Raw genomic sequence first — 60294 nt, forward strand, 5'->3', positions numbered from 1 at the left:
CAGCAATAAATTTATTAAGTATCCCACAAAAGATAAACAGAAAACAGTAAAAAACAAACCATAAAATATCAGGCCTGGAGCCACAATAAAACAAAGACAAATGAGGAGCAGGAAAGAGGAGGAGGCCTACGTGGGGAGGCGATCCAAGTGGACTCTGGGGCTGGCCGTCAATACTGAAGGACTATAGCTCGGGAGCCCGGGGGCCAGGGAGCTGCTGGAGGCAAAGATGGGCGGCGGCAGCAGCTGGCTCTGGGGGACAGACGCTGCCTGCCTTGCCCTGGCTGCCACGTGGCCCACGTTCCAGCTGCGAGCGGCTTCACTTGGGGCCCTGGGCCTCAGACTCTTCCTCGTCATCTTCATACATCTCGCCCTCCTCCTCGGCCGTGGCGTCCTGGTACTGCTGGTACTCGGACACCAGGTCGTTCATGTTGCTCTCGGCCTCGGTGAACTCCATCTCGTCCATGCCCTCGCCCGTGTACCAGTGCAGGAAGGCCTTGCGCCGGAACATGGCGGTGAACTGCTCCGAGATGCGCTTGAACAGCTCCTGGATGGCCGTGCTGTTGCCGATGAAGGTGGAAGACATCTTGAGGCCGCGGGGCGGGATGTCGCACACGGCCACCTTGACGTTGTTGGGGATCCACTCCACGAAGTAGCTGCTGTTCTTGCTCTGGATGGCCAGCATCTGCTCGTCCACCTCCTTCATGGACATGCGGCCGCGGAAGACAGTGGCCACGGTGAGGTAGCGGCCATGGCGGGGGTCGCAGGCCGCCATCATGTTCTTGGCATCGAACATCTGCTGGGTGAGCTCGGGCACAGTCAGGGCGCGGTACTGCTGGCTGCCCCGGGCCGTCAGGGGCGCGAAGCCGGGCATGAAGAAGTGCAGGCGCGGGAAGGGCACCATGTTGACGGCCAGCTTGCGCAGGTCGGCGTTGAGCTGGCCCGGGAAGCGCAGCGAGGTGGTGACCCCGCTCATGGTGGCCGACACCAGGTGGTTGAGGTCCCCATAGGTGGGCGTGGCCAGCTTGAGGGTGCGGAAGCAGATGTCGTACAGGGCCTCGTTGTCGATGCAGTAGGTCTCGTCCGTGTTCTCCACCAGCTGGTGAATGGACAGCGTGGCGTTGTAGGGCTCCACCACCGTGTCCGACACCTTGGGCGAGGGCACCACACTGAAGGTGTTCATGATGCGGTCGGGGTACTCCTCGCGCACCTTGCTGATGAGCAGGGTGCCCATGCCCGAGCCCGTGCCGCCGCCCAGCGAGTGGGTCAGCTGGAAGCCCTGCAGGCAGTCGCAATTCTCACACTCCTTCCGCACGACGTCCAGCACCGAGTCCACCAGCTCCGCACCCTCCGTGTAGTGGCCCTTGGCCCAGTTGTTGCCGGCCCCACTCTGACCTGTAGAGAAGATGAGGGGCTAGGCAGGGGCCAGGATCTGCAGTCTAGACCTTCAGGGTCTCCTGGACACCCCAGAGGACAGCTGCGGAAGGGCCAGCATCTGTTTTTCTCTTCTCTGAAGTGCATGCCAGCCTAGCAGGCCCTCTCACACCTGCCCAGGGTTAAGGGGGACTGAGAGCCTGGAGTCAGGCCAGTGCCTCTCAAGGGCATCCTGGCTGCATAGGGTAGCACTTCCAGCTCATTCTCCATTCAGGTAGTGGGCTGGAAGCTTAAGCAACCTCAGAATCTCTCATAGCTGCTGGGTGTGGTGGCTCACGCTTGTAATCCCAGTGCTTGGGAGGCTGAGACAGGAGGATTGTACAGGTTCGAAGCCAGCCTCAGCTACTTAGTGAGGCTCTCAGCAACTTAGTGAGACCCTGTTTCCAAATAAAGTATAAAATAGGTCTGGGAGTATAGCCTGGAGGTAGAAAGCCCCTGGGTTCTACCACCAGTACCACAAAAAAAAAAAAAAAAAAAAAAAAAAAAAATTCCCCCCTCATAGCTCAGGGCTAGATGAGAACTAGCATCCAGTTTGGTGTGCTGGGTCCTGAAGGCAGAAGTAACCAGGCCCCTTTCTGTGTGGTGTGAGCAACAGGACTGCCATGGCACAGGTGCAAGAGTGTCCAGCCTTCTGCCACACTCACTCGACTCCTCTGGAGGCCCTGGCTTCAGTCCTGCCAGCTCTGTTACAACCCTGCAGCTTATTTGATTTACATTCTTCTCAGAACATGTGGGTGGTATTTCCTCCACAGAATCCCTTCTCTGGGACTCTCATGCCCAGCTGTTTTGTTTTGTGGTACCAAGGATGAAACCCAAGGCCATCCCAGCCTGATTTTTTTATTCTTTAATTTGAAACAGGGTCTCACTGAGTTGTAAAGGGCCTCACTAAGGAGCTGAGGCTGTCCTTGATCTGCGATCCTCCGGTCTCAGCCTCCCAAATGCTGGGATCACAAGTGTGCGCCACCACGCTCGGCTTTGATGCTTAGCTGTTAAATGGAAAAATCAGTTCCCATACCACGAGGTCCCAGCGAGAGGCTGACTGTGTCCTGATACTACCCCCGTTCATCTGAGTGTGCCCTGCCCAGACTGCTCTCCCGTCAGAGCTGGGAGCAGGGGAAACTCACCGAAGATGAAGTTGTCAGGCCTGAAGAGGTGCCCGAAGGCCCCAGACCGGACGCTGTCCATGGTCCCAGGCTCCAGGTCCACCAGGATGGCCCGAGGAACGTACTTGTGAGCTGGGGAAGGAAGGCTCAAGGTCAGGAGCTCTCCCCTCCCTTCTAAACCCTGCCCTGGCCTTGGAGCCTCAGTGCTCAGCCCAAGGGTTGGGACGCTGGAGTCTGGGAGGCCCGAGGCCCACAGGGAGCAAGCTCCAGCCTACCATTTGTAAAGTGACCGACCCCAGGTGGACAGGTCAAGTCAGATGTCCATAGGGCAGGTCACTCATTCATCAGTCTGCTATGGAAATCACTTCACCCTGACCAAGCCCTCCAGGTGACCCCTGCTCTGTGCCCACCCATGGCCCCAGGATACAGCAACCGAAGTCTCCTGCCCCTTCCCCTGGCCAGAAAAGGCACTGGCATCTCATTCTGGTGGTTGCCACTGTAATCTGCAGCCTTTTCTGAGCTTGGATGCCCAGTCTCCAGTCAGGCCCACTGGCCTCCGGGCCAACCAGTAGAAGTGGATGTGGCCCCTCCCTAGAGGGGCTGGCGGGCAGCTGCTCACAGGATGCCTCATTGTAGTAGACGCTGATGCGCTCCAGCTGCAGGTCCGAGTCCCCCACGTAGTTGCCACTGGGGTCTATGCCGTGCTCATCACTGATGACTTCCCAGAACTGGAATAAAGGTGAGGGAGGGTCAGTAGGCAGCCATGACCCTGCTAGGTACTTCCCCTGCTGAGCTTTAGAGACCTCGGTATAAAACTAGGGCCTTGGGCCCCTGCTAGCCTAAGAGATTTGTTTACTAATTTATTTGTTTGTTTGTTTATTTATTGTGGTACTGAGGATTGAACTCAGGAGTTGAATTGAACCCCTGAGTTCAATCCTTTGTACTACAAAAAAGAAAAAGAAAGAAGCCCTGTGCTGTGTTAGATCTGTCAGAAAATTTTAAGAAACACACATATCCTCTGCCTGCGTGCCTGGGCTAACCAGGCCCAGGTTTAATCAGGGCTAATCCAACAGACCAGGCTCCAAGCCCAGCTCTGAACGTGTGGGCAAAGGTTAGACACCCCATGGACTGGTGATTGTTTTTCTTCTTCTTTTTTTTCCAGTACTGGGGATGGAACCCAGGGATATTCTCCCTCCTAGCTACACCCCCAGCCCTATTTTTTTTTTTTTTTTTTTTGGTGGTACTGGGGTTCCCGGAAGCCCTTCTACCTCTGGGCTACACTCCCAGACCTATTTTTTTGTTTGTTTGTTTTTGGTGGTACTGGGGTTCCCGGAAGCCTTTCTACCTCCGGGCTACACCCCCAGCCCTATTTTACATTTTTTATTTGGAAATGTCTCTTAAGCCGGCACGGCTGGCTCCAAACCAGCTCGATCCTCTTGTTTCCACCTCCCAAGCGCAGGGATTACAAGCTTGTGCCACCACGCCACCACGCCCAGCCCCAGCCCTATTTTTTTATTCTTTATTTTGAAACAGGGTCTCACTGAGTTGCAAAAGGCCTCAGTAAGTAGCCGAGGCTGTCCATGAACCATGATCCTCCAGTCTCAGCCTCCCGAATGCTGGGATTACAAGTATGCACCACCATGCCCCACATTTTTTTTTCTTTTTTGGTGATACTGGGGGATTGAACCAAGGAATGTTCTACCTCTGAGCTACACCCTCACCCCTATTTTATTTTTATTTATTTATTTATTTTTGAAGTAGTAGGGATGAAACCCAGGGGCATTCTACCTCTGAGCTACACCCCCAGCCCTATTTTTTTTTTTTATACTTTATTTGGAAACAGGGTTTCACTGATTTGCAAAGGGCCTCACTAAGTAGCTGAGGCTGTCCACGAACCATGATCCTCCTGTGTCAGCCTCCCAAATGCTGGGATTACAAGTATGCGCCACCACACCCGGCTTATTTTTATTTAGAAATGGTATTACTGCTGGGCATGGTGGCACATGCTTGTAATCCCAGCATTCGGGAGGCTGAGACCTGGAGGATCGCGGTTCGCGGACAGCCTCAGCTACTTAGTGAGGCCCTCTGTAACTCAGTGAGACCCAGTTTCAAAATAAAGAATAAAAAAAATAGGGCAGGGGGTGTAGCTAGGAGGTCAAATGTTCCTGGGTCCTATCCCCAGACACACCAAAAAAAAAAAAAAAGAAAGAAAGAAAGAAATGGTATTACTAAATTGCTGAAGGACTTCCTAAATTGCTTAGGCCAGCTTCAAACCTGTGAACCTCCTGTCTCAGCTTCTCAAGTACGAGGATTACAGGCATGTGCCACCACACCTAGTTCATGGAGTAATTTGTGTGTGTGTGTGTGTGTGTGTGTGTGTGTGTGTGTGTGTGTGTGGTTCTGAACACATGGGCATTCTACCTCTGAGCTCTACCCCTAGCCCTTTTTTTTTTTTGGTGGTACTGGGGATGGAACCCAGAGGCTTTCTACCTCCGGGCTATACTCCCAGACCTTTTTTTATATTTTATTTGGAAACAGGGTCTCACTAAGTTGCTGAAAGCCTCACTAAGTAGCTGAGGCTGGCTTCAAACCCGTGCAATCCTCCTGTCTCAGCCTCCCAAGCGCGGGGATTACAAATGTGTGCCACCACGCCCTGCTTGCCCTTTTTTTATTCTCTATTTTGAAATAAGGTCTCACTAAATTGTGGAGGATCTCACTTAAATAGCTGAGGCTGTCCATGAACCAAGATCCTCCTGTCTCAGCCTCACAAGTGCTGGGATTACAAGCATGGGCCACCACACCTGGCTTCTCATGAGGGTTTTTTTTTTTTTTTCAATACTGGGATGGAACCCAGGGGCATAACTCTGAGCTACACCTCCAGCCCTATTTAGTCTTTTTATTTTGTATTTTTATATTTATTTATTTATTTATTTGTGGGTCTGGGGATAGAACCCAGGGGCATTTGACCTCCAAGCTATACCTCCTGCCCTACTTTTATTCTTTATTTTGAAACAGGGTCTCACTAAGTTGCAGAGGGCCTCGCTAAGTAGCTGAGGCTGTCCACGAGCCGTGATCCTCCGGTCTCAGCCTCTCGAATGTTGGGATTACAAGTGTGTGCCACCACGCCGGGCTTAGTCTTTTTATTTTATTTATTTATTTATTTATTTATTTATTTATTTATTTTGGTGGTACTGGGGTGGAACCCAGAGGCTTTCTACCTCCAGGCTATACTCCCAGACCTATTTTATACTTTATTTGGAAACAGTGTCTCACTAAGTTGCTGAGAGCCTCACTAAGTAGCTGAGGCTGGCTTCGAACCCATGTGATCCTCCCGTCTCAGCCTCCCAAGAGCGGGGATTACAAGCGTGCGCCACCACGCCAGGCAGTCTTTTTATTTTTGAAACAGTCTCACTGAGTTTGCGAAGGGCCTCGCTAAGCAGCTGAGGCTGTCCGTGAACCATGATCCTCTGGTCTCAGCCTCTTGAATGCTGGATTACAAGCGTGTCCATCGCGCCCGGCTGCCATGGGGTAATTTTTATTATTCCTTCTTTTCATTTCAGACGAGGAGACAGGCACAGAGAAGGAGGAACTGCTCAGAGCAGGTCACAGGTGGGAACCTGGCCTGGAGATCCTACCCAGTACATGTGGCCCCTGGCATCAGCACAGCTGGTCCAGCAGCACCTGGCACACCTGCCTCAGCCAGGGCCCCAAAGGGACCCCAGAGCCAGCCTTGCCAAGCACCCCAGCAGGGTCTGCAAGGGAGGCAGGAGGCCTTCACACTCACATGCTCTGTGGCTCCCAGGATACAAGACTCCTCCTGTCCCTCGCTCTCTGCTCTGCAAGGCTGGAGTGACTTTCAGATGAGTTAACGGTATAATGGCCTCAAGAAACAAAGGGGTTCTACATAGGAGTCACGTGCTGGTGGAGAGTTGGGTCAGTGAAGAAAGCAGGTTAGAAACAGTTTGCATGTGCTTGCCTATATTTGGCTGTTTCTGACAGGAAGCTGTGCCCGGGGACATGGACCTAGGCTGAGAGAGGCGTCTCTCCACTGCCCTTAGTACTGTTGGAATTTTGTCATGTGCCCATGACAACAATGTTAGCTTTTAAAATGAGATTAGTTAAAAATAAGTTTTTAAAAAGCCTAAGGAGTTTGAACAGAGTAATTATTATAAGATGCACAAGGGTCTGGTAGCTCATCCCAAGGGACTGTATTCAGACTTCACCTCTCAAATGGACAAGACTGGACTGCTTCCCCTTTGTATATTTTTATCATTGCTAAGTTTTATTCTTACTGTGTGTGTGTGTGTGTGTGTGTGTGTGTGTGTGTGTGTGTGTTTACTGGGGATTGGACTCAGGACCATTCTACCTCTGAGCAATTCCCCCAGGTCTATTTTATTTTGAAACAGGGTTTCCCTAAGCTGCCAAGGGCCTCGCTAAATTGCCGAGACTGGCCTTGAAACTTTTCTTTTTTTTCAGAATTGGTGATTGAACCCAGGGGCATTCTACCTCTGAGCTTCACCCCCAGCCGATTTTTTTTTTCTTTATTTTGAAACAGGTTCTCACTAATTTGTGGAAGGCCTCACTAAGTAGCCGAGACTGGCCTTGAAACTTTGATCCTTCTGTCTCAGTCTCCCAAGTACTGGGATTACAGGCATATGTCACCACACTTGGCTTGCACGCACATGTGTATGTGTGTGTGCGTGCGTGTGTGTGCATGTCTCTGTGTGTGTGTGTCTGCATGTGTGTTACTGGGGACTTAACCCAGGGGCATCAGAGCTATAACACCAGCCCTTTTTGTATTATTTATTTATTGTACTATGGTATTCAATCTTTTTTGTGTGTATGGTACTGGGGATGGAACCCAGGGGCATTCTACCTCCAAGCTATAACCCCTGCCCTATTTTTTATTCTTTATTTTGAAACAGGGTCTCACTGAGTTGCAAAGGGCCTCACTAATTAGCTGAGGCTGCCCTCACACCGCAATCCTCCTGCCTCGGCCTCCTACATGCTGGGGTTACAAATGTGTACCACCACACCCTGCTGGCTATGGTATTCAGAGGCATTCTACCTTTGAGCTACACTCCCAGACCAATTTTATTTTTTAGTTTGAAACAGGGTTTCACAGCCAGGCATAGTGGCATATAATTGTAATTCCAGTACTTGGGAGGTTGAAATAGGAGGATCACAGGTTTATGGACAGCCTCAGCTACTTAGTGAGGCCCTCCACAACTTAGTGAGACCTTGTTTCAGAATAAATAATAAAAAACAGAGCCAGGTGTGGTGGCGCACGCTTCTAATCCCAGCATTTGGGAGGCTGAGACATGGACAGCCTTATCTTCTTAGTGGAGGCCCCCTCAGCTACTTAGTGAGGCCCTTTGCAACTCAGTAAGACTGTTTCAAAATACAGAATAAAAAATAGGACTGGGGGTTAACTCAGAGGTAAAATGTCACTGGATTCCATCCCCAGTACCACAAAAGAAAAAAAAAAAAAGAATTAAAAAATAGGGCTGGGAGTATAGCCCAGAGGTAGAATGCCCCTGGGTTCAATTACCCATACTACAAAAAAGAAGAAAAAAGAAGAAAAATGGAAAGAAATAAAAAGAAGAGAAAGACAAAGAAAGGGAAAGGAAGAAAGAAAAGGAAAGAAAAAAGAATGAATGAAAGAGAAAGAAAGAACAAAATAAAGAAAGAGAAGAGAAATAGAGGGTCTCACTAAGTTGCTGAAGCTGTGTGAGTCTGTGACCCTCCTTTCTCAGCCTCCCAAGTACTGGGATTGCAAGTGTGCATCGCCACACCCAGTTTATATATATTATTTTGTTGTTTTTGCGGTATTGGGAATGGAACCCAGGGGCATTCTACCTCCAAGCTATACCCAAAGCTTGATTTTTTATTCTTTATTTTGAAATTTTGAAACAGGGTCTCACTGAGTTGCAAAGGGCTTCATTAAGTAGCTGAGGCTGTCTGTTTACCGGGATCCTCCAGTGTCAGCCTCCCAAATGCTGAGATTACAAGTATGCATTACCATGCTGGGCTTTGATTTTATTTCTTATTTGGAAAGAAATCCTCACTAGGTTGCCGAGACCTCACTAAGTTACTGAAGCTGGCTCTGAACTTCATCCTCCTGTCTCAGCCTCCCAACTACAAGGTCACAAGCATGCACCACCATGCCTGGCTCAATAAACAACTTACAGTATTAAAAAGTAAAATATGTCATGTAATGTGTTTAATAAATAATGGAAGTCAGATGTGGTGACACATGCCTGTAGTCCCAGCACTTGAGAGGCTGAACAGGAGAATCGCAAATTGAAGCCAGCTTTAGCAATTTTGTGAGACTCTGCTACGAAATAAAGAGTTTGACCATATAGCTCAGAGATGAAATGCCCCTGGGTTCAGCCAGGCGTGGTGGTGCATGCTGGTAATCTCAGTACTTGGGAGTCTGAGACAGGAGGATTGCAGGTTCGCGGCCAGCCTCAGTTACTTGGTGAGGTATTCCACAACTTAGTGAGATCCTGTTTCTAAATAAAAGAATAAGCCAAGCGTGGCGCACACTTGTAATCCCAGCATTCCGGAGGTTGAGACAAGAGGATCACAGGTTTGCAGCCAGCCTCAGCTACTGAGTGAGGCCCTCTGCAACTTAGTGAGACACTGTTTCAAAATAAAGAATAAAAAACAGGGCTGGGGGTGTGGCTCAAAGGTAGAATGGCCCTGGGTTCAACTCCCAGTACCGGAAAAAAAAGGAAGTAAAACTGGGCTGAGGGGTAGCTCGAAGGTAGAATGTCCCTAGCTTCAATCCCCACCACAGAAAAGAATAAAATAAAATAAGGCTGGGCATATAGCTTGATGATAGAATGCCCCTGGGTTCAATCCTCAGTACCACAGAAAATAAATAATGGAATATAATTTTGAAAATTAAATAGCAGCACTACAGAGAAAGAAGCTGCCAGTTGCACATGGATCCTGGAGTCAAAGACTAGCTTCGGCTCCAGGCGGCTCTAGCAGAGGATGCCGGCAGGGGACCGCAGGCGAGGCCAGGTGGGGCCGCTGTTCTGAAGGACTGGGCGTGGCCGTGGAGAAGCCCCGCCCAGGTCCCCGCCCAGTGTCGGGGTGGGAGGCGCCTGGGAGTCTGCAGGCAGCTGGCAGAGGTGTAGACAAAGACTCTCTCAAGACCCCTTCCAGGGCTGCCCCGCCCATATGGGGGAGGGGAATGGGGTTGGGGCTGGACCCCAGCAAAGGAGAGGTCTAGACTAAAACTTTCCCGTGGAGCCCGGGTGAAGAGTGAGACCCCAGACAGGAGCTCAACCTCCCAAGCTTCAGTTGTCACCCCTTGGGGGCGGGTGACACCCGTGTCACCACACCCTTGAGAGGCTGGAAATAGAGCCGCCAGCACAGCCCAGCATGGCCGGAGTCACTAATGCGCTGCTCAGAAGTGTTGGCACCCTCTGCTGCCCTCCCCCTCCATCCCCAGCTGGCGCCTCCCTGCGCTGTGGGCCTTTGTGCTGAGGTGGGTACCACCCAAGGACCCACTGCAGGAAAACAGCCACCCACCAGCTGCTGCTAGAGGGCGCAGAGGAAAACTGAGGCGGAAACCAGGCCCTAGACCAGCTGTAGGAAACTTCTGCGGCCTGGGGCAGGCGCTGACCAGCTAGACCCTGGCTGGAAGCCTTCAGTTTGGTCTCTGTAGAACTGGGGGACAGGGCAGAGGGCTGCTAAACTGCTTCACCACAAAGGAGGACAGTGGGAAAGGAAGAACTACCTTCCCACCCCAAGAACATTTACCTCTGCTGGGTGTTTTTGCATTGCTAAAAAGCAGTCGAATTTGTTGAGGGCTGACTGCTGGATTGAACTAGGGATACTCTACCACTGGACTACAGCCCCAGTCCTTTCTTATTTATTTATTTATTTATTTTATTTTTCTTGTGGTACTGGGGATTAAACCAGGGCATTCTGAGCTACACCCCAGCCCTATTTTATTTTATTTATTTTGAAACAGGGTCTCACAAAATTGCAGAGGGCCTCACTAAGTTACTGGGGCTGGCTGGGACTCTGCAATCCTCCTGTCTCAGCCTCCCAGGTGTTGAGATTACCACGCTGGGCTTCAAGAGGAATAAAAGTAATAGACTAGACAAGCCAAGCATGGTGACACACTCCTATAATCCCAGTACTTGGGAGGCTGAGACAGGAGGATCTCAGGTTTGGGGATAGCCTCAGCAACTTGGCCAGACCCTCAATAACTTAGTGAGACCTTGTTTCAAAACAAAAACAAACAAAAAAGAGCTGGGTGTGGTGCCAAACGCGTGTATTCCCAGTACTTGGGAGGCTTAGTGAGGCCATCCACAACTTAGTGAGACTGTTTCAACAAAAAAAAGGGGGGGGGGGAGAGCTGAGGTGTAGCTCAGAGGTAGAATACCCCTGGGCTCAATTTCTAGTACCAATAAATGAATGAATAAATAACAGTGGGCAAACCAGCCAGGCGTGGTGGCACACACTTGTAATCCCAGCACTTGGGAGGCTGAGACAGGAGGATGGCACAAGTTCGAGGCCAGCCTCAGCTACTTAGTGAGACCCTGTTTCCAAATAGAAAATAGGTCTGGGAGTGTCGTCTAGAGGTAGGCGGCCCCTGGGTTCCACCCCAGTACCACACACACACACACACACACACACACACACACACACACTAATAATAATAATAATGATGGGCAGACCTAATGTCCAGAGTGCTGAAAAGCAGAACAGGTCTCCTGCAGCCAGAGCCAGGGAAGACCTGGGTGTGGACCTGAGTTCCAGCCCTGAGCTCTTGACTGACTGGTGCCTGAGGAATCACAATGCTGGGGAATCACAGCTCTAAGAGGAGGGCCACCAGGGGGCTTCAGGGCTGTTCTCCCCATCCTCCCAGGAGCAGATGTTCAGAGCAGGCCTGGCCCCAGTGACCACAGTAATGAATCTTCTGCCCCACCCTCAGGCCAGGGCAGCTGTCAGCCACTGCCCCAGGAGTCCTGATTTGATCTGAGGCTCCTGGCCTACAGGCCTCCCCTCCCCCAAGCCTCCTCCTAAAGCAGGCTCAGCTGTCTCCTAGGGTGATTAGGGAGTCTCCCTGGTACTGTACCCCCCCCCCTTAAGAGACATCTCCACCCTAGAGCCAAACTTGCAATTTACATGTCAGCCACATGGCTGCCCCAGCTCATTGTAATTAGCTTTTTTGTTCCTGCCTGGTTTCTATGGTAACGGCCTCCAGAGGAAGCCTTTGCTTGGCCCTTCCCCGCCCAGACCTGTCTCCCTGACCTCTTCCATCCAGGAACTAGCTCCACACCATCCCAATCAGAGTCCCAGGTGGTCCTGACAAAGCCCACCCGACCACGTTCTGAGGAAAGACCAAGCAGGCAGCAGACCCCGCCCTCCGCCCAGCCAGCCAGCCCAGGTCTGCAAGGCCCCGAGGGCCAGGGCAACCTGGTGTCTTCCGCCGGCTCGGTGACCTTGCGCACGGGCAGCCTCCGAGTGACTGCGGGGACACCCCACCTCCTGAGCTCCCTGCAGTCTCTTCCTGCCTCAGCCCCAACATCTGCGAGGTAGGACAACAATGGAGGGCGGGCGGCAGGGCTGATGCAGCCTCCGTTAGGAGTCAGGGCTTTGTCCGAGTCCAGTCGGAGCGGTAGGCCTTCGGTGGGCGCGGTCTAGTGTGTGCGCGCTAGGGGGTGCCTAGGCAGGGCTGAGTGGAGGGACAGTCCAGTTATGGACCAAGGTCATCCAAGCCCAGGTCCAACCCCTCCAACAAAAGAATAGAGTGGGGCCAGGGGTTGTCGGAACGAGGTGGGGGAACCCGAGGGCGGCTCTGTCCCCTGGGGGGCATCCTGTTCCTCGGGTGGGGGTGTGGGCAGAGGGAGTCATTGTGGCTTAGGGAGAGGAGCCCCACCCAAAGCTGCCCACCAACCACCTCGCACCAGGCTGAGGAGCGGCTCCCAGGAGGGCCACGCCCAGGAGTGCGCCTCGGCTTTTGCTGAGGTCGCGGGGAGGACGCCCCTGTGCACGGGGCTGAGGTTTTGGCGACGGACGCGAGCTGCCCAACAGCCCTAGGTCGCCGGGCAGGGGCAGAGCGAGGCGCGGCGGGGGTCGCGGGGCGGGGGCTTCGGTGTCGCTGTGGCCCGCGTCCCTTTGTTCGGGCGTGCGGTCCGCGGCGCACCGCGCCCAGCTCGCGGGGCTGGTGCGGGGCGGGGACGCGGGATGCGCGCGGGATGCAGGGCGACTGGCGGCGCGGCCTCACCTTGGCCCCGATCTGGTTGCCACACTGGCCGGCCTGGATGTGCACGATCTCCCTCATGCTGGCTGCGTCGGCGGGGGGTGCGGAGCTAGCAGACTGCCGGGCGAGCTGCGGAGGGTCGGCAGCCCCCGCCGCCCGCTCTTATAGAGCCGGCCGCGCCCCCGGCGGGCTGACGTCAGCGGGCGCAGCCAATCCCGAGGCGCCGCCGCAGAATGCGGCACCGGCTCTGCAGCATCAGCACCGCTCGCCACGGCTCCGCCAGCACAATGCGGCGCCTCCTCCCGCCGCCGGGAAGCGACCTCGGGGCCCTTCGCAAGGAGGGGCGGCTCCCGAGGGGCCTGTCGTGCGGGCGGAGGGCTCTGGGGAGGACAATAGGACCCCCCGTGGTCCGTGGACAGCTACTCCACGCAGCTGCCTCTCGGGTTCGCCCCAGAGGCAGCCCCACCCTGCGGCTTTGTAAGGAGGGTCTCTCGCCCCATTTCGGTCTAGGAACCGACTCCCATCCTCCGGGTCCCTGTTTCGCGGCAGACAAGGTACACTGCACTCTGCCGGGTCCATTGGGGTGGGCGAGGCAGAAAAAGCCAGAGCAAACCCTGAATCCATTAAGAAAAAAAGCAAAGCGTCCGGCAGGGCTCAGGAGGGCTGAGGGTTATGAATCCAGCTCTAAGTGTCACTGTCCTTGGCAACACAGGTTGCCACCTGCCGCCTCTTCTCCAGGGGCTATCTGGAGGGTGCAAATGAGGCTTGGATGTGAGGATACTCTGCGCCGCCAGGCAGGCACAACCCCTGGCAGCGGCCCCTGCTCCTTAGTACCAGTGTCGGGAATCATCTTGAGGGTGCACGAGCCAGGCAGTGGACCCAGCAGGGGGAGGGGCACGGGCAGCGGTTTCTGTCCGAGTCATTCCCTGAGGTCACTCTTGGGTTCTTGGCACGAGCCCAGGCACCAAGAGAACCTGGAGCCAGCTGCACAGGGAGAGCGCATGTGCTTGGAGGGGTCCTTGCAGGAACAGCAGGTAGAGGAGAGGAGGCGGAGAGGAAGCAGACATTATCCTTCATATATGCACCATGTTTTAATACTCATCTAGGGTCAGACATTACAGTGACACAGGATAACGAGGTCCTTCTGACAGCTCCGTGACGGAGATCCTGCAGGGAAGGTCTGAGACAGCAGGGGCGTGTGTGGATGAGCCCCAAAGGCTTTCCTTTCACAGGAGGAGCCGCTGATAGCGAGCAGCAGACGTCTGTGGCTTCGGGGTTGCGCACAGTGGTGTGTAGTGCGCCGTGCTCGTCTCCCGCTTTTCTCAGGGGAAGCTCCCTGGTTTGGTGAATCTGGAAATGGGTCTTTTGTTCTGAGAGATGCCCCTCCCCCACTACGCATCCATGATGTGGCCTCCCCTGGTTGGTTTCCAGCTGTCCCCATTCGTTCAAGGAGTCCTGAGTGAGCATTTGGCTGTGCCTTCTTGTCTGAGCAAGGGATTGGAAGCATCCCACAGGCCTGGACCGCCTCTCTGCTGGGCTGGCATCAGGCCAAGCCAGCTCCTCCTCCACCCCCAGGGGCTCTGGTGCCAGGCTGGAGGCTGACTCACTGTGCTGTCTCCCAGCAAAGACTGGCTTTGCTGGGAACCAGCAATCAGAGCTGGTTGAGGGCCCCACCTCAGCCCCCACTGAGCCCGCCCCAGGGAGGAAGTGGAGCCAGGAACCAATGTCTTGCGGGTTCCTCAGCAAGAAGCTTGATGGCAGCAAAGAAAGGGCCACCCTGCACCACAGGCCCCTCAGGGCATCCCAGCCCAGGTGAGGATGGTCCCATTCACTCTGCCATGGCCGGAGGGACGGGGCTAGAAAAGGGATGTGTTGCTGGGTGTGGTGGTGCACACCTCTGGACAGGAGGATTGCAGGTTGGAACCAGCCTCAGCAGTTCAGTGAGGCTCTCATCAATTTATAGAGACCCTGTTTCCAAATAAAAAATAAAATAGGGCTGGGGGTGTAGCTTGGAGGTAGAATGGCCCTGGGTTCAATCCCCAGAACCATAAAAAAAGAAAGAGGAAGGAAAGAAGGAAGGAAGGAAGGAAGGAAGGAAGGAAGGAAGGAAGGGTGTGACCAAGGTCACACATGGAGCCCCCTCATGGGCTGAGACTCCATGGTCTTGCTGCTGTCAGGCGTACAGTTGGGTGGGAAGCAGCCCAAGTTTAGGCGATGGGGGTGGGGCTGCTGGGCCTCTGGTCCTGGCTCCGGCTGGCGTTTGTGGCCACAGAGAGAAAGCCCGGAAGCTGGAGCAGAGTGGGCCCAACTGACACACGGGCGTCCTGGGCCCTTTGTGACCATAGTTTCCTCACCTAGGCAGGTGGCCATGATTTCTGGGCCTCCCTTCTCTCCCACATGATGCCTATCCCTGTCCTTCCCCCACCCAATCTCAAGCAACTTCTGAAATGAGCCAAGGCAGATGGTGTTGAGGCTACACCTGAGCCCTGCCTTTATTCCTAGAACGTTTCCTGGCCCTGAGCTCCAGGCATTGGGCTCTGGTTCAGCCAGCAGCCTCTTCTGCCACCAGAGCAGGCCTTTGCTGGAGCCACCTACCAGGGCTGAGTGTGACACAGGTGGACAGCCAGCCCCACCCTCAGGCTTCCACGCACCTCAGAACTGGCCTTCAGACAGGGTCAGCCCCACTCTCCTTGCGGACCCCTGTGCAGGATGCCCACCCACAAATCCAGTCCCCCGCGGAGGCAGGGAGCTCAGCCCTAAGCCAGTCTGTGGTGCAGGATGGCAGGATCTTCTGGCCACAAAGCCCTTTCTCCTGAGGCCCCCACTTCTCTCCATGGCTTTTATTGTTCTTTTAACCCAAAGGCTTCCTGCCTTAGCCAAGCAGGCACAAGTGCCAGGAGCCGGCCCAAAACCTGGGCGGTGGTGGGCGCTGCCTGGTCACAGGGTAGACATGGAGGTCTCTGCAGAGCTCTCTAGGTGCCTTGGGGCCAGCCCCTGCCTGGTGCTCATGCCCCCACCTACCCAGCTTCCTGCAACTGCTGTTGGGTCATGGCTGGAGGGTCACATGTACCCTGATCTCTGTCCCATGGGGTCTGCGCCTCTGTTCTAGAGATCCATCTGGTCTATCTTTTAGCAAATGGGGACCAGGAAAGAAAGGGATTACCCATGGCCACACAGGAATCACGCACTGGTGACCACAGTCTCCCTCTGCCCAACACCCTGGCCGCCTCCCCGCTCACCAAGAGCATAGCAACACCTCCTTGAGCGTCAGGCGGAGCTCCTGGCTGCGGAAGGCGTAGATGAGGGGGTCGATGATGGAGTTGCAGATGATGAGGGCCAGGAAAAGGTTGAAGTTCTTGAAGATGCAGCTGCAGACAGGGTGCTGGGGGCAGAGGACCAGGAGGGTGAGGTGCAGGAAGAAGGGGCCCCAGCACAGGAAGAAAATGCCCAGGAGGATGGTGAGAGTGGCAGCGCCCTTGAGGCGGAAACCCTGGTGGGCTGGGCGCTGCCGCTTGTGGAGCCGGGCAATGCCCCGGGCATGTTGGCACGCCCGGGCAAGCATGTGTACGTACAGAACGGCCATGAGTGCCAGCATGGCCAGAAAGAAGGTGACGAGGCAGAGCAGGACGGCCGTGTGGCTGTAGTAGGCAATGAAAAGGGTGCTGACCAGGATGCTGGCCACCCAGATGGCCGCAATGGCCCGCCGCGCCCGGGGCAACGTCACGATGCTGTGATAGCGCAGCGCGTAGAAGATGGAGATGTAGCGGTCCACGGCAATGGCGCCCAGAAAGCAGAGGCTGGACACCATGGAGCCACAGATGAGCACGTCGATGACATTGTCCAGCTGCTGCACCACGGAGGCCGGGGTGGCCAGGGCACCTGCCTCCAGCAGCAGGAAGATGGCTGTCTCCAGCACATTGCTGACGCTCACCAGCAGGTCCGACAGGGCCAGGCAGCAGATGAAGCAGTACATGGGTGAGTGCAAGTTGCGGTTCTTAATGATGGCGACCACCACCAGCAGGTTCTCAACCAAGCTCACCAGCCCCAGGCTGAGGAAGAGCCCGTCGGGGATGGACACCTGCAGGCACCGTGGTCCCGTGTGGTTGGTGGCCAGCCCCAGGTGGGGGGTGGCTGTGGGCGTGGAGTTGAGAGAGCCCAGGAGCCTCCTCTGCACAGCCATAGTCCTTCCAGGGAGCAGGAAGGGGTGGGTGGAGGCCCCGGACTCCAGCTGTATCAGCCTCCAGAGGTGCTACTCAGCTCATGGTATCTGCAGGGCTTGGGGGCCCCTCACATCCACCTTCCACCTGGGCTCCCAGTTTGCCTCACACTCACCCTCTCCCTGGATGGACAAAGGTTGGCCCAGGCATGGCCCAGGCAGAGTTCAGACACTTCCCGGCCAGGATCCTGAGCCCTGTGGCGTGGACCCTCTGCTCATGGAGTCTCACTCCCAAAGAGAACGAACCTGGTCCTCGGCCGCCCTCCCCACCTCTTTCCCAGAGGCCACTCACATCGGGACATTGCTGCTCCGCTGGCTCGCTTCCTCTGGGCCTCTTGGTGGTCACCTGCCTCTGATAACTGCCCGCCTCCCGCTTTCCTGGGCCAGGGGTGGGCTGAGGTCCTGAAAGAATGGAGCCTTTCTCTGACTCTCAGAGTTCTCGGCTGAGCCCCTCCTCCCGAGGGTGCCACATGATGGGCGTGCGCCTGGGATGCTGAGTGCCCCCAGTGCCGGCGGGCTGCTGCCAGGAGCGTGAGCCGCACCCAGCAGGCACCGGAGCCCCAGGCCGAGCATAGTGGCATCGGGCTGGGGGTTCAAAGTCCTGTAGACTGGAGGCTTCCCCGGCCTGGCTGCTGTGCACTGGCACTGCCTGCCTGCCAGCTCCCCAGACCAGCCTCCACCTGCAGAACTTGTTCCTCCTCCTCTTCCTCTTCTTTTCTTCATTTTTAATTTGCGTGTGTGTGTGTGTGTGTGTGTGTGTGTGTGTGTGTGTGTGTGTGGTACTAAGGGTGAAACCAGGGGCTTTTCTACCTGTAGGCTATACTCCCAGACCTATTTTTTTATACGTTATTTTGAAACAGGGTCTCACTAAGTTGCTGAGGCTGGCTTTGAACTTGTGTGATCCTCCTGTCTCAGCCTCCCAAGTACTAGGATTACAAGTGTGTGCCACCACACCTGGCTCTTCTTTTTTTACTTACTGGGGATTGAAGCCAGAGACATTCTACCTCTGAGCTATACCACTAGCTTTTTTTTTTTTTTTTTTTTGCTGCACTGGGGATGGAACCCAGGGGCATTCTACCTCTGAGCTACACTCCCAGCCCTGTTTTTTATTCTTTATTTTGAAACAGGGTCTCTGTGAGTTACAGAGGGCCTCACTAAGTAGCTGAGGCTGTCCGCGAACCCCCTCCTGAAGGCTGGGACTACAACTGTGCACCACCACGCCTGGCTCCCCTAGCCATTTTTACTTTTCCTTTTGAAACAGGGTTTCTCTAAATTTCCAAATTTAGCAATTTTGCTTTGTCTTGCTAAATTCCTGAGGCTGGCTTCCAACCTGTAATCCTCGTCTCAGCCTTCTCAAGTACTGGGATTGCAGGGTGGGGCCGCCATGTACAGCTCCCCATCTAAAAACTTTCTAACCCTCCTCCACCTGTGTCTCGAAGCCACTCCTCCAGGACACTGCCCTGACCCCTCCCTTCTGCAAACTGCCGCCATCATCCCAGGCCCCGCCCGCCCGGCACAGAGAGGCAAAAGCAGGAACTCGGTTGCTGAAGTTCAGTGTAGGTTTGGCGGCTGGACAGTGCAGGGGGTGGTTTTATCTATTTACTTAGAGACAGCCTCTCTAAGTTGTCAAGGCTGGCTTTGAACTAGTGCTTCTCCTGCCTCAGTCTCTTAAGTCACTGGGATTACAGGCCTGCCTTTATATATTTTTCAGGGGTTGATGCGAATGGAACCCAGGGCCTTCCAGAGCCACACCCTAGCCCTGAGAACTTTTAAGAATAAGCAAAGTCAACTGAGTGTGATCCAAGTACTGAGAGGCTGAGATAGGAGGATTGCAAGTTCGAGGCCAGCCTCAGCAAAGTAGTGAGATCCTGTTTCAGAATAAAAAAGAAGAAGAGCTGGGATGTAACTCAAAAGTAGAATGTCCCTGGGTTCAATCTCCAGTATCCCCCCACCCCCGAAAAAAATCACTATCTCAGAAATAGTAGGCAGTACAGGAGCCACAGCCAGGGAAGAGGGTGACAGTGCGTCTACATGGGTTCTCAGATGGACTCTATACCGAACCATGGCTCATCTGCCCCGCAGAGCACAGGGCTGCTGCACCCCAAGGGCCCAGCTTGCCTCCACCTGAGCAGGGACTCCCCTTGGGGATGGGGTTGGGGGTCACTGCTTCCTGGGAACTGCCTGGCCAGAGGGCACCCTGGTGATGTCCCCAACACCCATCAGTAGAGTTGCAGTCCTGCCCACTCTCATGGGGGTTACTGGGTCACAGCTGCGCACCCCTTCCTGGTGGCACCCCCATTTCTGCCTCGGAGGACATATAGGACTCGAACCAGGAACCACATCAGGACACTCTGGTTGGTGGCGACAGCCTTTGGCCTGCAATGTCCTTGGGGGTTCTTGGTAGAACAGTGGGGAGGCGCAGCCCGCTCACTAGATCACCTCTGGACTCTCCAGGGGTCCCTGTATTTTCTCAGGGCAGATGCATCTGTGTGGGTACGGGGTGCTGAACTCAGTACTCTACCACTGAGCCACATTCCCAACCTTTTTGTAAATTTTTTTTTTATGGTGCTGGAGATTGAATCCAGAAGCATTCTACCTCTGAGCTCCATCTCCATACTGATTTTATTTCTTATTTGGAAACAGAGTCTCGCTAAGTTTTGAGAGCCTCACTAACTTGCTGAAGTCTCCTTGAACCCGTGATCCTCTAGTCTCAGCCTCCCAAGTACTAGGATCACAAGCGTGCACCACCAGGCCTGGTTAAAAATTTTGAGACAGGTATTCATAAGTTGTCCAGGCCAGCCTCAAACTTGGAATCCTCCAGCCTCAGCTTCCAAATCACAGCAGTATACAATGGCCCTCGCTACCTGTGGTTTTTTTTTTTTTTTTTTTTTCGTTTTGGGTTTTTTTTGCGGGTCTGGGCATGGAACCCAGGGACGTTCGACCTCTGAGCTGCACCCCAGCTCTATTTTGTATTCTTTATTCTTATTCTTATTATTATTTTGGTAGTACTGGGGTTCCTGGAAGCCCATCCGGGCTACACTCCCAGACCTACTTTATACTTTTTTATTTGTAAACAGGGTCTCTTAAGCCAGCGCTGCTGGCTTCGACCCTGCGCGATCCTGTCTCCGCCTCCCAAGCATGGAGATTACAAGCGTGCGCCACTATGCCCGGCTTTATTCTTTTTGAAACAGGGTCTCACTGAGTTGCAAAGGGCCTCACTAAGTACCTAAGGCTGGCCGCGAACCGCGATCCTCCAGTCTCAGCCTCCCAAATGCTGGGATTACAAGCATGTGCCACCACGCCTGGCTCCTCTGTGTGTTTTGAGTTTTGAAATACTTGTTTCTAAGATATTTATATTGGAATCTACTCTCACTCCACCCCATAGCCAGAGAACCTATGGTCACAAAGCCCACATACCACGTGTAAAAGCACATGCTAACATTCATTAATAAACATTTATTGCAACTATCTCCATTTTCTTTTGTGGTACTGGCATTTGAACCCAAAGGTGTTCCACCTTTTTTTTTTTTTTTTGTACTGAGAATTAAACCCAGGGGCATTCTGCCTCCAAGCTACACCCCCAGCTCTATTTTTTATTCTTTATTTTGAATAAAGGGCCTCACTAAATAGCTGAGGCTCACTGAGTAGCTGAGGCTGACTGCAACCTGCAATCCTCCTCTCTCAGCCTCCCAAGTACTAGGATTACAAGCGTGTGTCACCATGCCTGGCTCCCCAGCCTCCATTAAAAAAAAAAATTGAAACAAAGTCTTGCTAAGTTACTCAGGTCTTGATAAATTGCTGAGGCAGGACCTAAACTTGGACCCTCTTGTCTCAACCTCCCAGGTCCTGGGATTGCAATCATGCGCCACCACACCCAGCTCCAATACCTCCACTTTCTCCACTTTGCAACTTTCAAGTCTTTCCCTTTCAGTATAGTTTTTTCTTCTTCGTGGTACTGGGGATCAAATCCAGGGCTGTTCTACTTCTGAGCTACCATGTGCTGTGCCACACCCCCATCGCAGCTTTGCCTCCCGCGGCCTCTGGACTGAACAGCCAAGGAGAACGAAGCCCACATGTGAGGGGAGGCAGAACCCGGCCGGGGAGCTGGACCTTGCCACCCAGGAGGGTCTGTGCTGGCATCGCTGGTCCTAGCGCCACATGGTGCCACGCACCCAACCGCTGCAGACCACGTTCTATTTAGGGGCAGGCGGATGAGGGGCCCCTCTCCCCAGCTTCCTGTGCCCACACACCCTGGGGATGCTGGCATTTCCAGCTCCATGAAGGAGGCCTTTGAGAAGATGCAGCTCAGCCAGCCCCAGCTCCACTGGCCCAAGACTTCAAAGGACATGAGAATGGCCAGCCTCGGGCAGAGGCAACCACATCCTCCTTCCTTGCAAGGCTTGCTGGTAGGCACTGGAAGTGGGGCGATCGATCCTGTCTCGGCACCCCCTTCTTGGATCTTGCTGGACACACCTGCTGGGTGCTATAGCTGAGCTGGAAAAGGGTGTGTTGGCTTTGTTACAGGAGAGGAGAAGGAAGGGAAAGTTGACCTCAGAGTTATCTGTGAAGAGAAGAAACCAAGTATCTCCAAGGACGACTGTCTCTCCACTTTGTTTGTGGCACTGGGGATTAAGCCCAGAGCATTCAGCCTCTGAGCTACACACCTCCAGCCCTTTTTATTTTTAAACCGGCTCTCACTAAGTTGCTGAAGCTTTCCTTTAACCTGCAATCCTGTTTCAGCCTCCCAAGTACTAGGATTACAGGCATGCACCACTGTGCCCAGCTTATCTCTCCATTTTGATCTGTTGGTGTCCATGAAGACAACATCAGTCATCCGAGACAACCTCCTCCTCAGTAGGGCACCATGTGCATATCACCTCTGCTGTGGTTGGAAGCACCCAGTTTTTCACCAGACACGAGCGTACCAGAGGAGCACTCCAGCTGGATGGCTGCGTGCCCTGGGGCGGCAGGCTAGAGCACAGGCCTACTGCACACCAGCTCCAGGTGCAGTTAAGTGGCAGGGAGCTGCTCACTGGTCCAGAGAATTGCCTACATCGAGGGAGGCCACACTGGGACATGCGGTCACTGCAGGCCTAGAGGGCCCCAGCCCATCCCTGGCCCCACTTCCCTCACCAAGGCCCCTGAGGTGAACAGCCATGAGCCTGCCCCTCTGGCTATTGCCATGCCACACGGGTAAGCACAGCTTCTCAGGAAGGCTGGGTCTCCAAGTCTGGCCTGAGAGATGTCAGCTTCCTCTGAACTCCCTGCCTGGGAGGTGGCAAACATCTGTTGGGCTCAGTGGACACGGGTGCAAGTGACCAGCAGTCCTGCTCATCAGCTTAAAGCCAAGGGTGGGTCCAAGACCTGCCAATGCCCCAGCCTAGGCGACAGGTCAAGCCTGTACAGCTCTGCAGATGAGGTGCACGCGGCACTGGGAGTGTGTGCAGCTGGAGAAATTGCTTGAAGCTGAGCAGCTCTGCAGGCGAGCAGGCTCCTCCAGGCCAGGCCCACCCCGCTTTACTCTCCCTAGAACACGGGGTCTTCATTTAGCTCATTGCATGGCTGCTGCAGCCCTAGAGTTCACATCTTCACCTCGAAGATTGAAGGCTCCTGGCTTGGCTGTCATCTTCAGATCGCAAACCTTTACCAAGCCTCTCCCTTCACTGCTGAACCTCATCAGAGGCCGCCCTGCTGTGGAAGCTGGGGTGTCACTCTCCCCCTGGAGGTGGGCGTAGATCTCCCACCAAATCCAGTTATGCTGACGCGGAATGAGGAGTGGGTGAGGCACCTCCCTCAGGCCCGACCTTCCCAGAGCTCCTGCTGACTGCAGCCGTGGCAGCCAGCATGCACCCAGACCAGACATGTCTATTGACTGGTGCTGGGAAGGAGGGCTGTGGTACAAATTCCCGTAGCCAGTGGCTTCTTGCCCGCAGCACAGCCGTGACTAATCACACCCTTCCTACCAATGGCAGCTGGGACCCGGGGCCCAGATCTGAGACGGGTGCACATAAAGCTACCTGGTCATCCTGGATATCCCAGGAGCCGGCACCCCAGGCTCCTGCTCAGCAAACGCTGGGGGAGGGTGACCAGCAGGCCTCACCAACCTCACCCCAGAGGCTTCCATGGTACAGCTGCAACACATCAGAGGCTATCCTGAGAGTCAAGGGACCAGGACTCAGGTGGGACTCGCTGGAGCTGGGGCCCTGCCTCCTACTCTGGCCTCTCTTCTAGTGGCCCCTCAGCTCCTCACCCCCGCCAGGGGCAGCGAGCAGCAGAAAGCTGAGGCCCCTGCACATGGCGCGTGAGCTCTTAGGACCTTCCTAGAGCCAGCGTCTCGCTCTCTGGCTGTGGTTGGGGCCTTGGTCTGCAGGCAGCTGAGCCCTCCCTCTGGGCTGGGGTCTTGCCAGGGCGCTCTGTTCATACTGGAACAAATGGACCTTCACCCGTCATGTGATCCCCTGACCTGCCCAAGGAAATTTCTTGCAAAAACTTTTTTTTCTTTGTGTGGTACTGGGGATGAAGCCCAGGGGCATTATTCTACCTCCAAGCTATACCCCCAGCCCTGTTTTTATTCTTTATTTTGAAACAGGGTATCACTGAGTTGCAAAGGGCCTCACATAATTAGCTGAGGCTGGGTGGGCGTGGTGGTGCACACACTTGTAATCCCCTCGCTTGGGAGACTGAGACAGGAGGATGGTGCGGGCAGGTTCAAAGCCAGGCTCAGCTACTGAGTGAGGCTCTCAGCAACTTCGTAAAAGCTTGTTTCCAAATAAAATATAAAATAGAGCTGGGCATGGTGGTGCATGCTTGTAATCCCAGCATTCAGGAGGCTGAGATCAGAGGGTTGTGGTTCGCAGACAACCTCAGCTACTTAGTGAGGCCCAGTTTCAAAATAAAGAATAAAATATAGGGCAGGGGGTGTGGCTCGGAGGTCGAATGCTCCCGAGTTCCATCCCCAGACCTGGAAAAGTGTGTGTGTGTGTGTGTGTGTGTGTGTGTGTGTGTGTGTGTGTGTGTAATAGGTCTGGGAGTATAGCCCTGAGGTAGAAAGCCTTTAGGTTCCACCCCCAGTACCACACACACACACACACACATTAGCTGAGGCTGCCCTCGAACCATGATCCTCCTGTCTCAGCCTCCCAAATGTTGAGATTACAAGCATGCACCACCACACCTGGCTTAATTCTTTATTTTGAAACAGGGTCTAAACTGTGAAGGGCCCCACCAAGTAGCTGAGGCTGGCTGCAAACCTTGCAATCCTCCTGTCTCAGCCTCCGAAGCTGTGATTATAAAGCGTGCACCATCACACCTGGCTTCCTTTTTTCTTTTCTGGTAGTGCTGGGGATTGAACCCAGGGACATTCGACCTCACTTATTTATTAGCCTTTATTTATTTATTTATTTGTATTGGAGATTGAACTCAGGAGTATTCTACTTCCAAGTTACACCCCCAGTCCAATTTAATTTTATTTGGAAACAGTCTCACTAAGTGGGTGAGATTGTCACTACTTGCTGAGGCTGTCCTCAAATCTGTAATCTTCCTGTCTCACTATCCCAAGTACCGGGTAATTATAGGTATGCACCACCATGCCCAGCTTTACTTTTTATTTCTGAAATAGGTCTAAGTTGGGGAGAGCCTCACTAAATTGCTGAGGCTGGCTGCAAACCTGTGATCCTGTTGTCCCAGTCTCCCAAATATTGGAATTATAGGCATTTACCATTTTGCCCAGCTGCCCTAAAGTTTTCTAATAAAATTATTGGGCTGGGGCCGGGCATGGTGGTACACACTTATAATCCCAGGATTTGGGAGGCTGAGACAGGAGGCTAGGGGTTCATGGACAACCTCAGCTACTTCATGAGGCCCTTTGCAACTCAGTGAGACCCTGTTTCAAAATAAGAATAAAAAATAGGGCTGGAGGTGTAGCTCAGAGGTAGAATACCCCTGGGTTCCATCCCCAGTATTAAAAAAAAAAAAAAATAGCCAGGCGTGGTGGCGCACACTTGTAATCCCCACGCTTGGGAGGCTGAGACAGGAGGATCGCACAGGTTCGAAGCCAGCCTCAGCTACTTCGTGAGGCTCTCAGCAACTTAGTGAGACCCTTTTCCAAATAAAGTATAAAATAGGTCTGGGAGTATAGCCCGGAGGTAGAAACGCTGGGTTCCACCCCCAGTACCCAAAAAAAAAAAAAAAAATTGGACTGGGGATGTAGCTCAGAGGTAGAGCATGTGCTTAGCATGTTCAATCCCCAGTATCACAATATATTTTTTTTTTGGTCAGACTAGACAGACTGTGGTGTCCAACTGAGGGATCCCAACATGTCAGTCCCTGGCTGCTCAGGAAGAACTGGGCTGCAACTGAGGGCCAGCTATGATGCGGCTGCCTCTTCTGCACATAAGCCCGGATCCCTGGTGTGCAGCAGGCCTGCGCTGCAGATCCTGCGGCGCTCCTTCCAGCCCACACGCAGGGCTTGCCCTCTGCAGGACTCTTGGAGGAGACCAGCTGGTGTGGAACTCAGGTGCTGAAAGAAGGGCTTGCTCACAGCAGGGCATGACCCATTTACATTTATAGGGAAACAAAGACACGGGTGACTATACATTCAGCATTTCTACTTCACGGCACTGGTCAATTCCGACCAGAACAGAAATCAGGAACATAATTGTACCGTCCTGGGTGCAGTGTCTGTGGCCAGCTCAGTCCCAGTCCCCCTCTCCCTCGGGGTTGTCCTCCCGAGGTGCCTCCAGGTCATTGAAGTGGAAGTTGGCCATCATGTCGCGCACGGCCAGCATCAGCCTGTTCAAGCCTTGGTTGCGGTTGAGACCCCCAGCCATTCCTTCCTCCGGCCTCTCCCCCTGCATAGGGAGACACGTCTGAGCAGGGGGCTGTCTAGGCTGGGGCCTGGGGCCTGGGCCCAAGCAAGAAGGTGTGCCAGGAAACCTGAGGCGGCCTGCACCCTGGTGCTGGACCTGGACGCTTCCCAGGTCCCCACTGGAGAGGAAGCTCTGAAAACCAGATAGATGCACCTGTCCAACCCAAGCTGGCGCCAGACGGTGGGCCTGAATGGCCAGCGGCTTCACAGGGCTCAGCCTGGCATGGCTGCTGTAGCTTCCAGGGGGCAGGTCCCACTTCCCAGACAGAAGCGTACCGTGGCAGGACGCACGTCCTCGCCTGCTCCTGCACGGCCTGGCGCGGTGCCGGCTCTAGACACGGACCTGCCTGCGCCCTTCGGCAGAAGAGGCCAAGACCTGCTCAACGTACCTCCATGGTGTAATTTGGCAACAATGACCGGAAGAAGAGGGCAACTGTGTTTCCATGGCTGACAGGACTTAGCCTGAAAGAGGAAGTTAAGAAAAGTCAGAAAATAAAACTGAATGAACATTGATGGGTCCTGGCCCAGCTCACAGTAGCCCTTATCAGGTCTCCCCTCCAGAGACGGGGAGAGGCCTGGGGAGCAGACAAGGAGAGGTGAGGCCCTGCTCCTATATGATGCAGATTAGGGTGTGGGGTGGGACTGTGGACACCCGAAGGCAACTAGGGAAGGAAGGGGTCCAGGGTGCTGGCCCTTCACAGAGCCTGGCCTGCTGAGCCACATGGAAAGAAAAAGGAGGTGGTCACAGCCAGGCTGCTGTCTACCAGGGCACAGGCCCTTGCTTACCAGTATTATTATTATTATTATTTTTATTTTATTTATTTATTTTTTTTGCGGGTCTGGGGATGGAACCCAGGGACATTCGACCTCCGAGCTACAGCCCCTGCCCTATTTTTGATTCTTTATTTTGAAACCAGGTCTCACTGAGTTGCAGAGGGCCTAAGTAGCTGAGGCTGTCCGTGAACCGTGATCCTCCGGCCTCAGCCTCCCAAATGCTGGGATTACAAGCGTGCGCCACCACGCCCGGCTATTTATTATTTTTTAAATAATACTAGAGATTGAACATAGGAGTATTCTATCTCTGGGCTCTCTCAGAGATAGGGCTCATTCTACCTCCAACCTACACCCTCAGCTCTGTATTATTTTTATTTTGAAAGAGGATCCAGGTAAACTTCTGTGGACCTTGTGGCTGGGGCTGACCTCAAATCTGTGTTCCTCCTGTCTTAGCCACCCAAGTACCGGGATCATAGGCTTGTACCATCACACCCTGCTAAGCCCTTGTTTTCTATTTTATTTCTGGTACTGGGGATTGAACCCAGGGCCATTCTATCTCTGAGCTACACCCCAGTCAAGTGTGTGTGTGTGTGTGTGTGTGTGTGTGTGTGTGTGTGTGTGTATGTGTATGTGTGTGTGGTACTGGGGGTGGAACCCAGGGACTTTTCTACCTCCAGGCTATACTCTCAGACCTATTTTATATTTTTATTTGGAAACAGGGTCTCACTAAATTGCTGAGAGCCTCACTAAGTAGCCGAGGCTGACATTTAACCTGTGTGATCCTCTTGTCTCAGCCTCCCAAGCACAGGGATTACAAGAGTGCACCACCATGCCTGGGCACCCTAGTCAATTTTTTTTGGCAGGTCTGGGGATGGAACTCAGGTGCATTCAACCTCCAAGCTACACCCTCTGACCTACTTTTTATTCTTTATTTTTAAACATGGTCTCACTAAGTTGTAGAGGGCCATACTAAATAGCTGAGGCTGTTCGTGAACTGCAATCCTCCAGTCTCAGCCTCCCAAATACTGGGTTTACAAGAATGCGCCACCACGCCCGGTGATTGAAACAGGGTCTCCTTAAATGCTGGCCTTAAACCTGCAGCTGTCCTATTTTAGTCTCCCAAGTACTGGGGTTATTACAGGCGTGCACCGCCATGCCCAGCATGCCCTTGCTTTCGAGAAGAGCTAAAGTAGTGGGGCATGGTGGTGCACGCTTGTAATCCTAGTACTTGGGAGGCTGAGACAGGAGGATCACACAGGTTTGAAGCCAGCCACAAAAACACAGTGAGACCCTGTTTCTAAATAAAATATAAAAAATAGGTCTGGAAGTGTAGCCCAGAGGTAGAAAGCCTCTGGGTTCCATCCTCAGTAACACACACACACACACACACACACACACACACACACACACACACAGCTGAAGTTTCAGTGCTTCCTTTTCCATTCCAGGGCTGAGCGCATCCCTAGCCACATAGCCAGGAGACCCTACAGCATGCTGTGTGGAGGCCCTCCACCAGCTCTGCTGGACACTGTGACCCAACTTACACTCTGGGTGGTGAGAGCCATGGTCTGCAGGGGTCAGAGCGAGGCGCTACCTCAGGGACTTTGCATGGTCACATCATGTTTCTGAACCTGACAAATGGCTCCATCTCCATCTACTGGAAAGCTTGATGGGCAGTGATTTCCCCGTGGACAAGCAGTCCAAGTTTTACAATGGAATTCGGTGGGGACTAAAGGACGCCATTCTACTGAATATGTCCTGTTGGTCTGGAAAGCCTCGCTCCCTTAAAGAGAGGACCTGCAAGTTCACTGTGCAGGGATGACTCAGGTCAAGCGGCAGTGGCCATGCAACTCTGTCTTTTTGGACTGTGCTGGCAACAAAACTTGGCCTCATCTGAGCTGGGCAAACACTAGCCAGGGCGGCATCCCAGCCCTTTTCCTTATTTTGAGACAGGGTCTTGCTGAATTGGTCAGGCTGGATTTGAACTTGTGATCCTCTTGCCTCCATTCCCCAAGTTACAGGGATTACAAGTATGCGGCACCTCACCTGGTAGCTACTCAGCCTTAACGGCCAGAAGGAAAGGTGGAGAGGCGTTCACGACCCAGACTCCTAAAGCAGCGGCCATGCGTCAGATCCTCACGGGCTCCCACATCACCTTCTGCTCTGCGCCTGCTCTCCTGGCCAGCCACTGAGCCTCCTCCTAGATCTGTGGTATGCACATGCTCTGCTCCCTGCACAGGGCCTCTGTACACACTGACGGTTGCTGAACACCAGCCCCCACACCTGGCCAGGGCATGTGCCCCTCTCCATGTCAGGTGCCGGCACACTGTCATGCACTCTTTCCTAGCAGGCTCGTACTCCAGCTTTGATTCCATACTTACTCTAGGTCCTATAATTAACACTCCCCACTTCACAGTGCCTTCCACGAGGGCAGAGGCAGTTCCTGGTTTTGTTCCTGTGTTTTACCTGCTACAGAACCTGGCAAGGGTCTGTTCAGACATTAGATGCACCAAAGCAGCTCTGTGGCCCATGCCCACCACCCATCCCCGGGAGGGTGACCTTCTGGGTTGAGGGAGCAGTGAGTCCCTGCATGCCCCAAAGCAGAGGTGGGTCTCACAAACACAGCAGAGGGAGAGGGACAGTACCTCTCGGGTCTGACGTAGGAGTAGATGGTATCCAGGGGAGGCAGAGGGTCAAACCCCATCACAGACTGTGTGGTCACATCCTTCAGAAAGGGACACAAATGGAGGTGTTGGAGGTCTGCCTGGGAGTTTCTGCTTCCCCCAGTGGCTAGTCAGTTCCCACCTGGACCCATGGATCTGCTGAGAGATGGCCAGGCTGACAGAAGCAGCTGTTTGTGCCAAGAAGCTGTGGGCGGTACGGGAGGGGGCAACACCCCCGCCCAGCAAGACACAACCGTGGAGGAGCCAAGCATGCCACGACCCTGCGTGTCGTTGACACCCTACAGACACAGGAGCTACAGGTTATGGGTGGCAGAGCTGGCACACCACTGCCTGCCCTCGCCTTCTACTTAAAAGTACCACCTGTGTGGCTCTACTGACCGGAGAGGCTGCTGATACCAACAGAGCCCAGGGCTGCACCACCCAGACCTGCAGCCGCCCCCACTCCTCCCAATCCACCTCCCAGGTTTCTAGACAGCAGACCAGGCTGGAGGGCAGGGCCAGCCCACACGTAGGGAGACACAGCACCGTGGTGCAGGGTCGGGGTGCCAGGTCTGTGCTCTCAGCCTTGCGGATCTGCTCTAGACTCATCAGGCACCCAAACTGGGCCAGGAGAGAAGTCCTCAGCACCACGTGCAGCCCCACTTTGCACACCGAGCTGTGCACACACAGGGAGCAGGGCCACAGGGAGCAGGAGAGGGATGGGGGAACCAGCACTCACAAAGCCCACCTGTTCCTTATCCCTTACCGGGGGCAGGGCAGCCACAGCCTCCTTGATCTCAGACAGGATCACGTGGCGGTGGATGTTTCTGGGTGCGCGCTGGTACAGCACCTTCCGCCTGCCATCAGGGCAAACACAGAGCAGGAGGTGAACTGGCACCCTCTGTGCTGAGCACCAGGCCGCTCCCAGCATAAAAGGCCCAGTACAAGTTGCTCACTGGTCTGGTCTTCCAAGGGCCTCTCAGTTCACCCCCAGATAGAGGCCGCACGACAGCCCAACTCACCGGCTCTCACAAGCCTCCACGGTGGGGTCCCCTGTATCCACTGCCTGCAGAACCTGACGGACGTTTTCCTCTAGCCAGCTCATGGTGGCAGGTTCTTTCCAGAGAAAGTGTGACCTCCCGAGGTACAGACTCACCAGCTGGGAGAGGGCAGGAGGCTGGCTGTATAAGAGAGTGGGGCCTGTAAGCAGCTGCTGGGGCCCCGCTGGTGGGCAAAGGGAATGTCCAGGGCATTTCAAGTGTCCTAGAGGAAGGAGGCTGCCCCTCGGCCACTGACAGGGACACCGTTTCCTTAGAAGCGGGGCACACAGGTCTGGTCTGCCTGCTGCATGTAAAGGTGGAATCACTCCATGGGAACGTGTGTATGTATGTATGCCTACACACGGCAAGCATCAGAGGCGGCATGCTGGCTCGCTGGCAGGGCATAGGGAAAGGCCTGCCACACACTGCAGTCATCTTTCCTCTGTGTGTGGTGCTGGGGATTGAACCTGGGGGCATTCTACCTCTGAGCGACACCCCCAGGCCGATTATTTATTTATTTATTTATTTTTTTGCAGGTCTGGGGATGGAACCCAGAGTCATTTGCCCTCCGAGCTACACCCCCTGCCCTATTTTTATTTTTTTTGGTGGTACTAGGGGTGGAACCCAGGGGCTTTCTACCTCCAGGCTATACTCCCAGACCCATTTTATATTTTATTTGGAAACAGGGTCTCACTAAGTTGCTGAGAGCCTCACTCAGTAGCTGAGGCTGTCTGCAAACCACAATCCTCCGGTCTTAGCCTCCCCAATGCTGGGATTACAAGCGTGCGCCACCACACCTGGCTTTTATTCTTTATTTTGAAACAGGGTCTCACTGATTTGCAAAGGGCCTCGCCAAGTAGCTGAGGCTGTCCGCAAACCCAGCTCCTTCTGTCTGTTTCCGGAATGCTGTTATTACAAGTGTGTGCCACCATGCTTGGCTTTATTTTTATTTTTGAAGCAGGGCCTCACAAGGTTGATGAGTCTAACATACTGAGAGTAACCTCAAACCTGCAATCTTCCTGTCTCAGCCTCCCAAGTACTGGGATTACAGGCATGCGCCACCCTGCCTGGCTTCATTTTTTGAGAAATTAAAAAGGTGACACACGTCAGTACAGATGTATGGGAGGCCAACCTCCCTGTTCCACAATGGGCGACCACGGTGCCATCTGACCACACGTCCTGCTCTCCTGCAGCAGAAGGCATCTGTGAACCTTGTGTTTAAGTGAAGATGCTCATGTGACCCACCAGTGCTCTTTCTGAGATTGTCCCAGCTCCAGAGCCTTCCTCAGAGGACAGCAGTCCAAGCTTCCCAGGGCTTGCCTGCCTCCAGCACCCCTACCATGGTGAACAGGCGCTGGAGCACCAACTGCAGATTCCCCAGCCCCAAGGTGCTGAGCGCCTGCAGCCCTTGCTGCCAAGGACCAGCCCCTTCACTGCCTTTCAGGGTAAGTGAGAATGGCAGCTCCGTGCCCTGAGGATGCACATGCAGGGTTAGGGTTAGGGTTAGGGTTAGGGTTAGGGTGGGCCCTTTTCAGGGCTCCGCTGCTCCTTACCTTATCTCGGCATCAGGTCCAAAGAAGCGGTGACTTGACACAGCGGAGTCGGGCCGCACGCTGCAGTACTCCAGCAAAGGCATGAGGACTGCAGGAGGAAGCAAAGGCCCCGTGTGCTCAGTGGCTCGATATGGCTCCCACTCCCACAGCAGATGACAAGGGACACAGTGGTGTCCCTTCTACAGACAAGCTCATGTTTTGTTTGTGATGCTGGGGATTGAACACAGAGGTACCCTACCACTGAGCCACATCCTAGCCCTTTTCATTTTATATTTACTTTTAATTTTTAATTTTCATTTTTTGTGGTACTGGGAATGGGACCCAGGGGCTTTCTACCTCTGGGCTATACTCCCAGACCTATTTTGTGTTTTATTTGGAAACAGGGTCTCACTAAGTTGCTGAGAGCCTAACTAAGTAGCAGAGGCTGGCTTCGAACCTGTTCAGTCATCCTGTCTCAGACTCCCAAGTACTGGGATTACAAGCGTGCACCACCACACCCAGCTTCACTTTTTATTTTGAGATAGTGTCTAACTTGCCCAGGCTGCCCAATTTGCGATTCTCCTGCCTCAGCCTCCCAAGTTGCTGGGGTTATAGACATATGCTACTGTACCCAGCTCAGCTTGGTACCTTTAAGGTGGAGGAGGCTGGACAGCCCCTGGGTCTGATGCTGGGCTCCTCACACCAGGCCCAGGTGAACGCCGAAGGCAGACGCTTGTCCTGTCTACAAGTGACAGAGGACTCGCCCATCAACCTTCAAGTATGTGTGGCTGTTTAATCACACGAAGACCATATCCTGTGAGACGGATGGCGGTGAGGCCACCTGTGCCCTGGAAGAGCTGATGCTGCAGGAAAGGGGTCAGGCCATGGCCAACATGCAGGATGTGGACCCTGGGTGTCCAAGGCAAAAGCCTGTCTAGGCCCACCTCACATGCAGCAATCTTCCCTAGAGCAGCCTGCATGCTGAGGCTGCTGGGAAAGCCCAGACTTCCAAGTGACATCTTGGAGACAGAAGCCACTCCTGTGAGATGGCAGTGGCAGCTCTGCCGTTCAGCACATGAAGCCCACTCAGCCCTGAGCCCCTAGCCCAGGCGAGAGAAGGCCCCAGTCAGCTGCATCTAACTCTAGACAAGGACTGAGGAGGTTTCTTAAATAATGGAGCAGAACCTTTTTTGAGTCAGTGAGCAGATTCTGGGTCTTACTGGGGATTGAATCTAGGAACATTCTATTGCTGAACTACAACCTCCCCCCTTATTTTATTTTTTATTTTGTGGTACTGAGGGTGGAACCCAGGGGCTTTTCTACCTCCGGGCTATACTTCCAGACCTAATTTATACTTTATTTGGAAACAGGGTCTCACTAAGTTGCTGAGAGCCTAAGTAGCTGAGGCTGGCTTCGAACCTGTGCCATCCTCCTGTCTCAGCCTCCCATGCGCTGGGATCACAAATGTGCGCAACCACGCCCAGCTTATTTATTTTGAAACAGGGTCTTGCTAAGTTGCCAAGGCTTGCCTCAAAACTACAATGCTCCTGTCTCAGCCTCCCAAGCGCTGGGATTGCAGGTGTAAGCCACCATACGTGACTTGGTTCTATTCTTTTTTTTTTTTCTTTTTTGTAGTACTGGGGATGGAACCCAGGGGCATTCTACCTCTGAGCTACACCTCCAGCTCTATTTTTAATTCTTTCTTTCTTTTTTTTGGTAGTATTGGGGGTGGAACCCAGGGGCTTTCTACCTCCAGGCTATACTCCCAGACCTATTTTACATTTTATTTGGAAACAGGGTCTAAGTTGCTGAGAGCCTCACTAAGTAAGTACCTGAGGCTGGCTTCAAACCTGTGCAATCCTCCTGTCTCAGCCTCCCAAGCACGGGGATTATAAGCGTGCACCACTATGCTCGGCTTTATTTTTTATTCTTTATTTTGAAAAAAGGTCTCGTAAGTTGCAGAGGGCCTCACTAAGTAGCTGAGGCTGTCCTAGAACCACGATCCTCCTGTCTCAGCCTCCCAAGCATGTACCACCATGCCAGCTTATTCTTCAACACACACACACACACACACACACACACACACACACACACACACACACACTTTTTTGCAGTACTGGGGATGGTACCCAGGGGCATTTTATACCTCCAAGCTATACCCCCAGCCCTATTTTTTTATTCTTTATTTTGAAACAGGGTCTCACTGAGTTGCAAAGTGGCTCACTAAGTATTAGCTGAGACTGTTTTTTTTTTTTTTTTTTTTTGTGGTACTGGGGGTGGAACCTAGAGGCTTTCTACCTCCAAGCTATACTCCCAGACCTTTTTTATATTTTATTTGGAAACAGGGTCTCACTAAGTTGCTGAAAGCCTCACTAAGTAGCTGAGGCTGGCTTCGAACCTGTGCAATCCTCCTACCTCAGCCTCTCAAGCGCAGGGATTACAAGCGTGTGCCACCACGCCCGGCTCTAGCTGAGACTGTCTTTGAATGGCAATCCTCCTGTCTCAGCTTCCCAAATGCTGGATTACAAACATGCACCATCACGCCTAGCTTTATTCTTTATTTTTGAAACAAGGTCTCACTAAGTTAGCAGAGGCCGGCCACAAACCTGCAATCCTCCTGTCTTAGCCTCCCAAGTACTACAATTACAGGTGTATACCACCATGCCCAGCTTTAGGTTCTATACTCGTGGCGCGCGAGTGTGTGTGTTGATGTGTGTTTTATTGAGGATGGAACCCAGGGGAGTTCTCTTAGCTATCCCCAGCCTATATTTTTATTCTTTATTTTGATGTAGAAGGCATCACAAGTTGCTGAGACTAGCCTTGAACGTACCGAGATTACAAGCGTGCACCACCATGCCCGGCAGGATATATTCTTTGTGTGTGTGGGTGGGGGTGGGGGTGATTGAGCCCAGAAGCATTCTACCTCTGAGTTAAACCTGCCGCCTGATTATCTTATTTCAAAACTGGGTCTCGCTAAATTGTAGGGCCTTGTTGTCAAGGCTGGCTTTGAACCTGCAATCCTCCTCTCTCAGCCTCCAAAGTACTGGGATTACAGCGTGCGCCACCACACCCAGCTTAGGATGTATTCCTGATGAAGCCTCAGGAATACAGGTGGGCACACTTCTACCCGTGCTGGGGTGGTTCCAATCCCATGCTGTGGGGCTCCCTGGGGCTTGGTCAGATCCCTAGGCACCCTTTGAACCAGCAAAGCAGAGCTGATTCTGGGAATTCCCAGAAGGGCTCTACCACCCACACAGGGAAGGCACCCCGTCTTAAGGAGCTGCTCTGTGCATGTCGCTGGGGGAGTCAATCACCCCACCTTTCGCAAGGGCAGCAGCGCCATGTGCCTGCTCTGTGTGCCAGTAGAAGCACCAGGCCTGTGTCTGTGGGAGGTCAGGAGAAGGGCAGCAGAGCCCTTCTCTTTGTTGCTTGAGGCTGTTACTGGTCCATACCCTCTGCACCGGGCCCCAGGCCTCGCCAGACCCTCCTGCTTCTCTCCCTAGCGCCAAACACTGTCTAATACACTGTCTCTTTCAGTTAGTTGCCCAGTCCTCTGCTGCCTTACAACTGCACTCCACAGAGGCCGGTACATTCATGTCTCCCCTGCTGCCCTCTCACAGCTGGCCAGGCACACAGTAAGCTCACCGAAGTGGATGCCTGTTAACTACGGTAGGATTTCAGGCTGGTTAGAGCAAGTATTTTCCTGTAAGTGCAGGGGAGGCCTGGGATCCAGACTCTGCACCAGGAAGAGGAGCTGTCACCCACCTCCAGGGAACATGGTGAGGGCCTGCTGGATCAAAAGGGAGGCCTTCTCCCTGGTGGAGCTGAGCTCATTCGGGGGGAGATCTGTTTGCTGACTCAGCAGGAAATAAGCCAGCGGAACTGAGAAGGCAAAATTTGGGAGCTGGGAAAGGTTCCGATGAGCCTACAATGGACAAAGAAACAAAGGGTGAAGCCTCATGTCCATGAAGACGAGCTTTGCAAAGTTTCCAGATGCCCCGGTGCCACCGGGTGAACCGTACTGCTGGCCGAGTTCAGGAGGGCACCTCTAACCTGCACAAAGAGAACAGATTTCTGTCTGGGGGAATTTCCTATGTGTAGAGAAGACAAAATGACACAGGACAGTAGGAAATATGCCAAATAGGACGCACCAGTGAATGGGATGCCCAGCCTGCCAGGGCTCAGCTCTGGCAGACAGGCAGCCCCACTGATGCAGAAAGCGCAGGGAGTGGAGTTGGCGAGGCAAGACTCGACTCTAGACCCCAGCCCACACGAGTCCACTACCACTTTCAAGTATTCTTCTTGCCCTTCCCTTAGCATGTATGTAATAAACACGCGAACACTAAATTTTTTCTATTAAAACAAAACCACTGTCTTAATAGAGTACTGTAGCCTTATAAACCATCATGAACGTTCTGTGGCCCCATTCCTGGAGAGTCCCTTGGGTTTCTTGCAGCTGTTTCATGAGCTCTTATTCAAGGGTTATGTAATTTTAAATGATTTACCTATTTTTTATTATATGTGATAAATGTGCTATGAAAAAGTTCAAGCACAGACATGGACAGAGTAAAGGCTTGTCGCCCCTCCCTTTCCTGCGACAGGGAACAAGCACAAGGCCTGTGTGTCCATTTACATTTTCTAGTAGCTGCATTATAAAGGGTAAAACTAGCCAGGCATGGTGGCGCATGCCTGTAATCTCAATACTTGGGAGGCTGAGACAGAAGGATTCAGGTTCAAGGCCAGCCTCAGCAACTTAGCAAGACCTCAGCAACTTAAGAGAGCCCCTGATTCAAAATTAAAAATAAAATAGGGCTGGGGGTAGAGCTCGAGGTAGAATACCCATGTTCAATGCCTAGTACAAAATAGAAAGGTAAAACTAATCTTAACACATCGTATCTAACCCAATATACCTGAACTGTCGCTTCACATGGCTCCCTCTATCAGTTATCAGCAAACAGTTTATATTCTCTTCTGGTGCCAAGGGTGGAGACCGATGTGTACCCTATACTCACGGTAGCTGGCATGGCACCAAGCTGCCCTTCACTTGCATGTACACAGGCATATGCGACTGATTATAACATGCAGAGGCCTAACGAGCATCTCTGAAGGACAGTCACACCATGCTCGGGACGCGGGCCTGACGGTGCACACAGCATTCCTGTGTCGGCCCCACACACCCCTCCCTTGCCTCGTGACTGCACCCTACTGCACCGACACGAGGCGTTCTGTGATGTTCCGAGCCTTTCAGTATTACCAGCACCACCGTCCCTCACGCACACGTGTGCAGGTGTGTGTGCGTGCTTCAGGACCATCCTCTCAGAAGCTTGGTGGAGCCAAGGGCGGGAGAGAGGCGGGAGAGCTTTGGGGTCCATCCTGGCTTCCCCACATTCTTACTGCTTTCCACAAAACTGCCTAGGTATACACAGTGCCAAACTGTGAAAGGTGAGGGAGACACCGACCTGCTCCACAGGTCAGTGCCGGCTCACACCTACCTCCCACTCTTGGAAGAGGCGGATCAAATACTCGTAGTTTCGGGCCCGTAAGGCCAGGTGGTCAATAAGCAGCAGCATGCACAGCGGGTCCTCATCCGGCTCAAGGCTTCCGGGGCAGCATGGTGAGCGAAGAGCAAAGGAGAGCAGAGGGAGGTGTCAGCCGTGGGCCCTGGGCCTGCCGCTGCTTTTGATGGTATGGCCCCAGCAGACACTCACCTCAGAATGAGCTTACAGTACTCCAGCGCGGTGCGCGGGCAGCCTCGCTTCTCCAGGAAGTTCATCTGCTTGTAGAGGGCCAGGTAGAAGCTCCTAGATCCAAACAAGTCCCACGAGGGTTACAGCCAGAGCAAAGCAGCAGAGCTCACCAAAGCATCTCTGCCCTCTGACTCTCAGCATTTTCTACGTGGCCGAAGATAGTGTCTGTGAATGTCTGTGTCTGGAGAGAGCCTTCATGTTCTCCTTGTTATTTAAGAGTTTAAAATATTTTTCTTTACTGAGTGTGGTGGTGCACACTTGTAATCCCAGCATCTGGGAGGCTGAGACAGGAGGATCGTGAGGCCCTTTGCATCTCAGTGAGACCCAGTTTCAAAATAAAAGAATAAAAAATAGGGCTGGGGGTGTAGTTTGGAGGAGGAATGCCCGTGGCTGGGTTCAATCCCCAGTACCGCCAAAAAACAAACAAACAAAGTTTAACTAGAAAAGACAAAAGCAACAGAGGAAAGCAGTGGAGAAAATCTAGACCCAGCACACAGTGCAGACAAGCCGTGCAGTGGGCAGAGTTGTGGCTGTGAGCGCAAGGCTGAGCAGAGAGGGCCAGAGAAGTTCATGGACGGATCCCCCACAAGGGCCCGCACAGGGCAGCAGGGAGACCACTGCAGCCATCCAGGTCTGACTATGATGCCAGAGGGAGGTCAGAACAGAGCACACTGCCCGTGTGACCGCTCAGGCCAGGCTGTGTCTGCCCGAGTGCTGATTTGATGGGCACACTGAAGTACGCTGACCTCACTGAGAAGAAACCTTCACCAAGCATACAGGGGATTCAGGTCTCATCATACTGAGGTGCTTGTCAGGCTAGCTTCTGACCTAGCAGATCTGATCCTGGGCCAATCCAATGCCCGACTCTGAGCGCATCCAGGCTGGAGAGCTCTTGGACCTGCAGGGGTCTGGTACGCCTAAAAGAGAGTCTCAGGCCACCTGCTCGCCAAGGAACCCGACAGCTACTCGTGGGACCTCTGAGCACCTACAGCACCCTCACTGCCAGGAGGGAGGGAGGAGGCACTGCCTCTACAAGATGCTCCCAGGAGGAGCACCTCCAGCACCTCACTGCCGGGAGGGAGGGAGGAGGCACTGCCTCTACAAGATGCTCCCAGGAGGAGCACCTCCAGCACCTCACTGCCAGGAGGGAGGAGGAGGCACTGCCTCTACAAGATGCTCCCAGGAGGAGCACCTCCAGCACCCTCACTGCCGGGAGGGAGGGAGGAGGCACTGCCTCTACAAGATGCTCCCAGGAGCCTCTCCAGACGGCCCACTCACCTGTTCTCAGGTCTGCGGTAATCTAGCCGGCAAGTCCCGCTGGTGAGACTGAACAAGGGGTGGAAGGCACACTCCAGGCTGTACAGTGCTCTCTCTGTGGGCCACAGAAACACCAGAGCAGGCATCACGGCCACTGCATGGTGACTACATCCCCCCCGGCTCAAGACAAGGAAAGTTCTGGAAGGAAGGAGATCCCCTAACTGGGACCTTGAAACACAGAGGGTGCCAGTGGGACCTCCCAGGATCCCTGATGCCTCTCTGAGTTTGCTGTAACCACAGAACTTGTGAGTCTGAGGTGGAAACGCCTTCAAATAGCAGGAGGTATGACTGACAATCTGTCAACACTGAACATGTTTAAGCATGTAATGCAAATGTGCACCTATGCAAAACCTGCACACACATGTTCATGGTAGCACTATTCATGATAGCCAAAAGATAGCCCAAGTATCCACCAACTGATGAGAATACAATGTGAACTATTCACAGATGGAATATTAGTTAGCCACAAACAGGGATGAAGGTCTGGTACCTGCTACAATAACGGGCCATGAAAGCATCACGGTAAAGACCACATGCTACATGCCTCTGTTTACGTGAAGCCTCTGCGGCAGGCAAATCCACAGCGACAGAGACCAAGTCAGCAGGTCCACGGCCTGGGGAGGATGGCTGACGGGCCAGGCTTCCTTCTTGGGAGATGGAAATGCTCTAGAATGGACTGTGCTCACTGGTTCTTAGTGACCCATAGCTGAGCTCTATGCTATGCGAGTTCTGTTTTAAGGTGCCCCCAGCAAGGTCGCTGCCTTCCCGGCTGGAGCTGCTCCTGGAGAGGTAGGGACAGGTGTGTCTCACCTATTAAGTCTCGTGCCATCTCCTGGTCCTCTTGAAAGCGGCAGGCATCACTGAGCTGCAGGAGCGAGTCAACGTGATAGGGGCTTGTCTGGAGCAGAACCTACCAAAATGGAAGGCAGCCCTGAAGGAAGGTTGCAGGAGAAGCCTGGCAGGGCACACCCTGGAGGGAAGCAGACCCTGCCCACACTGGGAGAAATCACCACCAGGATGACAGTCACGACTCCCTCCCTGCCCAGGGGATGCACTGCTACGCACCGAGCCTCTCGCCTGGTTCAGGAGGGAAGTGAGAACTAGCCTGCCCCAGCCAGGACCACTGTGGCTCTCCATGTCTCCAGAAAGGGATGGGGACAAGCAGTCCTCTTTTCCCACATGGAAAGCCAGCAGCAAGCTGGTCCAGGATTGGCTAGACTTGGGGCACAGAGGATGAGCTCCTTCTGGCCCTCAGTGATCACAGACCAAGCATGCCTTGAGTATGAGGCCAGTGGACACAGGCCTCGATGGCAGATGGGGCAGCTGCAGGGGGCCAGAGAATCTGAGGGCTCCCTGTTGTGTCAGCTGAGCTGGAGGCAAACACAGAGCCTGAGAAGAACCACAGCGCTTCTACACGCGGCCCCCGGTGCGGGGACGTGGAGACGGCGTGGCTCGAGGCCGAGCATAGAGGACTTCATTTTGCTTAGTCTTCACATGTGCCCTACTCTGGTCCCAGGGTCTGCTGCACTGCACAAGAAGTCCCTACCCAGGCTCGGACACAGGACTCTGCCCTGCCCCGTAGGAATGGCAGGGCTCACGCACCACGATGTTGTTTGGCTCCATGGACTCCACAGCCACCAGGAACTTGTGTTGTGCCTGCTGGTATTCCTCGCTGTGCTCAAATGCGAAGAAGGAAAGGCCTTTTTTTGATTCCAGCAGCCGCATTGACAGACCTGTGAAGAAAGAGTGCTCAGGGAGGGTGTGCTGGGGCTATGCAGGGCACAGCAACTCCAAGCACAGCCACACACCCTCAGGTTGTTCTTGGCAAGGGTTCTGTGATACTGACACACTCAACCTGAGCGGCACTCATGAAGATCACCCAGGTGTAGGGCTGGAACCTCCACACCTCAGGTGGTGCCTGCCGAGCGCTCTCCCAGAACACCTGGGACCTACTTCCCACCACTTGCTTGGGCTGCACCAGAAACTGCTACTGCTTTGGCTTTCTTTTTTTTTTAATATTTCTTTGTGGTACTAGGGATGGAACCCAGGGGCATTCCACCTCCGAGCTACACCCCAACTCTATTTTTTATTCTTTATTTTGAAATAGGGTCTAAGCTGTGGAGACCTCACTAAGTAGTGAGGCAGGCTGTGAACCTGTTGCAATCCTCCTGTCTCAGGCTCCCAAGTACTATGATTACAAGTGTGCGCCACCACGCCTGGTCTGCTTCAGCTTTCTATACTAACAGACACACTTCCCTGCAGAACTCAGATCCAGCTCAGAGTGGGAATGGAGCATAAGATATCCCAGGATAAGCTCGAGGCCTGGGGATAGCAGGGATGAGATCACCACAGGACCCACCCAGACCCACCCAGTCACTCCGTCTGGCTGGAAAACACTATGGCAGGCTGGGCCTGGTGGGGAATATACAGAGTAGCTGTGAGGGACAGACATGGCGGGGCATGCAGTGAGCACAGCGCAGCTTCAGGGGCAACGTGATTTACAGCCCGTGACGAGACATCCTTTCTCTCTGCTGCCTGTGTCTGGTGTTGTAAGGACAGTCCTTTTCCTCTGGTAACTTGAAACACTCCCAGAACTACACTGAAATGCCACCTGCCCTCAGTGCCTCCTTAGCTACTCTGTAACAGCACTACCCAAGGCTCCAGGCCTGCAGGAGCACATGGCCAATGGCCCCTGCATTCATGCTCCTGTGTTTCTGCTAGGAGGGCGAGGGGTCTGGCAGAAACAAAAAAGACCTACAAGGCCCCAGGTTTGGTTCTTTTCCAAATATAAAGGCCCCCAACTTCTGAGCATACCTTGAGGGTACAAGAGACTCTTATAGAATTCCACAGGAGTGGGGAGGTGGGGGACTGGGGCTGTGGCAGGGATAACAGGGGTCAGGTCCACACACCTCTGCTCCCACGGTGTTTCCCTCAGGTCCTCCAGGCCAACCACGTACAGGGCTCTCTGGCGCCTCTACACTGCGGCCAAATGCCCCAAGGGAGATACTCTATGCCTCTCTGCACTGCTGCTGAATTACGTGCACTTGATAGTTTGCAATAAAGCATAAAATTATTTTACTTTAAAAATTAAGTTGGAAAGCTGGGCGTGGTGGCGCACGCTTGTAATCCCCGCGCTTGGGAGGCTGAGACAGGAGGATCGCACAGGTTTGAACCCAGCCTCAGCTACTTAGTGAGGCTCTCAGCAACTTAGTGAGACCCTGTTTCCAAATAAAACTATAAAATAGGTCTGGGAGTATAGCCCGGAGGTAGGAAGCCTCTGGGTTCCACCCCCAGCACCACCAAAAAAAATAAAATAAAGTAACTTGAAGCCAGGTGTGGTGGCGCATGCTTGTCCCTGCACTTGGGAGGCTGAGACAGGAGGATCACACAGGTTCGAAGCCAGCCTCAGCTACTTAGTGAGGCTCTCAGCAACTTAGTGAGACCCAGTTTCCAAATAAAGTATAAAATAGGTCTGGGAGTATAGCCTGGAGGTAGAAAGCCCCTGGGTTCCACCCCAGTAAAAAAAATAAAAATAAAAATAAAAAAATAAAAATGAACTTGAGGGCCAGTAATATAGCTAAGCGGTAGAGCATCTTCCAAGTACATATGAGGCCCTGGATTCCATCCTTAGCGTTGCAAAAAAGAAAAAGAAAAGCACAGAAGAGTGCCGTTAGCTGAGCCGGGCGTGGTGGCACACACTTGTGACCCTATTACTTGGGAAGCTGAGTTAGAAGGATCACAGATTTGAGGACAGCTTCAGCAACCCAGTGAGACCCTGGTTCAAAGTAAAAATAAAAAGGGGTAGAATGCCCCTGAAGCTAAGACAGTAGACAGGTGTGAGGCCAGTCTCAGCAACTCAGACCCTCAGTAACTTAGCGAGATCACATTTCAAGAAAAAAAAAAAAGTAAGCTGGGTTGATGGCACACATCTATAATCCTAGTATTTGGGAGGCGGAGAGAGGAATCACAGGTTTGCAGCCAGGCTCAGCAGCAATTTAGCGAGGCCCTATGCAACGTAGTGAGACCCTATTTCAAAACGAAAAATAAGATAACACTGGGGGTGTAGCTCAGAGGTAGAATCAATCCCCCAGGGTTCAATCCCCAGTACCAAAAACGTCGGGCAAAAACAGACTGTGTCTAATACTCTGTGCCCAGAGACCCCAGGGCCTGACCTAGTGTGCTTAAGCCCTCAAAAATATTCCATGCTGCACATGGGCCTGGCACAGATGGTGGTGAGGCCGGCCCAAGAGGCTCTGATACTAGCTGCAACAAGATGAAGACTCACCTGGTTTGCTGTACCGGGGCCAGGTGCTCTTAGGGTTTGTCAACCACGTACACTTCGGATATACACGCTGTCTCTGCCGTGGCCTGGGAAGAAATGGACAAAGTCATGGACACCCAGACTTCACTGCCTAAACCCCACAGGAACTCTGGGAGAACAGCAGGCAAGGAGGGCTCTTGGGAGAAACAGGAGCAGCAGCCTACACGCTAAGAGACAGTGCTGCTGATGGGAGCGATGGCTCACACCACTGGAGAAAGAGAACGGGGAGATGAAGCTCAACAGTTGGGCAAAAGGGAACCAAAAGTGAAACCCTAAAATAAGGGGCCCAGGCCCACTGGTGTCACACAGACACAAACAAGCTGGCTTTCCAAGGGTCAGGCAGGGTACAAAATGTTCCCTGGCTGTGGCAGAGCACAGTGGATGAAGGTGAGCCTCTGGTGGGTTAGGGTTAGATTTTATTTTATTTTTTGGTACTGGGAACTGAACCTAGGGACACTCTATGACCTAGCTACATCCCCAGCTCCTTTTATTTTGATCGGATCTCACTAAGTTACCCAGGCTAGCCTTGAACTCATGCTCTTCTTGCTTCTGAGTAGCTGGGATTACAGATATGTGCCATAATGCCAACTGATAACAAAGTGGTTTTTTTTTTGCTTATATATGTGTGTGTGTGTACTGGTGATTGAACCCAGGAGCATTTTACCTCTGAGCTACATCCCCAGCCCTATTTTATTTTTAAACAGGTCTAAGTTGCAAAGAGCCTCACTAAATTGCTGAGGTTGGCCTCGAACCTGTGATCCTCCTGTCTCAGCCTCCCAAGTACTGGAATTACAAGTGTGCGCCACCACGCCCAGCTGACAACAAAGTTTTTTTTTTTTTTTTTTGATTTGGGGATGGAACCCAGGGGCATTCTACCTCCGAGCTACACCCCCAGCCCTATTTTTATTCTTTATTTTGAAACCGGTCTCACTGAGTTGCAAAGGGCCTCACTAAGTAGCTGAGACTGCCTGCAAACTGATCCTCCTGTCTCAGCCTCCCGAATGCTGGGATTACAAGCGTGCCCACCACGCCCAGCTCTGACAAGGTTTCGGATAGGAGGAAATGGTAACAATAAAGAAAACTAGAGATCACTGAAAAACTTCTCAAAGAAAATGAGCATGAGAGGCACACTGAGGCCAACAGGAGAGGGAAGCCCAGCTCCCTGCAGACGCCATGCACTCCAGACAATGAAACACTCCCAGAACTACACTGAGATGCCACCTGCCCTCAGCGAGTGCTCTGAGCAGTTACTAGGGTGTCTCTGCCCACAAGACCCACATCCCTCCCCTGCCAGTGGTGTGTCTCAGCAGGCAGGGGAAAGCTTTGCTTTCTTTCTTCCTTTCTTTCTTTCTTTCTCTCTTTTCTTTTCTTTTCTTTTCTGATACAGGAGACTGAACTCAGGGGCATTCTACCTCCACGCTACACATCTAGCCTTTTTTGTTTATTTGTTTGTTTGTTGTAAAACAGGGTCTTGACAGGTGCTGGGAGTCTCGCTAAGTGCTAAGGCTGGTCTTAAATCTCAATCCTTCTGTCTCAGCCTCCCAGGTACTAGGATTGTAGGCATGCTCTACTATGGCCAGCTTCAGAGAAAGGCTTCTTTACTTCAGTGAGGGCGTGTCTGAGCTGAGTGATAGACATGTGGATGTCTATACATTATTTTCTATGCATTTTAGACAATCCGTACTATTTCATTAAAGCAAAACAAAAAAGAAGGAATAAGGAATTGAACTGTCAAGAACAAGAAAAAAACAACCAGGCGTGGTGGCACATGCTTATAATCCCAGAACTTGGGAGGCTGAGACAGGAGGATTATAGGTTTCTAAATAAAACATAAGAGCTAGGTGTGGTGGCAAGCCAGGCATGGTGGCTCACACTTATAATCCCAGTGCTTGGGAGGCTGAGACAAGAGGATCGCACAGGTTCAAAGCCAGCCTCAGCTACTTAGTGAGGGTCTCAGCATCTTAGTGAGACCCTTTTTCCAAATAAAGTATTAAAGAAATAGGTCTGGGAGTATAGCCCGGAGGTAGAAAAGCACCTAGGTTCTACCCCCAGTACCACAAAAATAAATAAGAAGAAATAGGTCTGGAAGTGTAGCCTGGAGGCAGAAGGCCCCTGGGTTCCATCTCTAGTACCACCAAAAAAAAAAAAAAAAAAAAAGGGAAAGAATAGGACAAAATATCAATACCATGTTTCTCTTCCCCCAAAGAGTCAAGAACTGCAGGAGAAAAGCATTTGTTATGAAAATATGGACACAATCTGAAGGCAGGAACTTGTAGGGAGCAAAAAGGAGACTTAACAGATTCCAAGATGCTCCAAGCCCCAGCACCCTGGGAAGGGCCAGGCCCACACGGGCAAGGAGCTGCGTGTACGGCACCCATGCTGGCGGAGCAGCAAGGCAGAGGCAGAGAGGGAGGGTCCAAAGACCCTGAGGTCGGCAGGTGTCCAGGGGGCGGGGCCTGTGGAGAGGAGGGATGTCAGTGCCCTGTGTCATAGCAGGAGTCACCATCCTCTGAAGGAGCAAGACACAGGGAACGCAGAGATCCTGAGATGACCATGAGGGAACCATGGCTTCTCAGTGGAAGTCTTTTGGTAGGACTTAATTTTGTGTGTGTGTGTGGTACTAGGGACTGAACCTAGGGTTGTTCTACCTCTGAGGTTCTATTTGAAACAGGGTCTCACTAAGTTGCTGAGCCTGGTCTCAAACCTGCAATCGTCCTGTCTCAGCCTCCCAAATACTGGGATAATAGGTGTGTACCACCACATCTGCCTAGAACTTAAATTTTTGAAGAAGTAAATATAACTAAAAGCATAATACTATAAAAGTGAATAGTTTAAAAGATAACAAAAGAGCCAGGCATGGTTATGTATGCCTATAGTTCCAACTATTTGGGAGGCAAAGTAGGGAGGAGCACTTACCCTTACAAGTGAATCTGGGATTAGACTGGGCAACATAGCAAGATCCCATCTCAAAAATAGCTAAAGAAGCCGGGAGCTGGGCGTGGTGGCGCACGCTTGTAATTCCAGCATTTGGGAGGCTGAGACTGAAGGATCATGGTTCGCGGACAGCCTCAGCCACTTAGTGAGGCCCTCTGCAACTTAGTGTGACTCTGCTTCAAAATAAAGAATAAAAAAACATGGCAGGGGGTGTAACTCGGAGGTTGAATGCCCTTGGGTTCTATCCCCAGACCCTCAAAAAAATAAAAGTAAAGAAGCCAGGAGCCGGGTGTGGTGGTGCATGCTTGTAATCTTAGCATTCGGAAGGCTGAGACCAGAGGATCACGATTCCTGTACAGCCTCAGCTACTTAGTGAGGCCCTCCGCAACTTAGTGAAACCCTGTTTCAAAATAAAGAATAAAAAAAATAGGGCAGGAGGTGTAGCTCGGAGGTCAAATGCCCCTGGGTTCCATCCCCAAACCTGCAAAAAAAAAAAAAAGAAGCCGGGCATGGTAGCGGACTCTTATAATCCCTGCGCTTGGGAGGCTGAGACAGGAGGATCGCACAGGTTCGGCCAACCTCAGTTACTTAGTGAGGCTCTCAGCAATTTAGTGAGACCCTGTTTCCAAATAAAAATATAAAATATGTCTGGGAGTGTAGCCCAGAGCTAGAAAGCCCCTGTGTTCCACCCCAATATCACACACACACACACAAAAAAAGTAAAGAAGCTGGGCGTGGTGGCACACATTTGTAATCTTAATCTCAGCATTTGGGAGGCTGAAACAGGAGGATCGAAGATTTGCAGATAGTCTCAGCTACTTCATGAGGCCCTTTGCAACTTAATGAGACCCTGTTCAAAATAAAGAATAAAAAATAGGGCCAGAGGTGTAGCTCAAAGGTAAAATGCCCCTGGTTTCCCAGGGTGTCCCCAATACCCCCCCCACACACACACACACACAAAAGGGGCTAGGGGCATAGCTCAGTGGTACAACATTTGCCTAGCATGTGCAAGGCCATGGATTCAATCCCACCACATAAAGGACATTAAAATAAAGCCAGGCATGGTGGCACACGCTTGTAATCTCCAGCATCTTGGAGACGGAGACAGGATATTGCAGTTTGAGGACAACCTCAGCTACTTAGTGAGGCCCTTTGCACCTCAGTGAGACCTTGCTTCAAAATAAATAAATAAATGCTAAACACAGCTTCACATCCTGGAGAGGGCAGCATGAGGACAGATGACCACCCTGGACATCACTAGCCTCCACCAACCATGTCCTGGGACTCATTTCAGACCCAATTCTAAGGGTTTCTTTTGTCCACCATGGCACTGAATGTTCTCCCCAGGGTTTCCAATGGCTTCAAGAACACTCCCACCCAAGAGTCTAGAGAGTAGAATGACTTAGAGGACGCAGCTAGGATGAGCCTTACCTTTGTTCCCCCAGGATTGCTCGAGCACCAAAATACCTTTTCAGTTCTGTGTCTGGATTCAAGTGTCTAGAGAATTAAGTTTAGAAAAAAAATTAAATCCTGTCCCCTACAATGACTCTGGTCACTTTTGCAAACCACATAAGACTCTACCAAGGAGAACAGTGATTTTGACTTGACAGGCCACTTTCAGCCCACTTCCTTTTCCGTCCCTCTCTCCCTTCCCCATCTTTCTTTTTGTTTTCTTAGGGGTTTTTTTTTGGTACTGGGAATTAAACCCAGAAGCATTCTGCCTCTGAGCCACACTGCCAGCCCCCCACCCCCTTGTTTTTGCGGTACTGAGGATGAAACCCAGAGGCATTCTACCTCTGAGCTATAACTCCCAGCCCTATTTTTTATTCTTTAATTTGAAACAGGGTCTCACTGAGTCGCAAAGGGCCTCACTAAGTAGTAGCTGAGGCCGTCCTCAAGCCGCAATCCTCCTGCCTCAGCCTCCCAAATGCTGGAATTATAAGCATGTGCCAAGCCTGGCTTTTTTTATTTTTTCATTTTGAAACAGGGTGTCACTAAGTTGCTGAGGCTGACCTTGAACTGAGATCCTGTTTTAGCCTCCTAAATACTGGAAATCCAGGAGAATGACACCATGCCCGGCCAGGCCTACGTCATTCATTCATTCATTCATTTGGTAGTACTGGAGGTGGAACCCAGGAGCCTAATACCTCTGGGCTATATCCCAGCCCTATTTATTTGGAAACAAGGTCTTGCTAAGTTGCTGAGAGCCTCACTAAGTTGCTGAAAACTGTCCTCAAACCTTCAATTCTCCTGTCTCAGCCTCCCAAGTACTGGGTTTACAGGTGTGTTCTACTATATCCAGCTGGCTCACATCAATTTATTTACTTATTTTTTGCGGTACTGGGGATGGAACCTCCAAGATATCCTTCCCCTAGCCCTATTTTATTCTTTATTTTGAAACAGAGTCTCACTGAGTAGCTTAGGCTGTCTGTGAACCACGATCCTCCTGCCTCAGCCTCCCAAATGCCAGGATTACAAGCGTGCACCACCATGCCCGGCTCTGGCTTACATCTTTTTTTTTTTTTTTTGTGGTACTGGGAGTGGAACCCAGAAGCTTTCTACCTCTGGGCTATACTCCCAGACCTTTTCATATATTTTATTTGGGAACAGGGTCTCACTAAGTTGCTGAGAGCCTCACTAAGTAGCTGAGGCTGGCTTCGAACTCATGAGATCCTCCTGTCTCAGCCTCCCAAGCGTGCGCCACCACGCCCGGCTGGCTTACATCATTTAAAAGCACCACCCCTACTGGGCATGGTGGCACATGCTTGTAATCCTGGCATTTGGGAGGCTGAGGCAGGAGGATCGCGGTTCACAGACAGCCTAAGCTACTTAGAGCGGCCCTTTGCAACTCAGTGAGACCCTGTTCCAAAATAAAAAATAGGGCTGAGAGTGTGGGAGTGTATCTTGGAGGTAGAATGCCCCTAGGTTCCATCTCCAGTACCCCCCCACACACAAGAATAAAAAGTAGGGCTGGGGGTTTAGCTTGGAGGTAGAATGCCCCTGGGTTCAATCCTCAGTACTGTAAAAAAAGCACCACCTCAAGACAGATTTGTAGCACATGCTTCTAATACAGCCTACTTAGTGAGGCTCTCAGCAACTTAGTGAGACCTGTTTCCAAATAAAACAGGTCTGGGAGTGTAGCCCAGAGGTAGAAAGCCCCTGGGTTCCATCCCCAGCACTGCAAAACACAAAACAGAGCAAACCCTTACAACTTTTAGATAAAGATAACAAGCATTCTTTTTTTTTCCAATGGCTTCTTCCCGTCCATGCAGTGGGAACTGTACCTGTGCTCCACATACAGGACGTGCCTCCTGGAGCTCAGTGGAGGGGGCCCTGGGCGGCTGAAGCCACTGCTGTCCTCGATCCTCTCTAAAATGCGATCGATATCTTCCATCCCATTTTCCTAAAAGCACCCAGACAAAATGCCCATCAGCACACAGCCTCTACTTCAAAGGTAACAATCGATTACAGGTGATTTAATCTGAAAAAAATTACTTTTTACCTACTTTTATAAAACAATGTAATTCAAACACCCAAGTAAATTCAGAAAGAAGAGGAAATATCTTATAAGCAGAAGCTCAGAACAGACAGAATCACAGAACCAGAGGGCCAGAGATCATATTTCCTCTCCTTTCCTTTCCCTTACTCCTTCCTTCTTTTTTGTGGTAATAGGGGTGGAGCTGGGGGCCTTCTATCTCCAGGCTAAAACTCTTTTTTTTTTTTTTGCGGGTCTGGGGATGGAACTCAGGGGCATTTGACCTCCAAGCTATGTCCCCTGCCCTATTTTTTATTCTTTATTTTGAAACCAGGTTTCACTGAGTTGCAGAGGCCTCACTAAGTAGCTGAGGCTGTCCGCGAACCACGATCCTCCAGGTCTCAGCCTCCCGAATGCTGGGATTACAAGCGTGCGCCACCACGCCCGGCTGCTAAAACTCTTAATAATCATATTTTATTTTTTACTTGGAAACAGGGTTTCACTAAGTTGCTGAGGCTGACTTTGAACCTGCAATCCTCCTGTCTCTACCTTCTAAGTACTGGGACTATAGGCAGACACCCCTGGCTCACATTTCTTCTCTTATAGGTGACCTTGCTTCTTCAGGTAAATGTAATTGAGACTCATGAGTCCACCTGAACAGTAACGATGCTACGATTTCTTTTCAGGACAAACAGAATGAGATGAGGAGTAAAGCAAACATGGAAATATAGACTCAGGGTGGACCACCCATTTAATCTACTGGGAGTGGACAAAGGCGGTGGGCAAGAGCTGGATGCAGAGGGATGGGAAGTGGAGCATGGACAGTGCAACATGGAGTCCAAAGAGAAAAGCAAACCAGAAGATCTGTGTGATTCTTCCTTTTCTTTCCCCCTGAATTTTGATTAGTTACATTCCTAAAGGGGAGAAATCAAATATCAAGTAAAAATAAACTTCTTCCAGCACCACGCTGAGGAACACAGAGGGAATTGTCAGGTCTGACCACATACCGAGGTTTCTCCCATGGTGTTTTTCTTATTTTTCTGCTTCTTTTTCTTCTTTCGGAGCTTGACACTTGCATTACACTAATAAGAGATGATGTTTTAATCAGTGGAAAGAGAAGTAAAACCCTAAAAGCTGAGAACTAGAGCAGCAAGGCCACCTGCTCTTCAGCTAAGCAGTGCCTGATACCTTCCTGCAAGTCTTGAAGGTCTTTTCAACTCTATTTCATTCCCCCAGCAAGAATCACCTGTCACAGCTCCTGTGGGGTTGCCATGGCCTGGCTCACGCTTCCCTTTTGAGGTGCTGGCCCAGGCTGCCACATACCCATGCCCTCCTGTCCTGCGGCCCCCACACCTGCACCACGTCCCTCCTTCCAAGAAAGCACAAAGGCTCCTTGAGAACCCTCAGGACCCCAGCTTCATCCAAAGGCTGTTCCAAGTGGGTACAGAGGCCCCTGAAGCACAACAGGCAAGTTCAGGACCCTGTGTGTGGCATCCACTGTTTGGTTTGTCTTGGTACTGGAGACTGAACTCAGGAGCACTGAACTCAGTTGGGTATGGTGGCACACACCAGTAATCCCAGTATTCAGGAGGCTAAGACAAGTGTTTGGAAGGTTCAAGGCCAGCCTCAGTAATTTAGTGAGACCCCGTTTCAAAGTTAAAAAGGAAAAAAAGGGGGGCTGAGGGAATAGCTTAGCCTAGAGGTAGAATTCCCTTAGGTTCAATACCAAGTATAAAAAATAGAAATAAAAAAGAAACATTTGCCTCTGTGCTCCACTCCTAGTCTTTCCTCTTTTCTTTTTTTGGTTCTAGAGATTGAATACAGGGGCATTCTACCTTCAAACTCCCCATACTTTTTTTTTTTTGGTGGTACTGGGGGTGGAACCCAGAGGCTTTCTACCTCAGGGCTATACTCCCAGACCTATTTATATTTTATTTGGAAACAGGATCTCACTAAGTTGCTGAGAGCCTCACTAAATAGCTGAGGCTGGCTTCGAACATGTGCGATCCTCCTGTCTCAGCCTCCCAAGCGTGGGGATTACAAGCATGCGCCACCATGCCCGGCTTCCCATACTTTATTATTTATTTATTTATTTATTTTATTTTTTTTTTGTGTGTGTGGTACTGGGGGATGGAACCCAGGGGCACTCTACCTCTGAGCTATACTCCCAGCCCTATTTTTTTATTCTTTATTTTGAAACAGGGTCTCACTGAGTTGCAAAGGGCCTCACTAAGTAGCTGAGGCTGTCCATGAACTGTGACCCTTCTGTCTCAGCCTCCCAAATGCAGGGATTACAAGCGTGTGCCACCATGCCCAGCTTATTTTTATTTTGAAACAAGCTCTTGCTAGGTTGCTGAGGGTGTTGCTAAGTTGCTCAGGTAGGCTTCTAACCTGTGATCTTCCTGTTTCAGCTTACCAAGTACTGGGATTATAAGCATGAACCACTGAGCCCAGCTCCCCTAATGCTTTTAATTTTAAATTTTTATTTTTATTTTTTCGGTACTGAGGATGGAACCCAGAGGCATTCTACCTCCAAGCTACACCCTCAGTCCTATTTTTTATTCTTTATTTTGAAACACGGTCTCACTGAAATTCCAAAGAGCTGCACTAAGTAGTAGCTGAGGCTGTCCTTGAACCGTGATCCTCCCGTCTCAGCCTCCCAAATGCTGGAATTACAAGTGTGGGCCACCACACCTGAGTTCATTTTTTTGTTGTTGTTGAAGTTTATTAGAAAGATAGAAATACAGAAAATAGAAATACAGCCCCATGCCAAAATGGCATGAGGGGGTGACTCGAAATGAATACACCCCTGAGTTCATTTTTAATTTTGAAACGGTCTCAATATGTTGCTGAGGCTGGCCTGGAACTTGCGACCCTCCTGTCTCAGTCTTGCAAGTCCTGGGATTACAGGTGTGTGCCACGGTGCTGGGCTTGCCACCATTGATTTTAATGATCTCTATGCAAATGGCATCAGGGCTACAAAGGAATTTTTGGGCAACCAGGCAATTAACAAATCAACTCAGAAAGTTATAGCTCTGAGCTGCGTGTGGCTGCGCCCGGGGCCCTCCCCTGCACACCCCCTCATGTCAGCACGCGGCCCGTACCTGCTCTGGAGGCGCTGCCGTGGCCACATCTCCATCTTGCTTGGGCTCTGGATCTGCACACCGAGCTTCTCCTTTGTTCTCAGGGGCCACAGTGTCTGCTAGCGCACAGTCAGACCTCTCTCCATTCACCACAGAGTCATTCTCAAGGTCCTCGATGTTTATCTGGAAAACAAGTTGCAGGGAAACAAGGGTGTTACTGCACATGAATCACAGTATGCATGGTGATGCCAACAAGTGAAAACAGGACTTGCAAGGCACGTGCCACATGCTTGCAATCCTAGCTACCTGGAGGCTGAGGCAAGAGGATCCCAAGTTCCAGGTTAGCCTAAGCACCTTAGTGAGACCTTGTCTCAAGATAAGAAGTAAAACGGGCTGGGACGGAGCCCAGTGTTAGGTTCAATCCCTGGTACTGGAGGACGACATGGCGAGAACTTAAGAGTAGCACCAGGGTGAGGCAGTGGAGGGAGGTTATCTGCCCATGCACATGGCAGAGTTCCGAGCTTCTGAACAAGCTCTGGTTCAGCTAGTGAGCCCCACAGAAAGCTGGGACCCCATGTGGCTGTACGGGATCTCTCTTCAAATGACAGCATGAAGAATCTCCCAAATTAGGATGCATCTCCATTTATCAAGTACCACCCAAATGCAGAAATGAAAACAGAGAGCACAGCCAATACTAGTGCTCTTCCTCCTGCTGCTGAAGGCAGGCACTTGAGGAAGGGAAGGCAGCAAGGCCACCCAACCGCAAGCTCCCCTGATAACAAACACAGTGCAGTGGGACCTCGGGATCCCTGGTAGGTTGCTTTTCGGACAGATGTTCAAGTCGCTTTTTTTTGGCAGCACCTTTGAGCTATACCCTCAGCCCTTTATTTTTCCCTTTGGTGGTACTGGGGATAGAACCCAGAGGCTTTCTACCTCCAAGCTACACTCCCATACCTATTTTATATTTTATTTGGAAACAGGGTCTGGCTAAGTTGCTGAGAGCCTCACTCAGTAGCTGAGGCTGGCTTCGAACCTGCACGATCACCTGTCTCAGCCTCCCAAGTGCGGGGATTACAAACGTGTGCTACCATGCCCAGCCTCTTATTTTTTATTTTGAAACAGGGGCTCGTAAAGTTGCTGAGGCTGGTCTCGAACCTGTGACCCTCCTCTTTTAGACTACCAAGTACTGGGGCTACATGCATGTGCCACTAAACCTGGCCCTTTTATATTTTAAAACAAGATCTCACTAAGTTGCTAGGGGCCTTGCTCAGTTGCTGAGGCTGGCCTCAAAGGACAATCCTGTCTCAGCCTCCCAGGTACTGGGATTACAGGCATGCAGCATCACACCCAGCTTTGTGGCTGTAATTTAATCAGACTATAAGTGTAAGCACATCTGGGAGGATGACATTGGAGCAAAACCTGTGGGAAAATAAGGAGAAAGCTATGTGTTCAAATTTGAGCAAAGGAAACTGCAGACAGAGTGGTCAGAAAAGGGGAGGTCAGCATAGCTGGAGCAGAGCAATCAATATCAGAAAGATGAGGAGGGAGAGCTGTCTGGGCCTGCTGGGCAAGCCTGGGCCAGGCTGTGATATGTACATTCAGAACAGAATAGAGAGGAATAAGAGCAGCAGCAGAGACCAGGAAGGAATGGTCATGTTCTTCATGCACCTGGAGCCACCACAGAACTTCCCAATGGTCTGGTAGGTGCCAAGAGACCAGGCTAGCCTTGGCAACAAGAATAGAGGCCTTCAAGAGAAAAGGAAGGCTGAGGAGCAGGTCAGGGACCAAGGCACTCAGATCAGTTGGCATCTAAACACAGAAAGACATCTAAGGAGACAGATATTGAGGCCATACGTGAATCCAGAGACAGAAGGGAGGCCTGAGCTGGTGGTATTAATACCCCCTCAGCACACAGGGGGTTGGAGTTGTAGCTCAATGGTAGCGCATACTTAACATACATAAAACCCTGGGTTCAATCCCAAGCACTGCAAAAGCAAGCAAGCAGAAGGGCACACAAGCACCAAGCCCTGAGCAGTGTCCTCTACCCTGAGTGATTCTATACAGTTCATATACATGTCATTGCTTCCATTCATATACAAGAGCACACGTGCTTTCTCATCACCCTAGGCACCTCTACCCCCACCTCTCCCTTTTTTGTGCGGTACTGGGGACTGAACACAAGGGTATTCTACCTCCAAGCTACACCCCTAGCCCCATTTTTTATTGTTTTACTTGAAATAGGGTCTCACTGAGTTGCAAAGGACCTCACAAAGTAGCTGAGGCTGGCTGCAAACCTGCGATCCTCCTGTCTCAGCCTCCCGAATGCTGGGATTACAAGTGTGTGCCACCACGCCCGGCTAACAAAACAGTTTTGAAAGTAACTGACTTCAACACAAACTAACTCCAGCCTCTTAAGCATTGTGATGGGATGAAAAGTGGTACATCCTGAAAGAAGTCAGAAACATGACTGGGAATTTAAGGGCAAATGATGTGATGAATGAGATCTAATTTGAAATCATTTCATGGAGAGAATGGAGTAAAAATAAAAACATTAGGAAAGAGCCGGGCGTGGTGGCGCACACTTGTAATCCCCGCGCTTGGGAGGCTGAGACAGGAGGATCGCGCAGGTTCGAAGCCAGCCTCAGCTACGGAGTGAGTCTCTCAGCAACTTAGTGAGACCCTGTTTCCAAATAAAGTATAAATAGGTCTGGGAGTGTAGCCGGAGGTAGAAGGCCCTGGGTTCCACCCCACCACAAAAACCAAACAAACAGAACGTTGGGGAAGCGGCCTAGCCAGGCGTCCAGAACTGTGGGACTGGGGTGTACACATGAGCAGTTGGACACCCTATTTTGGCACATGCTAATTTTCCATAATAAAAAAGTTATAAAGAAGCCGGGCGTGGTGGCAGACGCTTGTAATCCCAGCATTCAGTAGACTGAGACCGGAAGATCACGGTTCGCGGCCAGCCTCAGCTACTTAGTGAGGCCCTGTTTCAAAAGAAAGAATAAAAAATAGAGCAGGGAGCCGGGCGTGGTGGCGCATGCTTGTAATCCCCGCACTTGGGAGGCGGAGACAGGAGGATCTTGTTGGTTCAAAGCCAGCCCTGCTGGCTTAAGAGACCCTGTTTCCAAATAAAAAATATAAAAAAAAAAAATAGGTCTGGGAGTGTAGCCCGGAGGTAGAAGAGTTTCCAGGAACCCCAGTACCACCAAAAAAAAAAAAAAAAAAAAAAAAAGATAGGGCAGGGGTGTAGCTCAGAGGTGGAATGCCCCTGGTTTCCATTCCCAGACCCACACACACAAAAAAAAAGTTAGAAAGAACTTGCAAGAAATGGGTGGGGGATACTTTCAGGCTAAGAATCAGAGGCTGATAGAGAATACAAGATTTCAAAAAAGAGGACTTAGCCCCCCAGACTAAAGGAGAAGTAAAGTCTATAATCTCTAAAACCAAATTCCCAAACTGTCTTAGGACAATTCCTATACTCCCCAATGTCTTTGGTATAGGCCTCTTTCTTTCCTTTTTTTTTTTTCCCCTCAGTACTGAGAATTGAACCCAGGGGCATTCTGCCTCCAAGCTACGCCCCAGCCCTATTTTTTAAATTTATTATTTATTTTAATTTTTGTGGGTCTGGGGATGGAACCCAAGGCCATTTGACCTCCAAGCTACATCCCCTGCCCTATTTTTATTCTTTATTTTGAAACAGAGTCTCACCAAGTTGCAGTGGGCTGGCCGTGAACCCAGATCCTCCTGTCTCAGCCTTCCAAGTGCTGGGATTACAAATATGCATCATCTCGCCCACCTTGGTATGGGGCTTTTTTTTTTTTTTTTTTTGGCGGCACTGGGGATAGAACCCAGGGGCAATCTACCTCTGAGCTACACCCCCGGCCTGATATTTTATTATTTTGAAACAGGGTCTCACTGAGTTGCAAAGGGCCTCGCTAAGTGGTAGATGAGACTGTCCTCGAACTCCGATCCTCCTGTCTCAGCCTCCCAAATGCTGAGTATGGGCCTTTTTTTTGTGTGTGTGTGTGTGTGTGGTACTAGGGATGGAACCCAGGGGCTTTCTACCCCCGAGCTACACTCCCAGACCTATTTTTACATTGTATTTGGAAACAGGGTCTCACTAAATTGTTGAGAGCTCCACTAAGGAGTCTGGCTTTGAACCTGTGCAATCCTCCTGTCTCAGCCTCCCAAGCACTGAGATTACAAGTGTGCACCACCACGCCCAGTGACTATGGGCCTTTTAACTTGCCAAATTGACAAAAAGTTAAGGGCGAGCTGGGTGTGGTGGTACACACTTGTAATTCCAGTACCTGGAAGGCTGAGACAGGAGGATTGAGGTTCAGAGCCAGTATCAGCAACTTAGGGAGGTCCTCCACTACTTTGTGAGATCCTGTTTAAAAAAAGCCAAGTATGGTAGCACACACCTATAATCTCAGTATCTGGGAGGCTGAAACAGGAAGACTGCAGGTTCCTGGCCAGCATCAGAAACTTAGGCCCTCTGCAATTCAGTGAGACCCTCTTCAAAATAATGAACAATAAAATTGCCTGGGGGTGTAGCTCAGAGGTAAAATGCCCCTTGACTCAATCCAGTACTGTACACACATGAACAAAAGTTGGGACAACTGCAAGCCTGAGTAATAGCTTACAGAGGATGGTAAACCTGCAGATCCGTTACTATTTGTTCACTCATTCAGCAAATGACCAAAGAAGCCCTACTATGTGTCAGGCAGGGCAGGGATGCAACAAAACAAGACACGCTGCCGGCACAGGGAGATGGGAGAAACCACAGAACCCACACATATACAAACTAGAGATGAAGGCCAGGGCTAAAGAGAAAACATCATACGACCCAACAGGACTGGTGTGTTCCTTTCCTGTGCCAGACACCTGCTGCAAGGAGACAGTGATGAGCAAGACAGGACGTCCTGCGATAGATAGGCAGGGTATTGTAAAGAGTGAACTGAAGTGCTTGTTAAGGCCTTGCAAGTTCTAGGCTTAGGAGATGTCCAACCATGAAACCAAGAAAGCCCACTCAAGTCCCAGGGATATAAAGTCTTCCTCCTTGACGTCACAGCCTAGCCTGTCCACTGTAGCCCAAGCCCAGTTTCACCCACTCTGCCAACACTAAACCAAGACCTTGGACTTCAGGGCCTACCCTCCAGCTTGTAGGGGGAACCCCTCACGCGGCACTGTCCCTGCTGCCCGACCCCATCCTTGATGTCATGACCATACCTTCCCTGATTCCCGCAGGCCTATCTCCCATCCCGTGATCGCCGCCCCACTCACCCCACACTGCCCCATCCACCTAACCGAAGCCCCGCCCTCCCCACTGCAGTAAATCTCATTACATGGCCCCACCCTTAAAGCCACTCTGTCCTCCCCCTTCATATCTGCCGCGGGCTGCCGTAGCCCCACCCACTCCGGCCGAAGTCCCTCCCCCTGACGTCACGGCCCTACCCTCTCTACCGCAGCCCAGTCACTTCACTCTGCCCTTTGACAGCTCCACACCCCGTCCCTAGGCCCCGCCCCGAACGACGCGGCCACGCCCCCACGCGTCCCGCCCGGCCTCAGACCCCTCGCCTCGGGCCGGCCTCTGACGTCATGGCCCCGCCCGCTCGGCTGCAGCGCGGCCCCGTCACCCCGGCCCAGCCCTGACATCACGGCCTCGCCCACTCCGCCGCAGCCGAGACTCAGCTTTACGCGCACCCCGCCCTCCCGCGCCGTCAGCCCCGCCCCCATCCCCACAGGTAGCCCGGCGCCTCACCAGCTCGAACCGGTTGTTGACTTGGACGCCCTCTTTTCCTGCGGCCCCGGGGCGCCGGCCACCCGACCCCCGTTTTGGTCCTTCTTCTTCCGTGTCATCGTCATCACGGAAGACAAACTGCAGGGCGCCGGGCTCGAGGGGCTCCTGGCCGCGCTGTTCCCCCCTCAGCCTCCGGAGGGCCCGGCGCGACATAAGACCCGCTGGCCAGACGTCTGGACAGAAGGAGAAGGGAGAGCAGAAAAGAGAGCGGCCGGCGCGCCTGCGCACTGACGGCGCGCTGGCGCGAGGTGGCGTGTCGCGCCTGCGCGCTGCGGCTCCCCGGAACTTCCTCCTCGGTTGCCAGTGGCACCAAAGAAGGTGCGGGCGCTTCCGTGCGAGTTCCCGCGAGAGTTGGGTGCCCTGCGCGGCAGCGTCCGGAGGGCTGTAGAGTGGTTTTTCTACTGATTTTCGGGGTGTTCCGTGGTACAGGTGGCGGCTTATGACGTGGCGGGGGGCGTAAGGCTCAGAGCGGTCCGCACCCAGGACCTAGACCCTGTTTCAGAAGGTAGCACGGCGAGCGGGGCCAGGGAGGAAAGGGTGTGCGTCGTGGGCGATTGCGCCGGGCGTTCTCGAAGGTCCGCAGAGAAGCTGAGCGAGGCGGGGGTCCAGGTCCCCGCCCGCGCCTGCGTGCCCGGGCCTGCAAAGGGACAGGTCTCCTTAAAAGAAATAATTTGGGTTATGTCCCCTTTGCCCAGCTCTTTTTATTTTATTTGTGTGTGTGTTACCGGAGGTGGAAACCAGGGCCTTTCTACCTCCAGGCTGCACTCCCACACCTATTTTATACTTTATTTGGAAACAGGGTCTCACTAAGTTGCTGAGAGCCTCACTCAGTAGCTGAGGCTGGCTTCGCACCCTGTTTCAGCCTCCCAAGAGCAGGGATTATAAGCGTGCGCCACCACGCCCGGCTCCCCAGCTCTTTAGCCAGGCGCGGTGATGCACGCCTGTAACCTCAGTACTTGGGCCATAGCAGGAGGAATACAGGTTCGAGAACATCTTCAGCAAATAGACTTAGCTGGGCGTGGTGGCACATGCTTGGAATCCCAGCATTTGAGAGGCTGAGACAGGAGGATAGCGGTTCGCAAACGGCGAGGCCCTTCGCAACTGAGTGAGACCCTGTTTCAAAATAAAGAATAAAGCCGGGCGTGGTGGCCCACGCTTGTAATCCCCGCGCTTGGGCGGCTGAGATAGGATGATCGCACAGGTTCGAAGCCAGCCTCAGCTACTTAGTGAGGCTCTCGGCAACTTAGTGAGACCCTGTTTCCAAATAAAATATAAAAAAGGTCTGGGAGTATAGCCCGGAGGTAGAAAACCTCTGGGTTCCACCCCCAGTACCACCAAAAAAAAAGAATAAAAAAAATGGCTGGGGGTGTCGCTTGGAGGTAGAATGCCTCTGGGTTCAATCCCCAATACTACAAATAAATAAAAATTTAACAGTTTGAAGCCGGGCGTGGTGGCGCACGCTTGTAACCCCAGCATTTGGGAGGCTGAGACCAGAGGATCACGGTTCGAGGACAGCCTCAGCTACTTAGTGAGGCCCTTTGCAACTCAGTGAGACTCGGTTTCAAAATAAAGAATCAAAAATAGGGCAGTGGATGTAGCCCCTGGGTTCCATCCCCACACCCGAAAAAAAAAAGTTAACAATTTGAGACAATCTCTAAATTGCCCAGCCTGGCCTCGAACGTCTGATTCTTCTCCTTCGGACACCCTCTTATACAGAACCCAATCCTTTTTTCTTTTGTTTTTCTTTTTTCTTTT

The 60294-nt window shown here is 52.1% G+C and overlaps 3 protein-coding genes across 8 annotated transcripts; all 3 read right to left on the reverse strand.

Moving 5' to 3' along the window:
- Nucleotides 1-316: 316 nt before the first annotated feature.
- On the reverse strand, nt 317-12846 carry TUBB3 (tubulin beta 3 class III; the record flags this gene model as incomplete). Of its 5 annotated transcripts, none has more annotated exons than XM_080702317.1 (4): nt 317-1392; nt 2556-2666; nt 3223-3262; nt 12790-12846. In XM_080702317.1, 4 exons carry the CDS (start codon nt 12844-12846, stop codon nt 317-319), a joined length of 1284 nt encoding a protein of 427 aa, XP_080558443.1. The 5 variants fall into 5 exon arrangements, with proteins under 5 accessions (XP_080558443.1, XP_080558442.1, XP_080558441.1 ...); XM_080702316.1 differs by having other exon boundaries at nt 3154-3262; XM_080702315.1 differs by having other exon boundaries at nt 2556-2720; nt 3154-3262.
- Nucleotides 12847-16000: 3154 nt separating this feature from the next.
- Nucleotides 16001-16945, reverse strand: MC1R (melanocortin 1 receptor; the record flags this gene model as incomplete). The annotated part of the gene is made up of 1 exon (XM_080703144.1): nt 16001-16945. The coding sequence occupies one exon, from the start codon at nt 16943-16945 to the stop codon at nt 16001-16003; it is 945 nt and encodes a 314-aa protein (XP_080559270.1).
- Nucleotides 16946-25671: 8726 nt separating this feature from the next.
- TCF25 (TCF25 ribosome quality control complex subunit) lies at nt 25672-58692 on the reverse strand (the record flags this gene model as incomplete). 2 transcript variants are annotated; one of them, XM_080704041.1, is made up of 18 exons in its annotated part: nt 25672-25830; nt 26237-26309; nt 29267-29346; nt 30051-30141; nt 30307-30465; nt 31878-31965; nt 35622-35781; nt 37349-37454; nt 37565-37657; nt 38882-38975; nt 39731-39830; nt 40523-40653; nt 43206-43288; nt 47607-47672; nt 49460-49578; nt 50658-50732; nt 52755-52916; nt 58501-58692. In XM_080704041.1, 18 exons carry the CDS (start codon nt 58690-58692, stop codon nt 25672-25674), a joined length of 2031 nt encoding a protein of 676 aa, XP_080560167.1. The 2 variants fall into 2 exon arrangements, with proteins under 2 accessions (XP_080560167.1, XP_080560168.1); XM_080704042.1 differs by lacking the exon at nt 50658-50732.
- Between the last annotated feature and the right edge of the window lie 1602 nt (nt 58693-60294).

This window comes from Muscardinus avellanarius (genome assembly GCF_963383645.1).
Source record: "Muscardinus avellanarius genome assembly, chromosome: 10".
NCBI lineage: Eukaryota > Metazoa > Chordata > Mammalia > Rodentia > Gliridae > Muscardinus > Muscardinus avellanarius.